General features: G+C 45.8%; 1 protein-coding gene and 2 long non-coding RNA genes across 3 annotated transcripts in view; all 3 read right to left on the bottom strand.

Annotated features, from left to right (window-relative positions):
• LOC311123514 overlaps nt 1-5,666 on the bottom strand; it is a 7,928-nt gene extending 2,262 nt beyond the window's left edge. The window contains exon 1 of the long non-coding RNA XR_014612604.1: nt 5,589-5,666. This is a non-coding gene — a long non-coding RNA (uncharacterized lncRNA). The remainder of the gene's footprint in view (nt 1-5,588) is intronic.
• A 7,285-nt stretch (nt 5,667-12,951) lies between these two features.
• Nucleotides 12,952-19,968, bottom strand: LOC311123518. The gene is made up of 3 exons (XR_014612606.1): nt 19,887-19,968; nt 15,305-15,387; nt 12,952-12,984 (listed from the first exon to the last, which is right to left on the bottom strand). It is a non-coding gene; the product is annotated as an uncharacterized lncRNA (long non-coding RNA).
• A 1,908-nt stretch (nt 19,969-21,876) lies between these two features.
• LOC311123517 (serine/threonine-protein phosphatase 6 regulatory ankyrin repeat subunit A-like) lies at nt 21,877-70,115 on the bottom strand (the record flags this gene model as incomplete). The annotated part of the gene is made up of 21 exons (XM_084197768.1): nt 21,877-22,249; nt 22,455-22,546; nt 22,675-22,757; nt 22,852-22,934; nt 23,061-23,206; nt 23,420-23,585; nt 24,433-24,652; nt 24,876-24,993; nt 25,216-25,303; nt 25,786-25,987; nt 26,877-26,951; nt 27,128-27,154; nt 27,371-27,482; nt 65,802-65,942; nt 66,276-66,344; nt 67,778-67,924; nt 68,193-68,307; nt 68,497-68,575; nt 68,963-69,175; nt 69,411-69,553; nt 70,028-70,115. The coding sequence occupies 21 exons, from the start codon at nt 70,113-70,115 to the stop codon at nt 21,957-21,959; spliced, it is 2,700 nt and encodes an 899-aa protein (XP_084053894.1). The 3' UTR covers nt 21,877-21,956.
• Between the last annotated feature and the right edge of the window lie 1,974 nt (nt 70,116-72,089).

Raw genomic sequence — 72,089 nt, 5'->3', positions numbered from 1 at the left:
CATGTTGCCACCAGGGTGTGACAGATGTAGTGCGCCATATAAAAAGCAAAAGGCCACCAAGATAAGCAACGAGCTCTCCTGTCCACAGCCACAATATCCCAATATGCAATGGCCGTTCCATCTGTTGGGGGTATGTCTGCACAAGAGGTTAAGGTATGATATGTGTAATGATTCTGTCAAGGTTCAATCAAGAGTTTTGTGTTCTAGTTGATCACGGTAAAGTCATGGTTGATAGTTTTGACTAATTTGTGGTTTGTATTTCAGTGTAGTACAGTCCAGTTTTCTTAATTTGAGATCTTAGTTGCTGAATGTGTTTTTTACCTGTGCCCTATTATCGCAGGCGTCTATTTTAAATAAACTATGGTATTTTGGGAGGATTAATAATTTTTTATTTCTTACAGACAAGAAGGGCTGAGGTCAAAATGACAGCTGGGTTGGTAGTTCACAACGTCCCCCTAGCCTTTGCGGACCACCTGGGGCCTCTCCTAAAATAATGTTTCGGAGATTCGAAGACAGCGCAGGAGTACAGGTGTGCCAGGACTAAGTCATCCTGCATTACCAATGAAGCACTCGCACCATATTTCACACAGGAGCTTGTGAAGGAGATGAAAAAAGCCCCGTATACCCTTGTTACGGATGGGTCGAATGACACTGGTATTTCACAAACTATTTGAGATTTTTCTCATCTGCAAAACATGTGCTTTGTGTATTTTTAAACATCTAATAACATGAACATCTGTATGATTCTAACTTGTCATTATAGGAGTGGAAAAGATGAACCCGCTTACTGTCCGGGTCTTCATGGGCAGCAAAGTTGTCCACCAGTTCTTAAATATGTGCACAACAAGTGGGAGGAGATGTGGGCCAGCAAGTGAGATCTTCACCAAAATTAACTCCACCATAGAGGAGCATGGCATCCCTTGGGAGAACTGCTTTGGTCTCTCAGTTTACAATGCAGCTGTGAACATTGGACCACGTAATTCCATTGCCTCTAGGGTGCTCCAGAAGCATTCCAACACCTATATTCATGGTTGTCCTTGTCATGTGGCACATAACACCGCCAAAGCTGCAGGAGTGGGATTTTTTAAAGATTTTTTAAAGTGAGTTAAGGCCTGATTTATCTTTACATGTAACTTTTTATTTGTATCCTAATTACATGCATTTACTGAATGCGTTACGATTGATTTATGCATTGCAGGTGTCCGGTTTTGATTTGGAGGATATGGTAGTGGACATCGGTTACTGGTTCAAGGGTAGCACAAATCGGAAAGGATACCTGTCAGGTATGCATGTTTGATACTATTAAGTGTAATACTGAAATGCTGAGCTGTAGAAAATATATGATATGGATTTAATGTCTAAAACAGAGTTTTGTGAGCTCCATGAAGCGGAGTACATGGAGGTCCTCCTGCATATCTCGGTCCGTTGGCTAAGCCTTGAACGTTGTGTGACCAGGATCCTGAGGCTGTATGAACCTCTGGCCAGCTACTACAAATCTGCTAGTATGGTCATCAATTTTCAATTTCATTATGCAGCAACTACATGGATTGTTAGTCACATACTTGTATTAATGACAACCTCTTGTTTTGTGTTATTTATTGATTGATTCAAGATGAAAATCAGGCCAGGTTCAAGAGACTTGTGCAGACATTCACTGTCCCCATGACAGAAGTGTACCTGCTGTTCTTCCAAGCCACCGTACCAACTTTCACTTCTTTCAACTTGCTGCTTCAGAGAGAGCAGTCATCAATATTTTTGTTACATGATGAGGTGGGATTGGATTTTGCAGTTTTTTTCCATTCTGTGTTTCTTGCTGATATCTGCAGGGGTCCTCTAAAACAGGTTTCACCTACTATTTTTGTAAATGTCTGTTATAGATGGTGAAATTCGTACGCAAGCTATGTTCCAAGTTTATGGTTCCAGCAGCTCTGCAGTGCCATGAGGAGCCTTGTGAAATTGCCTTTGAAGAAAAGGCAAACCATTTACCAGGTTAGTATTTGACTATTATTATGATCAAACACTGTGATATGTGATATTTAGCCTTGTACATTATACCGATATGCTGTATTGGGTTCACAACCAGGGCTAAAATTAACAGATTACTCGACGAGGGTGACATCACACCACAGCAGGTGGATTCATTCCATGAAGCTGTGTTGTGTTTCCTGACAAGTGCTGTGGACTATGCACTTAAGAAGCTGCCACTGGAAGAGCCACTGATCAAGCACGCACAATTTGTAGATGTACGGCAGAGGGCTGAAAGTGACATCGAAGATGTCCTGTACTTTGTTGAAAGGTTCGTTTTTTTTCTCTAATTATTGTCTTTCATCTTAGCTAAAATACCCTGTGTTTTATGATGAGATGTGTTCACTCCTAAACTGCACATGAGATATTCTTATGTGGCTTCTCCTCAAAGATGTGTATGAACTGCTGCTGGTTGATGACTATATACCTAAAACGTAACAACTTGTAACTCTACTTTCATAAATAGGTTTCCCCATCTCCTCCCATACCATTGGCCAGAGGAGCATGACCTTCTGGGTGAGGAGTTTCTAAATTATCAGACCATGCCAATGATATCCCTGCAGGACTAAACTGAAATGGAAAGCTTCTGGGCTGAAATGGCAACCCGGAAGCATAATGTAATTTTTTTTTCCTTTTTTGTCTTTTCTTTTGGCAGGTGTGGCTTGGCTACATCTGTTGCTTAAAATTGTTGCATGCATATATGTGTCATGCATGTTTCAAATTATGCATGTTTTTATCTGAACTTTGTTAATGGATCAACCTACAGTATATTCACAGTATTAATCAATAAAAAATCAAGGTATGTTTTTCCATTGTGTTTTGGTGCATTTTCCATAGGTGACAGGAGCCAAAGAATTCGAGAGGCTTGCTGCCGTCGCCAAGCTTGTCCTGGTGTTGCCCCATGCAAACGCAGATGCTGAGAGGGTGTTTTCAGTTGTGGGACTGAACAAAACCAAGAGAAGAAACAGCCTAGCATTGGATGGCACCCTGTCCTCAATAATGACCATAAAGATGGCCAATCTGGAGCCCTGCTTCAAATGGGAGCCCCCCTCCGATATCATCAAGGCCTCCAACAAGGCCACAGGCCAGTATAACCATGCCGACAGATCATAGACAAGAGGCCCATTTGAGATGAGCCAGGTCTGCGCAGAATCGATTACCAGCGATCACCGCCCAATGCATGCTGGTTAGATTTGTGTCCGACTTGATCCCGACTTTCTCTGACGTCATGCACACGCGGGCAACGATAACCTCATGAGATCAAGGCAGCCGCAGTTCTGAGATGCAGGCAGTGCAATTGCTTTTCACCGACTGCAGGACCCAGGCGGACCCAGGACAAAAACTCACTATGTTAACATATGCTATTCCACATAAACATCTAAATGTTTTTCTACAACAATATTAATAGTTAGCTATACCAGTGCAATGACCTATGGCACACTTTCACAACTTGTAGTGCTACATTCTCACTGCCAAGGACATGATCAGCGACTAATATATTCTTAGCAACACGGTTACACAGTATAACACTGTTTTATATAAATTGCACACACTTCACCTGAGCTTTTAGTGCCTCTGCAATGAGCTGAGCCCCAGTCACATCTTCCATTATTATTGTCGAGAAATCTGTTCAAAGTGCAAACGCGGTTAGCAATGCTTTCTTGGACTTGTTGTTCAGTAGCTTATAAATCGTGTTTAGATCTCTTGCAAATCATTAGTTTTTGTCTGCTTTCCAGCATGCATTACATGAGTAGCTTTTTCTTCTTCAGTGGGGTTTATAGACAGTTGGCATCCAACGTTATGGTGCATTACTGCCCCCTATTGTACAGAAGTGTGGACATGAGCCGTGCAATAGCAGTCATGAATATTTAATAAACTAGTAGCATTTTTCTTTTTTTATTGCAAGAAATACATAATAAGCCCTCATTATGTGTTTATAACTGCACTTAACTTAACACTTAACTCAATTAAGTCATTATGAGTGTATGACAGTATGAACCCCAGGGTTGTGGGTTCGATACCCACGGGGGGGCAGTATGAAAAAAAAATATATATATATATAAAAAAAGAATAAAAATAAAATAAACAAATAAAAGAATGTATGCACTCACTAACTGTAAGTCGCTCTGGATAAGAGCTTCTGCTAAATGACTAAAATGTAAAATGTAAATACTCCTGAGTGGCGCAGTGGTCACAACGCCAGGGTTGTGGGTTCGATTCCCACTGGGGGCCAGTATAAAAAAATATATATATATCTATGTATTCACTAACTGTAAGTCGCTCTGGATAAGAGCGTCTGCTAAATGACTAAAATGTAAATGTAAATGTAAATGACTTGAGTGTATGCATTATAGATATAGGCTTTTTTTTTTTTTTTTTTTTTGTCATTTAGCAGACGCTCTTATCCAGAGCGACTTACAGTTAGTGAATAAATATATATATGTATATATTTTTTTTTACTGGCCCCCCGTGGGAAACGAACCCACTCCCCTGGCGTTGCAAACGCCATGCTCTATCAACTGAGCTACATCCCTGCCGGCCATTCCCTCCCCTACCCTGGACGATGCTGGGCCAATTGTGCGCCGCCCATGAGTCTCCCGGTCGCGGCCGGCTGCGACAGAGCCTGGATTCATAGAAAGTGTTACAAATGTTCTCCTGTCATCTTATAGGAGATCCATTCATGGATTTAGTTATGGCTTGAGAATGTGACTGGTCTACGGAGTTCTCCTTTATGTCTGTCTTTGTATGTGACAACAACTTTTCTGTATTATGTGTATTTCCACAATCAATAATCATAAACGGTACTTCACTATGAATACTTTTGACTATGTGATTTGAAGTACTTTACCGTTATCTTGCACATACATGAAGACTACTATAGACAGAAATCAATGCAGTAATGTTTTATTAAATAAAGGCTCTGATTAAAATATAATATTAATAAAATCAGGCATTTGGCTAATTCTTCTTCCCTGAAGCTCCTCTGAATGGTTTGGAGATGGCTCTGGAGAGAGCGTGTAACACCCTGACTATGAGTGGGCGTTTACGGGACTGGGACTCCTGGGGAGCAGGGGCCGGTGTGGTTGTCAGGTCCTCCTTGGGAGGGGAAGTGGATGGAACCTCTGGAACCTCACACTCAGCATCTGTCATAAGAACATTTCATAATCAGAAAATGAATGTGTGTGTTTGTGTCTGTCCGTCTGCCTGCCTGTCCGTCTGCCTGCCTGTCCGTCTGCCTGCCTGCCTGTCTGTCTGTCTGCCTGCCCGTCCGTCTGCCTGTCCGTCTGTCTGCCTGTCTGTCTGTCTGCCTGTCTGCCTGCCTGTCCGTCTGCCTGCCTGTCCGTCTGCCTGTCTGCCTGTCTGTCTGTCTGTCTGTCTGTCTGTCTGTCTGTCTGTCTGCCTGCCTGTCCGTCTGCCTGCCTGCCTGCCTGCCTGTCTGTCTGTCTGCCTGCCTGTCCGTCTGCCTGTCTGTCCGTCGGTCTGCCTGTATCTGTTGTCACTGTTTTAACAAGCTTGTCATAGGGTGATACATCAATATGACATTATCGATGCTTATCACTTACCCTGTGAAATATGAGTCTCTCTGAGACGTTTGGTAGGCAGTGCATCCTGTTTAGGGTGGCTCTTCGGTTCCCCTTTTGTCTTGAACAGCTGTTGACAAAACACATCAGGACAACTGAGCCTGTGTAAAATACAGAGTGTGCATCCCAAAATGCACCCTATTCGCTACGTAAGGCACTACTTTTGAAAAGGGCCCATAGAGCGCTGGTAAAAAGTAGTGCACTATATAGGGAATAGGGTGCCATTTGGGACATAGCCATTGACTCTCTCCCATGTGTATTAGGATTGCATTACAGCGTCCTCACTCAACCTCCTAAAGACAATGACAACAGTTTTGTTCTAATGCTGAGAGACAATAGGGGTGTAGTGAATCTGTAGGGTAAAATTCAGCCCTGCCTTACAGATGTAATCTCAAAACACAGAGCACCCTACCTTAATCATGATCTTTGGAAACTTATGCATTTTCGGTAGGAAACGCCACTTCCTGTTCTTCTTAGTCTCTTCCCCTCTGGCAGAGGGAAGGCGGGCCATGCCGTCAGCCTTTACATCAGCCGGGCTAAGGCTCCTGGCAGGGAATTCCTCAGTAGCATTAAGGTCAGCTACAACACCATGAGTGATGTCACTTGTGGCATTGCTGGTGTCTGAGTGAGAAGAGCACGCTAGTGTGACCGACCTGTGTACAATAACTGGGAGAAGAGGACGCAGCCATTGAAGTCAGTCACTGCATCCCAAATGGCATTCTCTTCACTTTATAGTGCACTACTTTTGACCAGGACCCATAGGGTCTGGTCAAAAGTAGTGCACTAAATATGGAAGAAGGTGCCATTTTGGACACAACCAGTGAATTTTACATCATAAAACGCAATGTATTGAGCATCATGTTACAATTAAGTCCTATGCAGATGAAAAGAGGTACTTTCACTTACCATCCTCCATTGTAGACTTGGACACATAAGTCAGGCTGTCCATCACCACGTCTGTCATCAACTTGATGACCTGATCCAAAACCATTTCAGCTGATGGTGGCAAAGGCCTTCCCATACACTGCCCCAGGAGTCTCCTAACAGAAGTCTGGGCAAAGTTGTAAATGAGCTCTGAGGCATCGTCCTTTGACAGCTTCCTCAGGGCTGGTTTAGGCAGCGCTGGTTGAGAGAGGCTTCTGTGGCCAACCATGGATTGAAGCTGACGGTTTATGGTTATCTCCTGAATGAGACCATGGACCTTTGCGATCAGGTTGCCAGATGCACCTTGAAGGGCTTCAACTGACAGGAGCCTATCCAGATGTTCTTCTGCTGAAGTCATCTCTGGGTCGTCCGTCTTCAATGTGTCCATTATAGTTTTCACTATGATATTGGTGTCAGATATGTTTATTTCTTGTTGGCTCACAAGCATTGACCGTGAACCTGTCTCGTCCATTGCGATAGAGGTATGGGATTCTGTCCTTGTGATCTCATCGGCAGCGCTCATGTCAGGCAACTGGTCAAGGCTCTCCAGTACAGAGTCTAACATGTTAGTGGCTATCAGACACTCCTCACTTGCAATCTGCCCAACAGATGAACTCTCAGAGTTGGCCAATCTACACTTGATCACATTTAGGATCAAGCTGAGCGTCTTCTTTGCAGTTTTGCTAAAGCCTTCTTGGCTGACTGCCACTGTTACGTCTTTTAGAGCCACAAGAGGTTTGCAACTTTCACTCAATCCACTGCCGTGGAGAGGAGAGGCTCTCTTCAAACTGTTGTTGCTCACAACTGACATACTCCTGGTGGGCAGAGTGACATCCTCACTGCATGTGTCAATTACATGGTGGTCTGTTGAAGAGCCACTCGAAGACAGAAGGGTTTTAGACCTTTTAGCCAAACAGACTTTTGACAAAGGCTTCTCACTTCTCACAGACGGAGGGCGGCTCCTGTCCTCAACAAGAGCAGTGTCAGCGGACTTAGAACGTCTGAGTGTCTCCACAGGGGTGGAGTCCAGCACATATTTGGCTGTGGTGACTGACACTGGTGGAAAAGAGAAAAAGATGTTCAGTCTATCCTTTACTCTGTGGTACATGGTTTGAGCAGCATCCAATAAGTTGTCAAAGACAACTCTGGGTTTGAGCTGGAACTCCAGCTTTTTCTCTCCTAGTGGGAAGGAGTCTGCGTCGTCCACAGTGTACTGGGATACACTTTCAAGGTCTTGCATGATAATATTTACTATATCTTCGGCTGTAGAAACCGCATGGTGTGAGAAGGTGGTGCTAGGCATGCTCTGTAGCAAAGAATGGCTGGCTTTGCTAGCAGCTCTGAGAATGGTCTCATTCACAATGTGTTTGGCCTTAGCTCGGAACTCAGCACTGTGAAAGCTCTGGATAGAAATGTTAGAGGTTCTGCTGGCTGCACTAAGAGATCGCGTGAGTGTGGCAATCTCGGCTGACGTCACATCACTCGAAATGGTGAGGTCCTCCAATTTCGAAATTATCGAGTCCAACTTCTGGTTGAAGTCGAAGGATGAATTTGACGTGCTCTCCCCAACGGAAGCGGAGCAGTTTTCCTTTGAAGTGTCCACCCTCAGCACCGAGATCACCTGTTTGATTACCCCTTTAGTGCAGGTGTCGAGGGTGAGCTGGTAGGCTGAGGCTGAGGACTTAGAAGGGGTCTTACTGTCTGTCTTCTGTACAGGAGACACTGCCAAAGTGGCCTCAGTTACAGGAGATTCCTGCACAGTGGCCTCAGTTACAAGTAGTCCAGTTGCAGAAAGCTCGATTTGCACAGGAGTATTTTTTCCCTCAGTGAGATGGTGGGAGGTGAACAGCTTCCTTAGTTTGTCCAGGGTTTTGGTATAAATCTTCTGGGAACCTGAACTCACTTCCACCCAGAACATTTTGCGACCTGATTTCGTACGCTTGGAGGCCTTATTGACCTCATATACCTCAAGCAGGTCGGAAATAATTCCACCAAAGAGATCAGAGGATGCCTCCTCAATATTCTCTGAGGAAACATGGACAGATAGGATTTCCGACAGTTTCCCACAAGTGTCGGTTTTATCCAGCGCAGCAGTATATGTCACAGCTGCATCCTGAATGACCTGAGTGATGCATTGCTCAGCTTTGACAATATACTCCTCCACTGGTTGACCATGGAGGATGTCAACTTTATCAGCAGGGAGCTCCTTCTGAATACTCACATTCTCCTCTGATGGGCATGGGTTGTTGAAGATAATGCTCTCAGTGACCATCTTAGAGGAGGCGAGAGATGAGTCGAGAAGCAGAGATCTGTATATTGTCGAGGTGGACATCTCTGGGTGCTTTATCACAGCAGCCACCTCCAAAATGGCCGACGGGCCCCGGAGGATGTCAGAGATATCCATGTCCTCAATGGTCTCTACCAGAGACGATAGTAGGTCTCTGGCTGCCAGGTTGGTAGGTCTCTGGTTCTCGAGCTCTGTTTTGATTGCTTGACAGGCAGTTACCAGAGCAACAACAGAGCGAGAACACAACTGCTTCAAGGTGGAGTCAGAAAAAGATGATGACAGATCTGTCATGGACATGGTGGAGAATTGACTCTCAGAGACAAACGGGCTGAGTTTGACAGACACCTGTCTGACCAAGTCCCCAGCAAGAGCTCTCATATCTATTGCTCCACTAGCTGAGTTGTGGGAGCAGGCACTCTGTGGCCTTGACGGGTTCCTGTTATCCAAAAATCCTGTTATCCAAAAAACCTCAAGTACAAGATCCACAACATCGGATGACACTTCTATCATTCTGTTGTCGGACAGAAATGTACTTGGATGAATGGTGCCTGCATTCACAGTCCAGTCGCAAATGGAGTTGTTGGACTGACTCTGGACTAGTGGAACTAGACAGGTTTCACTTGGACCTTGGCCAAAGAGCTCTGCCATTTTGAGCAGAACTGATCTTAAGACCTTCGACTTGGAAATGTTCAGCAGTGGGTCGTTGTTGGACAGTCTGGTGGATGGTCTGCTAGCCGATCTGTGAACCACTAGGCTTTGTATTTCTGCCGAAATGGCAGTTAGAAAATAGGTCAAGGGGCTGGTCGCTCTCCCCTCATTTCCTCCGTTGGTTTTAGCCTTGATGATGCTATCTATGATGATGACTATGACCTGTCCAGCCAGAGGACCCAAGATGGCCTCAAGCTCCCTCTCTAACTCAAGGGGAGACTTGTGGCCGAGCGCAATATGCTCTATGGCATGGGAATACATCTTAGAAGTCGCCATGCTTAGCATCTCTTGGGCAAACTGTTGACTTGCTGAGATACTTCCAGTCAGCAGAACTAGAGTTCCCTGACTGACACTTCGCATTAGCTCAGCCCATCTGGAGTTGAGAAGGTTTATAACCAACTCGACAATACCCATCATAAACTTGCCGTCCGTTGACATTTTGCTAGGTCTGTATTTCTCCTGTCTACTCCGTTTGGGCGGCGGTACGATGTCGCCCTGCGACTGGCCGCTCTGGACCATGTCGAAGACAGAGTCCTCAGAGATGCCAAACACAGATCTCAGTGGTGCTGAGTGTGGTCTGTGTCTCATCTCTCTATCGCCACCCTCAGGTGAGGAGACATATCGCTCATTGTCCTCACTCAGCAAAGAGGTCAAACACCTGCAGAATGCACAATAGAAATTAATAATACATGGTAACAAAATAAAAAAATATGATCCAAGAATTTGGGACACAAACTCAACCTTGTTATTGTTATTCAAAGGAAGCATTGTGAACCATCTCAAACCACACTCAGTCCAAACATTAACATTTAGAGTAAACTTTTTAGAGTGGTTGTGTAGTATCTAAGTAGTATTTCTCACTAAGTGGATCTGGAATGGATATTTGTACCTATAACAGGAAAGACCTGCAAAAAGAGGAGGGGATAGAGCTAGGTATCTGTGAGAGGAGGGGATAGGGCTAGGTACCTGTGAGAGGAGAGGATAGGGCTAGGTACCTGTGAGAGGAGGGGATAGGGCTAGGTACCTGTGAGAGGCATGGATAGGGCTAGGTACCTGTGAGAGGAGGGGATAGGGGTAGGTACCTGTGAGAGGCATGGATAGGGCTAGGTACCTGTGAGAGGAGGGGAGAGGGGTAGGTACCTGTGAGAGGCATGGATAGGGCTAGGTACCTGTGAGAGGAGGGGAGAGGGGTAGGTACCTGTGAGAGGAGGGGATAGGGCTAGGTACCTGTGAGAGGAGGGGAAAGGCGTGGGAGTGCGTGTGCTGCAGGCGGTTCTGGCGCTGGTGCACCTGCTGGGTCCTCCACTACAGCTGAATCTGACGCTGCGGCCAAGAGAGGTCACCTCTCCTGCCTCATTACTTCCTGATCCAGAAGAGCTTGGCGAATCAGAGAGCTCTATCTGCATGGTGAGGTCAAGGGCGGGAACAACCACAGTGGATGTAGACTCCATCACCCATGCTACAATATCCATGCACTTGGCACTAAACTCATGTCTGCTCATCTGCAATGTTAAAAGACCATCCAGAGTTAGTTTGTTAAAGGGGCTGCACTGATATAAAACGTAGAACCATTTACTCAAGCTAGTCAATTAAAGCAGTGGTTCAGGATTAAAGGTCCTGCAGGATTTCCACAAATGAATGTTTGGTCCATTTTACCAACATTAACTACTTTAGAGGTGACTATAACTCACCCCGGCACGCATATTCTCACTCAGCAGATTCCAATGGCTGAAAAGTAAATAAATGCAAGTACACAATGAACTACATGACATTACCTCTATTATCTTAGACTACGTTATGGATGGACATGACCTCTATTATTTTAGATTACGTTATGGATGGACATTACCTCTATTATTTTAGATTACGTTATGGATGGACATTACCTCTATTATTTTAGATTACGTTATGGATGGACATTACCTCTATTATCTTAGATTACGTTATGGATGGACATTACCTCTATTATCTTAGACTACGTTATGGATGGACATTACCTCTATTATTTTAGATTACGTTATGGATGGACATTACCTCTATTATTTTAGATTACGTTATGGATGGACATTACCTCTATTATCTTTGATTACGTTATGGATGGACATTACCTCTATTATCTTAGACTACGTTAAGGATGGACCTCTATGGAACTAGGCCACACCCAGACATCCCTGATTGGTTATTTGGTCCGTTGAGTCCTTTGTATTGGCCCGAGACTATGGGAGACTCTCAATCTCCTCACCTCCTTCTCAAAACCCATTGGATGAGAAGGTCAGAAGGGCGGGACCTCTGGCTTTCTCATCCAATGGGTTTTGAGAAGAGAGGACACGAGGAGTATGCAATTGAGATAGGGAACATATCTAGGGGATGCATGGGGAAGCCAAAGAGCAACTTACTCGTCCTTCATGTCCTGCACAAAGGTGTGTAGGTCTGGGTAGCTTCTCTTTCCCCTGCTGAGGGTGAGACTGGTCTGGGAAGTTTCATCCTTGTGGGTCACGGTAGTGAAGGTCACCACTGCAGCCTGATGGCGACAACAGAAAGCAGAGTTAGGCTGGAATTCAATTTTGCGTCATTAAAACACAAAATATCTCAATGAAATGTCATCCATGTAATAGAAAAATACATCATACCTCCTGTGACTGAGATGGGATGGCAACAGCCTCGTCCAACTCACTCTCTCCTTCAACCTCCTGTGACTGAGATGGGATGGCAACAGCCTCGTCCAAATCACTCTCTCCTTCAACCTCCTGCGACTGAGATGGGATGGCAACAGCCTCGTCCAACTCACTCTCTCCTTCAACCTCCTGCGACTGAGATGGGATGGCAACAGCCTCGTCCAACTCACTCTCTCCTTCAACCTCCTGCGACTGAGATGGGATGGCAACAGCCTCGTCCAACTCACTCTCTCCTTCAACCTCCTGCGACTGAGATGGGATGGCAACAGCCTCGTCCAAATCACTCTCTCCTTCAACCTCCTGCGACCGAGATGGGATGGCAACAGCCTCGTCCAACTCACTCTCTCCTTCAACCTCCTGCGACCGAGATGGGATGGCAACAGCCTCGTCCAACTCACTCTCTCCCTCAACCTCCTGCGACTGAGATGGGATGGCAACAGCCTCGTCCAACTCACTCTCTCCTTCAACCTCCTGCGACTGAGATGGGATGGCAACAGCCTCGTCCAACTCACTCTCTCCTTCAACCTCCTGCGACTGAGATGGGATGGCAACAGCCTCGTCCATCTCACTCTCTCCTTCAACCTCCTGCGACTCAGATGGGATGGCAACAGCCTCGTCCAACTCACTCTCTCCTTCAACCTCCTGCGACTGAGATGGGATGGCAACAGCCTCGTCCAACTCACTCTCTTCTTCAACCTCCTGTGACTGAGTTGGGGTATCTGTGTCTAGAACAGCCTCGTCCAACTTGGTCAGTCTCTCAGCCTCTCTGTGATCTTTATGGGATCTAGATAGAGAAAAGGAATATCTCTTAGGTCACTGCTATAATGTGAGTGTGAGGATGTGTAATTATAGAATTAGAATCACAGAATTAGAATGAATCATTCTAGAATTAGAATAGAATCACTCAAATTCTATGGCTCCAATACTCTTGAGATGACTCGGCCTATCCAGAGCCAAATATTTAGAGAATTCTGCCAACTTTTAAAAGGACTCCATGTTAGCGCCTTGGAGCCTTTCATTTATCCTTTCATTATAAGTAAATTCTAATTATAGATGTTCAGTTACATAGCATTGTTTAAAATGTCAACATTGCCCATGGGGAGCCAGCTGTCATATGGATATCTACTGTGTCATGTAATGTATACATAAACTCAGCAAAAAAAGAAAACGTCCCTTTTTCAGGATCTTTCAAAGATAATTCGTAAAAATCCAAATATCTTCACAGATCTTCATTGTAAAGGGTTTAAACACTGTTTCCCATGCTAGTCCCCTGTAGCTCAGTTGGTAGAGCATGGCGCTTGCAACGCCAGGGTTGTGGGTTTGTTTCCCACGGGGGGCCAGTATGAAAATGTATGCACTCACTAACTGTAAGTCGCTCTGGATAAGAGTGTCTGCTAAATGACTAAAATGTAAAATGTTGTTCAATGAACCATAAACACTTAATGAACATGCACCTGTGCAACGGTCATTAAGACACTAACAGCTTACAGACGGTAGTTATGAAAACTTAGGACCCTAAAGAGGCCTTTCTACTGACTCTGAAAAACACCAAAAGAAAAATGCCCAGGGTCCCTGCTCATCTGCGTGAACGTGCCTTAGGCATGCTGCAAGGAGGCATGAGGACTGCAGATGTGGCCAGGGCAATAAATTGCAATGTCCGTACTGTGAGACGCCTAAGACAGAGCTACAGGGAGACAGGACGGACAGCTGATCATCCTCGCAGTGGCAGACCACGTGTAACAACATCGGCACAGGATCGGAACATCCTGCGGGACAGGTACAGGATGGAAACAACAACTGCCCGAGTTACACCAGGAACGCACAATCCCTCCATCAGTGCTCAGACTGTCCGTAATAGGCTGAGAGAGGCTGGACTGAGGGCTTGTAGGCCTGTTGTAAGGCAAGTCCTCACCAGACATCACCGGCAACACCGTCGCCTATGGGCACAAACACACCGTCGCTCGACCAGACAGGACTGGCAAAAAAGTGCTCTTCACTGACGAGTCGCGGTTTTGTCTCACCAGGGGTGATGGTCGGATTCGTGTTTATCGTCGAAGGAATGAGCGATACACCAAGGCCTGTACTCTGGAGCGGGATCGATTTGGAGGTGGAAGGTCCGTCATGGTCTTGGGCGGTGTGTCACAGCATCATCGGACTACGCTTGTTGTCATTGCTGGAAATTTCAACGCTGTGCGTTACAGGGAAGACATCCTCCTCCCTCATGTGGTACCCTTCCTGCAGGCTCATCCTGACATGACCCTCCAGCATGACAATGCCACCAGCCATACTGCTCGTTCTGTGCGTGATTTCCTGCAAGACAGGAATGTCAGTGTTCTGCCATGAAGAGCCTGGATCTGTTGGATCGGAGGGTGAGGGCTAGGATTTAGCCATTCCCCCCAGAAATGTCTGGGAACTTGCAGGTGCCTTGGTGGACGAGGGGGTAACATCTCAGTTTATGTCTCAGTTGTTGAATCTTGTTATGTTCATACAAATATTTACATTACATTTTTACATTTTAGTCATTTAGCAGACGCTCTTATCCAGAGCGACTTACAGTTAGTGAGTGCATACATTCTTTTATTTGTTTATTTTATTTTTATTCTTTTTTTATATATATATATTTTTTTTTTTTCATACTGCCCCCCCGTGGGTATCGAACCCACAACCCTGGCGTTGCAAACGCCATGCTCTACCAACTGAGCTACATCCCTGCCGGCCATTCCCTCCCCTACCCTGGACGACGCTGTGCCAATTGTGCGCCGCCCCATGGGTCTCCCGGTCGCGGCCGGCTACGACAGAGCCTGGATTCGAACCAGGATCTCTAGTGGCACAGCTAGCACTGCGATGCAGTGCCTTAGAACACTGCGCCACTCGGGAGATGCGTTATTTACACGTTAAGTTTGCTGAAAATAAACGCAGTTGACAGTGAGAGGACGTTTCTTTTTTTGCTGAGTTTATATCTCAATGTCCCAACTCTCTAAATACATGGCTCTGGGCCTACCTCTCCATAGGCGGTGACCTTTGACCTACTACTGAATCTGTATCTGTAGGCCTATGTGATCCTGTAACCAGTCACAAATGTGTCATTAGTGTAAATCACTTACCTGACTTCCTTCATAACATCAGCTTCATTGATGGGGTCATCCAGGTCTATGAGGGTGAGGTCATTTCCATTGACCTCTGACCTCTGAAAGACAGCACAAAGTCATGTTTAGATGTCACCTACTGTGTCGCCTTTTGCCGTGTTCAAAACAACTGGGAAATCTCTGACTTCCGACTTCAGTGCGTTCAAGACAACTGGGAAATAGGAAAAAAAAACAAGCTCCGACTGGGAAAAATCGTTTTGAACAGTCATCCAACTCGGAATTCCAAGTCGGAAGCAGCGCGGCTTGGCGGGTCATGTTTTGGAGGACGCCTGACTCAACCTTCACCTCTCCCGAGCCCGCTGGGGAGTTGCAGCGATGAGACAAGATCGTAACAAGATCGTAACTACCAATTGGATATCACGAAAAATTGGGGAGAAAAAGGGGATAAAATTACCACCACAAAATGTAAAAAGGAATTCCAAGTCGGAAACTCTGGCATCTTTCTAGAGCTCCGACTTTCCGACCTGAAGATCACGGACGTCATGATTTGACCTAGTTATTTTTTTCGAGTTCCCAGTTGCCTTGAGAGCACCATTAACCCAACTCTCATTGTCACATCATAATGCATCATATTCAGAGAAATAGAATCACCAGAACATCATATCAGGTGTGCAGTTCAGTTTACCAGTCAAATTGCCAAGGTCAGAGGCTCTATCCTTTCTAGTGATTCTATTTCTATGGTCACATAATAATGCATCATATCTATGCTTGTGTCCGAAATAGCACCCTAGTTCCAATATAGTGCACTTCTTTTGGCTGGAGCCCTATAGAGTCCCACAGTATGAGTCATAATACCCATAAAACCTAGTGGTCTGGCAGCCTCTGGAACTGCCGTTCTGCAGCCAACAAGGCAGAGTTAATCTCAGCCTATGCTACCCTCCAGTCCCTCGACTTCTTGGCGCTGACGGAAACATGGATTACCACAGAAAACACTGCTACTCCTACTGCTCTTTCCTCGTCTAACCATGTGTTCTCGCATACCCCGAGAGCATCTGGTCGGCGCGGCGGTGGCACAGGAATCCTCATCTCTCCAAAGTGGACATTCTCTCTTTTTCCCCTGACCCATCTGTCTATCTCCTCATTTGAATTCCATGCTGTCACATCACTAGCCCATTCAAGCTTAACATCCTTGTCATTTATCGCCCTCCAGGTTCCCTTGGAGAGTTCATCAATGAGCTTGACGCCTTGATAAGTTCCTTTCCTGAGGATTGCTCACCCCTCACAGTTCTGGGTGACTTTAACCTCCCTACGTCTCTGCCTTTGACTCATTTCTCTCTGCCTCCTTCTTTCCACTCCTTTCCTCTTTTGACCTCACCCTCTCACCGTCCCCCCCTACTCACAAGGCAGGCAATACGCTTGACCTCATCTTTACTAGATGCTGTTCTTCTACTAATCTCACTGCAACTCCCCTCCAAGTCTCCGACCACTACTTTGTATCCTTTTCTCTCTCGCTCTCCTCCAACACTACTCACTCTGCCCCTACTCAGATGGTAATGTGCCATCACAACCTTCGCTCTCTCTCTCCCGCTACTCTCTCCTCTTCCATCCTATCATCTCTTCCCTCTGCTAAATCATTCTCCCTCCGATCTCCTGATTCTGCCTCCTCAACCCTCCTCTCCTCCCTTTCTGCATCTTTTGACTCTCTATGTCCCCTATCCTCCCGGCCGGCTCGGTCCTCCCCTCCTGCTCCGTGGCTTGACGACTCATTGCGAGCTCACAGAAGAGGGCTCCGGGCAGCCGAGCGGAAATGGAGGAAAACTAGACTCCCTGCGGACCTGTCATCTTTTCACTCCCTCCTCTCTACATTCTCTTCCTCTGTTTCCGCTGCTAAAGCCACTTTCTACCACTCTAAATTTCAAGCCTATGCCTCTAACCCTAGGAAGCTCTTTGCCACCTTCTCCTCCCTGCTGAATCCTCCTCCCCCACCCTCCTCCCTCTCTGTGGATGACTTCGTCAACCATTTTGAAAAGAAGGTTGACGACATCCGATCCTCATTTATTAAGTGAAATGACACCGCTGGTCCTGCTCACACTGCCCTACCCTATGCTTTGACTTTTTTCTCCCCTCTCTCTCCAGATGAAATCTTGCGACTTGTGACGGCCGGCCGCCCAACAACCTGCCTGCTTGACCCTATCCCGTCCTCTCTTCTCCAGACCATTTCCGGAGACCTTCTCCCTTACCTCACCTCACCTCACCTCCCACATCAACTCATCCTTGACCGCTGGCCATGTCCCTTCCGTCTTCAAGAGAGCGAGAGTTGCACCCCTCCTCAAAAAACCTACACTCGATCCCTCCGATGTCAACAACTACAGACAAGTAAGTATCCCTTCTTTCTTTTCTCTCCAAATCTCTTGAGCGTGCCGTCTCTAGCCAACTCTCCTGCTATCACTCTCAGAATGACCTTCTTGATCCAAACCAGTCAGGTTTCAAGACTGGTCATTCAACTGAGACTGCTCTTCTCTGTGTCATGGAGGCTCTCCGCACTGCTAAAGCTAACTCTCTCTCCTCTGCTCTTATCCTTCTAGACCTATCCGCTGCCTTTGATATTGTGAACCATCAGATCCTCCTCTCCACCCTCTCCGAGTTGGGCATCTCCGGCGCTGCTCACTCTTGGATTGCGTCCTACCTGACAGGTCGCTCCTACCAGGTAGCGTGGCGAGAATCTGTCTCCGCACCATGTGCTCTCACCACTGGTGTCCCCCAGGGCTCAGTTCTAGGCCCTCTCCTATTCTCTCTATACACCAAGTCACTTGGCTCTGTCATATCCTCACATGGTCTCTCCTATCATTGCTACGCAGACGACACACAATTAATTTTCTCCTTTCCCCCTTCTGATAACCAGGTGGCGAATCGCATCTCTGCATGTCTGGCAGACATATCAGTGTGGATGTCGGATCACCACCTCAAGCTGAACCTCTGCAAGACGGAGCTGCTCTTCATCCCTGGGAAGGACTGCCCGTTCCATGATCTCGCCATCACGGTTGACAACTCCATTGTGTCCTCCTCCCAGAGTGCAAAGAGCCTTGGCGTGACCCTGGACAACACCCTGTCATTCTCTGCTAACATCAAAATGGTGACCCGATCCTGCAGGTTCATGCTCTACAACATTTGCAGAGTACGACTCTACCTTACACAGAAAGCGGCACAGTTCCTAATCCAGGCACATGTCATCTCCCGTCTGGATTACTGCAACTCGCTGTTGGCTGGGCTCCCTGCCTGTGCCATTAAACCCCTACAACTTATCCAGAACGCCGCAGCCCGTCTGGTGTTCGACCTTCCCAAGTTCTCTCATGTCACCCCGCTCAGTTGAGGCTCGCATCTACTACAAGACCATGGTGCTTGCCTACGGAGCTGTGAGAGGAACGGCACCTCCTTACCTTCAGGCTCTGGCACCCCAATGGTGGAACAAGCTCCCCCACGACGCCAGGACAGCGGAGTCACTGACCACCTTCCGGAGACACTTGAAACCCTACCTCTTTAAGGAATACCTGGAATAGTATGAAGTAATCCTTCTACCCCCCCCCTCCCCCCCCATAAAAAAAAAGAAGAAAAATAAGTGGTTGTCCCACTGGCTATCATAAGTTGAATACACCAATTGTTGAATGCACCATTGTAAGTCGCTCTGGATAAGAGCGTCTGCTAAATGATATAAATGTAAAATGTAAATATACTGATAAAAGTCAACTTGTCCGAGAGAGATTTACATGGTTACAAAAACGTCACGCCAGGGTAAGCCTACACGAAATACAGCCCTTATTTTATGTGTTTCTAAAATCGGCTATGGGAAAAATGAATGGTGGAAAAACGATTGGAACCATGTCCCTGTTTGACCGCTAGGTTTTTTGGGTATTATCACACCTCCACTGTGGGACTCTATAGAGGGGTTGGTTGTTAAGCAACAAAACTGGCATGCAACTATGGGGCAAAATAGACAGGGTTTGACTTAGACTGTTGACAACATGTAAACTATATTTAGTCTCTAAATGTTTAATGCAAACATAAATACATTTGAACAATGAACTCGTCTCAAATACATTGTTACAGTTGTTGTTGGTTAGCTAGGTAGCGAATTTGAGTCATTGCATAGACATGATATCAGTCAAAACACCTCAAAACAAGACATGGTATCAATAACACCATACAACAAGCTGAAACATGCCACAGAGCTACGATTCCCCACATGGCAGCTTGTTGTTAGCTGAGGTTCAGAATCATAACAAGATACACGACTTCGGGCCATCGATGCGCGGGCATCGTTTTCGTGACGTCAGCCAACCCTTCTATGGCTCCTGGTCAAAAGTAGTACACTAGCCTACATAGGGAATAGGGTGCCATTTTGGACGAAATTATGAAGGTGCTGTCATAACATTTGACCCCCATTTGACCCTACTGTACCTTTAGCCAACTCTCATGACTCCCCGGCCATAGACTTTCTAGTTTGATATTACAGCATGAATAGCACATTATTTCATTTGTTAAACAATATTTAATCCACAGTAATTAATATAATTGAAGATTTAAAAATAAATAACATGCCTACCTTGAACTCTTTATTCTCCATCTCCTTGCAAAATCAGCACATTTCCTTGCCAAAATGAACGCGCATCCAGAGCGAAAACAAACGCAATCCTCCAGCACTAGGGAGGTTTAGACTGAACTGCTCCAGCGGTTTTTCATCAGTTTCAACGTTTATCAGTGATGACGTAACAATGACCTGTACAGATTTGACGCACTTTCGATCTCGTGCTGATGCAACACTCTGTGTTGTTGAAAGCTCATGTATGGAAATCCTGCGAGTTGTAAACAAATTTAGGCTATTGTTGCCCTTAAAACTGTAATGTTGAGGACGCCATGAAAAATAAAATACATAACCCACACCGTTAGGCCAAGGTACATGCAATATTCATCACTTTGCCAATTGACTTCTTGTTCCTTGTTGTATGTAGCCTTTCTTTTGGGATTAGCACCACTGTCACCTAGAAATTGATATTGCGGTTGTCACATAAAACAGATAACCCATAGTTCATTATTAAATAACATAACTCATTTCTTTATTTTATTACTCATAAAATATACAGCAATCTTCAGATACTGAAAGAATTCATGGGAGTTTCGATTCAGTCACTATTTCATATGTACATGCTAGTTTCATCCTTTTAAAGAAAAAAAGGACACGAAAAAACCTGTGAACCTCCTGATCCTGATTTGACGAACATAGCATATGTATTGTACATATTTCCAGTTAAAATTATTTTAAAAAAGAGACAAAAACGGGGGTTTGAACAAGCAATCACATAAAAGGTTTGAGTGGTTTCATTTTTTTGAAGAAGTTAAGCAAGCAAAACCTGTCAAAATACATTGATTATAAGACCAAGACAAATAATATATATATATTTTTTTCAACAGAAGAAAATCTAAATGCTGCTGTCCTACCATTGGTTTACAGTGTTTCTCCTCTCCAAGGGAGGCATGTTTTCCCCCTCGTATGCCTCGGAATAGTATCAGTGCTTTTCACAAACGTTGTATTACTTAGTGTGCATCATTGTTTTCGCTCATACAGCTGCCCCTACTCTCCTAACCTCCCCTCAGTAACTAAAGAAGGCACAAAATGATGACATAAATATCACAAGAAAGAATACATGAATTAATAATTTACTTTCTAAAATATTTTCTAGAGGGCAAAGGACAGGTAGGTTTAATAACGCAAATGTAAAAAGTCCTGTCGCTCACATACAAATGCAAAATCTAAATGGCACCCTATTCTTTATAGAGTACACTACTTTTGACCAGAACCCTATGGCCCTGGTCAAAAGTAGTGTACTATAAAGGGAATAGGGTGCCATTGGGGATGGAAATTCTTTGAAATTACTCATGAGAGCAAATACTACGATTCTTTGGTTCCCACAGAGGGTCAGGAGCTTAAGACATGAATGATATTATTAAAATGTTTGTTCATAAAAAATAAATGATTTCCCCTCCTCCCACATGGATTACAGACAAGAGGCTAGGTGCGTTCTGACTGTCTTAGTGTGCGGATAAACATGACCATCACTCTCATAAAACTTAAATGAAACATCACTCCTTATGTTTTTTCTCAGGCCAAAACGCTCAATCCCATTTCTACTGTCAAAACAGGTTTTGAAAAGGCTTCTTCCGCATCTTTTGGTCCATGTCTGTTTTTCACTCAGTGAAGTGCTACTATCCCCTTGGACTACAGGTTATTGCCGTCATAAGGTGTCCGTCTGTCTGTTGGCTGGACAGTTTCTACCGTTTAGGACCTTTGTGGGTAAAGGTAAAGGTGGGGTATAGCAGCAGCAGTTCCTCTGAAGTCCAGTATCTGCTGGAAGGACACCTGGTGGTACGAGAGGATGAGTGTGGCCAGCCAGCCTGTTGTGCCTCCCCCTCTCCCTCCCTCCCTCCATTTCTCTCTCTCCATCTGCAGGACTCTTAAGGCTCCTGTGCGGACTGTCTCGGCTCGTGCCCTCCCAAAGCTGGCTGTGGTGATTTAAGACACGGTGTGTATGTGTGGATTTGTTTGTGGCCTCTGCCCCACTTCACTGTCCATCCGCCTGCCCTTGGCTCCCCTCCTGGGCAGCGACCACCACCCCCCTCAGTATGTCTCTGAGTCTGAGTCGTTGAGTTCCTCATCCTTGTAGAAGCCTCCATCGTGGTCGCGGTGGCCGATGTTGTTGAAGCTGCAGTAGGAGCTGTGCTCGCTGCGCAGCACGGGCAGGCTGTCGAAGGTCACACTCTTGGAGGGGCTGGTGGTGTAGTGGTTAATGGCACTGAAGGACAGGCTGGGCGCCGGGTTGCAGGGGGACACGGGCATCATGGTGGCCAGGATCAGCGCCAGGCAGTCCGCCACGTCTTTGTTGGGGGCGCAGGCCAAGGCAGGCGTGTAACCTGAGGGGTTCAAACAGAACAGCAGAGGGTCACTTCAGGAGCATCACCGTTTACTATAACACTTTTGGTGAAAAACATGAAATAACAGCAGGCTAGGAGATACAAAGTTAAGACAATAACCAAGCAGTGGACTAGAGAGAAACATTTGTGGACACATTGAGAAGAGAAGTACAGAAGAAAACGGTGTTAGCGTTATGGATCTTACCATTGTCATCGACTGCTAGCACGCTAGCACCCTTCACTAGTAGCTCCTGAACCACCACCGTCAGACCATTTCTGGCTGCAACGTGTAACGGCCTGAGGAGAAAGTACCGTCAGATTAGCCAGCAGCAAATGAGGATACCTCCCAAATGCCAGACTATTCCCTATATAGTGCACTTCTTCTAATTCTTCTGGCCCAATTAATACAGCTGAACCATACGTACGTCTGTAAGGCTGCGTTAGTCGAGTTGATGAGGTTCCTGTCTGTAATCTTCTCCAATATCAACAAAGCACTGGTTTCATGCCCCTTTAAAAACCAGAGTCAAACATGTCAGACCAAAATGTCAACCAGAGAGAGCCAACTGTTCAGATGAACGTCATCTTCATGTGGGGATGCTCACCTTACTGCAGGCCAGATGAAGAGCAGTGTTCTTGACTGCATCCTGCAGGGTGAGCTCTGCTTTGGCACTGCTCACCAACAGCTCTGACACAGACAGAGAAACATAAAGAAACTCAATTAGGAAATGAAGCGACTTACTAAAATGTAAAACAGACATGTTGAACTTAAGCCGGCTGGGCGAGGCAAAGCGGAGGAGAGGGGGCTGCGTACCGACAGCGTTGGTTTGTCCGTTCTCAGCAGCCATCATGAGGGAGGTCTTCCCGGAGGCATCGGGGGAGTTGACCTGGGCGTTGTGGCCTAGCAGCAGCTGAAGACACTCCACGTGGTCCGTGAAAGCCGCCGCATGCAGGGGGGTCCTGGAGAGAGAGGAAACTTATTTCACCGATATCATGTAGGACTGTTATAAACAAGTTTGTTCAATTAACCCTGTTTATACCATAGAAATATAAAATCACTAATAGATGTATTAAAAGTAATCTACAATCCCTCATCCAACCCCAGAGGTCATTTTATTCCCAAGACAACATTATTCTCCAGAAGAAAAGGACTTTGTCATGTGCTGTAGTTACCGGTTCTTGGTGTCAGTGGCGTTGACAATGGCCGGCCCCAGAGTGTCAATCAGCATCTCTGCAGCCCCCTCGTTGTCATTGATCACAGCACAGTGGAGGGGGCTGAACGAGTTGCCCTCGGTGACATATGCTATGACAAAGTCCTGTTTCAGTGTAAGGTCCTCCACTGAGAGTCATAACCCCTAATTCTGTTGTAGTCTTGTTCATTCCCCCACATGGCTCCGTCCACACCAATCGAATGCTTTTCAAGCCACAAGAGGGAGTGAATGAGTGTACACTTCATGGAGGAGAGAACAGAGCTACAGTCCAGTTAGTCAGTACGTACCGTTGTATGTAGGGGTGTAACGATCCATCTACTACATCGATGTATCGATTTATATTCCTATGATCCAACTACATCGATCTGTGCTCGGTGAGTTGGCCTTTTGGACAACATATAACATCGTTTTAAAATGTAATAAATCGATTGTATCGATACTAGGAAATAACCCATTGGATTTAAGCACGTCAGACTTTATATGGATGTTTTTTCTTAGCACTTTTAATGATAAAGGCTTTAAACATTACTCGATTCAGTCTGCCTATCCGTGACGTCATCGCCCCACGCCAGCAGCAGCGCAAAGGCGCAAAGACAACAAAACATAGCATGGCGGACGACAGAGGAGAAGCCGACGAGCGAGAAATTATCAAGCCACCATTGCGGTCCTTACAAGAAACAGGAATCTAGGAAACTTCACCTGCACTGTCCAGTATCCAGGTATTTATTTCAGTCACACTGGTTGAATTTTTGGCTAAAAGGTTACTGAATCGATTTCAAGTCACTGAATCGTTTCGGATCGTATCGTTCTAAATGAACCAATATCGTCCTTGAATCGTATCGACAACCACGAATCGTGATACAAATCGAATCGTTACACCCCTAGTTGTATGGCCTGCCTAATTCAGGGACATGTTTACGGTGCTGAAGAGAGAAAATCAGAAAATATCTAGTGTTCCGTTAGTCCAGTACGTACCGTTGTAGCAGGCCCAGTGTAGTGGCGTGTAGCCCTGGTTGTCTGTGATGACGGGGAGGGTCTCCACTGACTGGGCGGCGTGTAGGAGTCCCCCCAGCACCCCGATGTGTCCGGATGCCACCGCCAGGTGGACAGGGGTCCGCCCCTTACAGTCCCGAACCAGGAAGCTGGCGCTGTGCTGCAGCAGGGCCTCCACACACTCCTCATGACCCGTCAACGCCTGGGAGGAAGGGCAGGGAGACAAGAATGGATTTGAATAACTAATAATCAATGATATAATAATGAATCATCAATTATTACAAATGATGTCTGGAGGCAGGTCCCCCTACAGGGATGAATACACCACTACCCATGGACAACTACTTTTCTGAAGATAATATGTATATTTGAGCCTCCCCGTCTCTTTCTGTGTGTGAGCGTATACAGCCAGCTCTCCTCCTCACCCCTCTGTGTAGCGCTGTTCTGCCCCACTTGTCTTTGGCTTCTACGCTGGCTCCCTTGTTGAGCAGTGAGTACACACAGTCTGTGTGTCCGCTCAGCACTGACAGCATCAGAGGGGTTCTGATACACAAGACAACAAGGTCATATTACAAACTGGTAATAACCAGGCTGAGTCCCAAATGGCAACCTATTCCCTATATGGTACACTACTTTTGACCCGAGCCCATAGGGTTCTGGTTTAAAGTAGTGCACCAAGTAGGGCATAGGGTGCCATTTGGGACGTAGAACTAGTGTCAAAATCTCTTTATTTCAGGAATTGTATCCAAAACCCAATTGACTTACTGTCCATTCCCGTCTTGAACGTCCACTGGACTCTGGAGGTCAGCATTTCCAATCAGCAAACGCAAACACTCCGAATGACCGTTGGTAGCTAGAGGAGGATAAACAGAGAGGATATAAGAATGTGAGATGATTGACCGTTGGTAGCTAGAGGAGGCTAAACAGAGAGGATATGAGCTGATTGCTGGACGACTATTACCTTCACATGAACAGACAGATTTCTAGAACAGTGGTATTGGTAGATGACATCCTCATGATGTTAACACAGCAGATAATAAAACATTTTGGGGCTGAGGCCCTCGAAGCCTGTCACCTGCTAGCTGTGTACCTGGCTCTGGATAGAAGTCCCCCTGTGCACTGATCTAGGATCAGCTTACCCTCCCCAGATCCTCAGCAATAATGACAAAAAATGACCTTAGATCAGTGTGTAGTGGGCATTTTCACACTATGCTATATAATATCCCTAGAGTGGACATTGGCGTCCTAGCAACATGACCAAACAAATGTCCATCTTGGTAAGGAAAACTTTTGAATTACAGAATCTCTAGGTCTTACGTGATATCCTATGCGTACCTGCAGCGTGGATGGGGGTCCTCTTCAGGGTGAAGTCTTTAACCAGGATGGAGGCTCCCTGGTTGATGAGGACGTCAACACACTCCACATGGCCTTTAAAGGCAGCCAGGTCCAGAGGGGTGCGCCCCTGGCTGTTCCTCACGTCTAGATCCAGCAGAGACTGAACCAGGACCTCCATAGCATGGTGGTGGCCGTGGTACGCCTGAATGGAAACAAACACACAGTCTGAAGCAAAGTCCAGTGGTATGCCTGAACAGATATACACTCCTAATATAATCAATGTCCTATAGTAGACCAGTGGTATGCCTGAACAGATATACACTCCTAATATAATCAATGTCCTATAGTAGACCAGTGGTATGCCAGAACAGATATACACTCCTAATATAATCAATGTCCTATAGTAGACCAGTGGTATGCCTGAACAGATATACACTCCTAATATAATCAATGTCCTATAGTAGACCAGTGGTATGCCAGAACAGATATACACTCTTAATATAATCAATGTCCTATAGTAGACCAGTGGTACGCCTGAACAGAAATACACTCCTAATATAATCAATGTCCTATAGTAGACCAGTGGTGCGCCTGAACAGATATACACTCTTAATATAATCAATGTCCTATAGTAGACCAGTGGTATGCCTGAACAGAAACAGTCCTAGACCCCTAAAGTAGACCAGTGTCTCTCAAATCGGGTGCCCATTTTTTCTCCCGCCCAGCATCAACATCGAAGGTCCCTGCCAAGCGTGAGATTTAGAAACACTCTACTTCTCCTCTGTTGGAGGTTGATTAACTCAAATGGCAAAATAAGGAAATCATCCTCATCATCACCGTGTCAAAATATGCATGTATTTTACACTAATCAGGAACAGATAGGAACATGGTGTGTGAGTGTCTGGACAATCAACTTTTCGTGGAAAAACAACACCATGCCTGCATCCCAGATAGCACCCTATTTCCCATGTAGTGCAGTACTTTTGATCTGGGCCCATAAGGCTCTGGTCAAAAGTAGTGCACTAAATAGGGAATAGGGTGCCATTTGTCATGTGGCGAGACCCCTACAGGAGCAGGTAGGCTTTACTCACAGCTAAGTGTAGGGGGCTGATGGGAGCTCTGACATCAGAGTCGTTCAGGATGTCTGTCCCTGAGGTTTCCATTAGCTGGGGAAAGACAAGGACGGGCCAGTTTAGACTTGTAACATATTTACTTTGAAGGTTAGTCTAGTAGCATGTTTCATGTTGTAAATCTCAGTGACCAGCCCCTGCAGACATACTGGGGTGTTGCATTCGTATCTTAAACAAGCTAGTGTGAGGAAAAGTAACCAACTGGTACTTACCACATCTAAAGGTGTTTCACTTGCAATCTGGAAAAAGAACATCAAGAGTGACGATGCGGCCACGACAAACATGCAACCACACCTTAAAACCTACTGAATATCAACGTCTGTCCCAAATGGCACCCTATTCCCTATATAGTGCATTACTTTTGACCAGAGCCCTATGGGCCCTACATTCATTTGGGACGCAGACAAAATGGTCTGTGAATGCAGGGCGTCTAGTCCCCTGTGGTTCTGACTCACCAGCTCCAGACAGAGGCGGTGTCCGTACGCAGACGCGTAATGGACTGCGTTGTAGCCCTGATTGTCCCTGATCCCTGGGTTAGCGTCGTTTCGCAGCAAATATTCCAGACACCTAGAGGTCAGAGGTCAAGAGTTCACTAATCATTATACCAACATCAAGACAGACAGATAAGCAAGCAGAGACACTTTCCCAAAGGAGACGTGGCCAAGCTTTCACACTGCAGATTTAACACTAGTATGTATTCAAACACGACCAACAACATACTCTAGACTACAGTGAAATGTGAAAGGTCATGGCACCACAACATACTCTCCAGACTACAGTGAAATGTGAAAGGTCATGGCACCACAACATACTCTCCAGACTACAATGAAATGTGAAAGGTCATGGCACCACAACATACTCTCCAGACTACAGTGAAATGTGAAAGGTCATGGTACCACAACATACTCTCCAGACTACAGTGAAATGTGAAAGGTCATGGCACCACAACATACTCTCCAGACTACAGTGAAATGTGAAAGGTCATGGCACCACAACATACTCTCCAGACTACAGTGAAATGTGAAAGGTCATGGCACCACAACATACTCTCCAGACTACAGTGAAATGTGAAAGGTCATGGCACCACAACATACTCTCCAGACTACAGTGAAATGTGAAAGGTCATGGCACCACAACATACTCTCCAGACTACAGTGAAATGTGAAAGGTCATGGCACCACAACATACTCTCCAGACTACAATGAAATGTGAAAGGTCATGGCACCACAACATACTCTCCAGACTACAGTGAAATGTGAAAGGTCATGGCACCACAACATACTCTCCAGACTACAGTGAAATGTGAAAGGTCATGGCACCACAACACACACAACAGTAAGAGAGGTGTGAGACGTACTTTCCGTCTGTGTCGGAGGCAGCAGCGTAGTGGAGCGGGGTGCAACCCCTTTTATCCAGATCGTTCACACTGGCCCCAGACCCCACCAAGGCAAACAGACACTGGTAGTTATAATTGGCTGCCGCATAATGCAGAGGACTCCTAGAAGAACGCACAGAAACCATTCAACATCAACAACAGAAACAGCTTATTGGAGCTGTATAACATTTACATTTTACATTTACGTCATTTAGCAGACACTCTTATCCAGTGCGACTTACAGGAGCAATTAGGGTTAAGTGCCTTGCTGCAGTGCACATAGACACATTTTTCACCTAGTCAGCTAGGGGATTTGAACCAGCAACCTTTCGGTTACTGACCCAACGCGCTTAACCGCTAGGCTACCTGCCGCCCAATATTTCCCATAATAATTCCTATATGCCCCTATACTATATTCCCCATTATCATAAAGATCACATATGAAAGTTATTTGATGCCACAGACAGACCTTCCGAAGCTGTCCTTTCTGTTGAAGTCTGCCCCTGTGTTGAGCAGCAGATTCAGACAGTCCAGGTTCCTGGTAACAAGATATCAAGTTCAGAAAGGCTCTCGTACATCTGAGCTATCAGGTGGATGGTAACAAGATATCAAGTTCAGAAAGGCCCTCGTACATCTGAGCTATCAGGTGAATGGTAACAAGATATCAAGTTCAGAAAGGCTCTCGTACATCTGAGCTATCAGGTGGATGGTAACAAGATATCAAGTTCAGAAAGGCTCTCGTACATCTGAGCTATCAGGTGGATGGTAACAAGATATCAAGTTCAGAAAGGCTCTCGTACATCTGAGCTATCAGGTGGATGGTAACAAGATATCAAGTTCAGAAAGGCTCTCGTACATCTGAGCTATCAGGTGGATGGTAACAAGATATCAAGTTCAGAAAGGCTCTCGTTCATCTGAGCTATCAGGTGGATGGTAACAAGATATCAAGTTCAGAAAGGCTCTCGTACATCTGAGCTATCAGGTGGATGGTAACAAGATATCAAGTTCAGAAAGGCTCTCGTACATCTGAGCTATCAGGTGGATGGTAACAAGATATCAAGTTCAGAAAGGCTCTCGTTCATCTGAGCTATCAGGTGGATGGTAACAAGATATCAAGTTCAGAAAGGCCCTTTCACATCTGAGCTATCAGGTGGATGGTAACAATGAGAACCTTAAAGAAAAGAGAAACCCGTACACTGCTCTTGCTAGTATCACTGTTTTTATAATGCTAATAAAAGCTATAATAAAAAGTGATACTAGCAAGAGCAGTTTGCAGGTTTCTCTTCTCTTTCAAGAAGATATAAAGACAATTTAGACCAGAGCGCAAGTCAATACCACCATGGCATGGAACCACATTATACAGAAATGATACCGCACTAATGATCTAAACGATTTTTTTATACTGCTAAACAATGTGAAATGTAAGAGTGTGAATATGTGTTTGTTCTTTCTGGTGGCTTTCCAGTTCATGAACTAAATATTCCTTGGTGTAAAGCCTGGACCAGTCCACTCACCCAACAGCTGCTGCAGCATGTAAACAGGTCCTTCCAAAGTCGTCAGGGGTGTCTATATCAAAGCCTGATGAGAGGAGCTTCCGACAGCAGTCAGAGAACCCACTGAGAGCAGCCAGGTGGAGGGGGAACATCCCATGGACGCCTCGCCTGCAACACATTTTTACATTTTAGACTTTAAGCAGACACTCTTATCCAGAGTGACTTACAGTTGATTCAGCTAAGATTGGAAACAGCACCACATCACAGTCCTCATTAAACCCCACAGCAGATCAACACATCAGCATGCTGCAATGCCCTGTCTATCAACCCCCCACACACCACAATGTGTTGAGCATAGTCTCCAAGCGGCAATTCGGTCAATGACAGAATTGCAGATGCATGTTGCATTATTGCTGGAAACTGTGTGTGTGTGTGTTCTCACTTGGCTGTGTCAGCTCCGTTCGTGATGAGTGTATTGATGAGTAACTCGTGGCCGTAGCGAGCAGAGATGTGCAGGGGTGTGTTTCCATTCTTTTCTTCACAGTCGATCTCAGCACCTACAGAACACACACACACACAGACACACACACACAGACACACACACACAGACACACACACACACACACATACATACACACACACAGACACACACACACGTCAACCACTTGACCCTAGAGGCCTCATGAAGCTTCATGTTCAACCACATTGCAAGTAACATTGCTCTGTGCCAGTGAATCATGGTTTGAAGACTAAAGACAATGCTGAAGAGCCTACTGGTTCATATATATTCAGTTGAGAGCATTCACAGCGACTCACCATTCTGGATGATGGCTTGAGATCTGGAGAAGCGTCCGTGGATGGCCGTCATGTGGAGGGGGGTCTTTCCATCTTTACTCTGCAGATAGAAAGACAAAGATGGTTCACACGGCAGTCTGTGCTGCTGACCACAGGCAAAATCAAACACGTATTGGAGGAGCGCTTGATTGCATTTAGTTTGCATTGTTAGGCCTATTCCATTGGTATTTGAATGTAGACCAGGGCCAAATACTAAGCCATGTGCTGCGTCAGTGTGTGCGTCGCAAATGGCACCCTATTCTCTTCATAGTGAACTACTTTTTGAACCAAAGTAGTGTACTTATAAAGGGAACAGGGTGCCATTTGGGACACAGCCAGTGTCACCACGGCTCCTTGCTCTATGGGCCCCTGGTCAAAAGTAGTGCACTACATAGGGAATAGGGTGTTATTTAGTTCAGACACAGTGTTGGTCATCCGGTCTCCTCACCTTGATGTTGACGAGGGCCCCGTTGCCCACCAGCAGCTCCAGGCAGAGCGCCCCATGGCACGAGGCGGCCGTGAAGTGGAGTGGGGCGAAACCCTTCTCGTTCACCTGGTTCACGTTGGCGCCACACTCGATCAGCTCATTCACCACCACGTCCTGCCCGTTGTAGCATGCCACGTGGAGGGGGGTGTTACCGTACCCATTGGGCTCATTTATCTGGAGGGAGCAAGGGAGGGAAAAGAGTGGAGAGAGAGAGGGGGGGAGGGGGGGGGGTTAACAAAACAATACATTCCTGATCAGGTCACTTGGTTCTGAAAACCCCCTGGCCCAAAACACTGGCTCCAACCTCCATCTCTTCATTACTTGGTTATGAAAACCCCCTGGTCCAACCTCTCTCTCTTCATTACTTGGTTCTGAAAACCCCCTGGTCCAACCTCTCTCTCTTCATTACTTGGTTCTGAAAACCCCCTGGTCCAACCTCTCTCTCTTCATTACTTGGTTATGAAAACCCCCTGGTCCAACCTCTCTCTCTTCATTACTTGGTTCTGAAAACCCCCTGGTCCAACCTCTCTCTCTTCATTACTTGGTTCTGAAAACCCCCTGGTCCAACCTCTCTCTCTTCATTACTTGGTTCTGAAAACCCCCTGGTCCAACCTCTCTCTCTTCATTACCTGGTTATGAAAACCCCCTGGTCCAACCTCTCTCTCTTCATTACTTGGTTCTGAAAACCCCCTGGTCCAACCTCTCTCTCTTCATTACTTGGTTCTGAAAACCCCCTGGTCCAACCTCTCTCTCTTCATTACTTGGTTCTGAAAACCCCCTGGTCCAACCTCTCTCTCTTCATTACTTGGTTCTGAAAACCCCCTGGTCCAACCTCTCTCTCTTCATTACTTGGTTCTGAAAACCCCCTGGTCCAACCTCTCTCTCTTCATTACTTGGTTCTGAAAACCGCCTGGTCCAACCTCTCTCTCTTCATTACTTGGTTCTGAAAACCCCCTGGTCCAACCTCTCTCTCTTCATTACTTGGTTCTGAAAACCCCCTGGTCCAACCTCTCTCTCTTCATTACTTGGTTATGAAAACCCCCTGGTCCAACCTCTCTCTCTTCATTACTTGGTTATGAAAACCCCCTGGTCCAACCTCTCTCTCTTCATTACTTGGTTATGAAAACCCCCTGGTCCAACCTCTCTCTCTTCATTACTTGGTTCTGAAAACCCCCTGGTCCAACCTCTCTCTCTTCATTACTTGGTTCTGAAAACCCCCTGGTCCAACCTCTCTCTCTTCATTACTTGGTTATGAAAACCCCCTGGTCCAACCTCTCTCTCTTCATTACTTGGTTATGAAAACCCCCTGGTACAACCTCTCTCTCTTCATTACTTGGTTATGAAAACCCCCTGGTCCAACCTCTCTCTCTTCATTACTTGGTTATGAAAACCCCCTGGTCCAACCTCCATCTCTTCATTACTTGGTTCTGAAAACCCCCTGGTCCAACCTCTCTCTCTTCATTACTTGGTTCTGAAAACCCCCTGGTCCAACCTCTCTCTCTTCATTACTTGGTTATGAAAACCCCCTGGTCCAACCTCTCTCTCTTCATTACTTGGTTATGAAAACCCCCTGGTCCAACCTCTCTCTCTTCATTACTTGGTTATGAAAACCCCCTGGTCCAACCTCTCTCTCTTCATTACTTGGTTATGAAAACCCCCTGGTCCAACCTCTCTCTCTTCATTACTTGGTTCTGAAAACCCCCTGGTCCAACCTCTCTCTCTTCATTACTTGGTTATGAAAACCCCCTGGTCCAACCTCTCTCTCTTCATTACTTGGTTATGAAAACCCCCTGGTCCAACCTCTCTCTCTTCATTACTTGGTTATGAAAACCCCCTGGTCCAACCTCTCTCTCTTCATTACCTGGTTATGAAAACCCCCTGGTCCAACCTCTCTCTCTTCATTACTTGGTTCTGAAAACCCCCTGGTCCAACCTCTCTCTCTTCATTACTTGGTTATGAAAACCCCCTGGTCCAACCTCTCTCTCTTCATTACCTGGTTATGAAAACCCCCTGGTCCAACCTCTCTCTCTTCATTACTTGGTTCTGAAAACCCCCTGGTCCAACCTCTCTCTCTTCATTACTTGGTTCTGAAAACCCCCTGGTCCAACCTCTCTCTCTTCATTACTTGGTTCTGAAAACCCCCTGGTCCAACCTCTCTCTCTTCATTACTTGGTTATGAAAACCCCCTGGTACAACCTCTCTCTCTTCATTACTTGGTTCTGAAAACCCCCTGGTCCAACCTCCATCTCTTCATTACTTGGTTCTGAAAACCCCCTGGTCCAACCTCTCTCTCTTCATTACTTGGTTCTGAAAACCCCCTGGTCCAACCTCTCTCTCTTCATTACTTGGTTCTGAAAACCCCCTGGTCCAACCTCTCTCTCTTCATTACTTGGTTCTGAAAACCCCCTGGTCCAACCTCTCTCTCTTCATTACTTGGTTCTGAAAACCCCCTGGTCCAACCTCTCTCTCTTCATTACTTGGTTCTGAAAACCCCCTGGTCCAACCTCTCTCTCTTCATTACTTGGTTCTGAAAACCCCCTGGTCCAACCTCTCTCTCTTCATTACTTGGTTCTGAAAACCCCCTGGTCCAACCTCTCTCTCTTCATTACTTGGTTCTGAAAACCCCCTGGTCCAACCTCTCTCTCTTCATTACTTGGTTATGAAAACCCCCTGGTCCAACCTCTCTCTCTTCATTACTTGGTTATGAAAACCCCCTGGTCCAACCTCTCTCTCTTCATTACTTGGTTATGAAAACCCCCTGGTCCAACCTCTCTCTCTTCATTACTTGGTTCTGAAAACCCCCTGGTCCAACCTCTCTCTCTTCATTACTTGGTTCTGAAAACCCCCTGGTCCAACCTCTCTCTCTTCATTACTTGGTTATGAAAACCCCCTGGTCCAACCTCTCTCTCTTCATTACTTGGTTATGAAAACCCCCTGGTACAACCTCTCTCTCTTCATTACTTGGTTATGAAAACCCCCTGGTCCAACCTCTCTCTCTTCATTACTTGGTTATGAAAACCCCCTGGTCCAACCTCCATCTCTTCATTACTTGGTTCTGAAAACCCCCTGGTCCAACCTCTCTCTCTTCATTACTTGGTTCTGAAAACCCCCTGGTCCAACCTCTCTCTCTTCATTACTTGGTTATGAAAACCCCCTGGTCCAACCTCTCTCTCTTCATTACTTGGTTATGAAAACCCCCTGGTCCAACCTCTCTCTCTTCATTACTTGGTTATGAAAACCCCCTGGTCCAACCTCTCTCTCTTCATTACTTGGTTATGAAAACCCCCTGGTCCAACCTCCATCTCTTCATTACTTGGTTCTGAAAACCCCCTGGTCCAACCTCTCTCTCTTCATTACTTGGTTATGAAAACCCCCTGGTCCAACCTCTCTCTCTTCATTACTTGGTTATGAAAACCCCCTGGTCCAACCTCTCTCTCTTCATTACTTGGTTATGAAAACCCCCTGGTCCAACCTCTCTCTCTTCATTACCTGGTTATGAAAACCCCCTGGTCCAACCTCTCTCTCTTCATTACTTGGTTATGAAAACCCCCTGGTCCAACCTCTCTCTCTTCATTACTTGGTTATGAAAACCCCCTGGTCCAACCTCTCTCTCTTCATTACCTGGTTATGAAAACCCCCTGGTCCAACCTCTCTCTCTTCATTACTTGGTTATGAAAACCCCCTGGTCCAACCTCTCTCTCTTCATTACCTGGTTATGAAAACCCCCTGGTCCAACCTCTCTCTCTTCATTACTTGGTTATGAAAACCCCCTGGTCCAACCTCTCTCTCTTCATTACTTGGTTATGAAAACCCCCTGGTCCAACCTCTCTCTCTTCATTACCTGGTTATGAAAACCCCCTGGTCCAACCTCTCTCTCTTCATTACTTGGTTCTGAAAACCCCCTGGTCCAACCTCTCTCTCTTCATTACTTGGTTATGAAAACCCCCTGGTCCAACCTCTCTCTCTTCATTACTTGGTTCTGAAAACCCCCTGGTCCAACCTCTCTCTCTTCATTACTTGGTTCTGAAAACCCCCTGGTCCAACCTCTCTCTCTTCATTACTTGGTTCTGAAAACCCCCTGGTCCAACCTCTCTCTCTTCATTACTTGGTTCTGAAAACCCCCTGGTACAACCTCTCTCTCTTCATTACTTGGTTCTGAAAACCCCCTGGTCCAACCTCTCTCTCTTCATTACTTGGTTATGAAAACCCCCTGGTCCAACCTCTCTCTCTTCATTACTTGGTTCTGAAAACCCCCTGGTCCAACCTCTCTCTCTTCATTACCTGGTTCTGAAAACCCCCTGGTCCAACCTCTCTCTCTTCATTACCTGGTTCTGAAAACCCCCTGGTCCAACCTCTCTCTCTTCATTACTTGGTTCTGAAAACCCCCTGGTCCAAAACACTGGCTCCAACCTCCATCTCTTCATTACTTGAAAGGAAATCATTCGCCAACCCACTAGAGCTCTGTATTTTCATTGAGTTGTAATTGAACAGTGACTACACATTTGAATGCGTGTTGACTCACATCCACTCCAAGGTCCAGGAGGTACTTGACCACACTGATCATTCCACTGGAGGCTGCAGAGTGGAGAGGGGTGTAGGCCTTCTTGTCTTTACAGGACACCTCTGATCCATGAGAGGCCAGCAGTTTCACCACCTCAATGTGCCCTATGGTAGGTAGAGAGAGCGAGAGGGAGAGAGAGATTAGTTTACAGTGGTACACAGCACCATAAGCAACACCTACATCATGTTAGTACAACTGAAAACATCTAATCAACCTACTTAGTACATGATTCTGACATAATAACACACTAGACGTGGCTCATACAGCTGAGCTGTGAGACTAACACACAGTCCATTCATTCATTCATTCATTGGTATAAAGGACAATAGTCAGAATGTAAATGATGTGGTAAACTCATCACCCATGTAAGCAGCCCAGTGGATTGCTCGGCGATCCTTCTTGTCAAAGGCATTAATGTTGGCTCCTCTGGAGAGAAGCAGCCTCACCATCTAACAGGGAGAGGAGAGAGAAACAAAACACAGGTTGAGGAAAACTAAACAGCAAAATCCGCTAAATCTGACTTCAAAGCCTTCCCTTTAAAATTATATATTTTGTATTCACAATGAATGAAAGATAACATGTAAAGACATGGTACATTTCTCCCCTTTTAGTCCCCCTTTGACCTCCCCCTCCCCCCAGAATGCCTCCAAACACATTTAAAAAGAAAGGGAAAGTAATTGACTTACATGTCAGAAAACAAAACAAAAGTATACAACAACGTTACTTCAAGCAAAAATGTAATAGCCTAACAATTTCAGGTGATTAAGTGATTTTATAGGCCTATATAGCAGTAATCTCAAGGTGGGGCCAAGAGTACTAATCTGGAGGAAGTGTTTGGAGCTGTTCAAAATAGGATATCATCGGGTCCCAGGAGGAATAAAATGAGTTGGTTGACCCTCGAATGGTAACTTCATTTTTTCTCATTTTAGGAACAGCTTCAGATCTTCGAGCCAAAGAGAGGCTAAGGGAGGATTGATAGATTTCCAATCCAATAAAATCCTTCTGCGGGCTAACAGGGAGGCAAAGGCAATGGCATCTAGCTGTCTATTGGTCAGAGAAGGATTGTTGTTTGGTACTCCAAAAATAGCAATTTCTGCACTAGGCTGCAACTTTATATCAAATGCTTCAGAAAGGGTTTTAAATAGTGGACAAATAATCTGCCAGACGGGGACAGGACCAGAACATGTGGGTCAAGTCCACCAAGGAGCTTTTACACCTGTCACATGTACCATCAATATTTGGGTAGAATTTGGACAATCTGGCCTTACTGAAATGGATACGGTAAAGTACCTTAAACTGTATAAGGCTGAGCCGGGCACAAGAGGAGCTTCCATTTACCCTCAGTAAGGCATTTCACACTCAGATCGGATTTTATTCAAAGCCTCCTCTGAACAAACTCAAGCATACAACTAGGGCTGTGATGGTCATGGAACTTCAGGTGTCGGTGATTGGCGTGTCTTATGTACGTGGTCATCGACAAAACTGACAGCTGACAGGGGGGCGGGACGGACATTAGCAAAGGAAAACATTAGCGCGTTTAGGCCAGTCTTGCTCTCAAGTTTGGGGAAGCTAATTTTCTCCATGAAAAATATCAAGCATTCCATGCATCATCACATTTGCAAACTTATTAAAAAAATTAAAAAAAATTCACCTTTATTTAACCAGGTAAGCCAGTTGAGAACAAGTTCTCATTTACAACTGCGACCTGGCCAAGATAAAGCAAAGCAGTGCGATAAAAACAACACAGAGTTACATTTGGGGTAAAAAAACAAAGTCAAAAATACAACAGAAAATATATATACAGTGTGTGCAAATGTAGCAAGTTATGGAGGTAAGGCAATAAATAGGCTATAGTGCAAAATAATTACAATAGTATTAACACTGGAATGCTAGATGTGCAAGAGATTATGTGCAAATAGAGATACCGGGGTGCAAAAGAGCAAAATAAATAACAATATAGGGATGAGGTAGTTGGGTGGCCTAATTTCAGATGGGCTGTGTACAGGTGCAGTGATCGGTAAGGTGCTCTGACAACTGATGCTTAAAGTTAGTGAGGGAGATAAGAGTCTCCAGCTTCAGAGATTTTTGCAATTCGTTCCAGTCATTGGCAGCAGAGAACTGGAAGGAATGGCGGCCAAAGGAGGTGTTGGCTTTGGGAATGACCAGTGAGATATACCTGCTGGAGCGCAGACTACGGGTGGGTGCTGCTATGGTGACCAATGAGCTAAGATAAGGCGGGGATTTGCCTAGCAGTGATTTATAGATGGCCTGGAGCCAGTGGGTTTGACGACGAACATGTAGTGAGGACCAGCCAACAAGAGCGTACAGGTCACAGTGGTGGGTAGTGTATGGGGCTTTGGAGACAAAACGGATGGCACTGTGATAGACTACATCCAGTTTGCTGAGTAGAGTGTTGGAGGCTATTTTGTAAATGACATCGCCGAAGTCAAGGATCGGTAGGATAGTCAGTTTTACGAGGGCATGTTTGGCAGCATGAGTGAAGGAGGCTTTGTTTGCGAAATAGGAAGCCGATTCTAGATTTAACTTTGGATTGGAGATTCTTTATGTGAGTCTGGAAGGAGAGTTTACAGTCTAACCAGACACCTAGGTATTTGTAGTTGTCCACATACTCTAGGTCAGACCCGTCGAGAGTGGTGATTCTAGTCGGGAGGGCGGGTGCCAGCAGCGTTCGATTGAAAAGCATACATTTAGTTTTACTAGTGTTTAAGAGCAGTTGGAGGCTACTGAAGGAGTGTTGTATGGCATTGAAGCTCGTTTGGAGGTTTGTTAACACAGTGTCCAATGAAGGGCCAGATGTATACAAAATGGTGTCGTCTGCGTAGAGGTGGATCTGAGAGTCACCAGCAGCAAGAGCGACATCATTGATATACACGGAGAAAAGTGTCGGCCCAAGAATTGAACCCTGTGGCACCCCCATAGAGACTGCCATAGGTCCAGACAACAGGCCCTCCGATTTGACACACTGAACTCTATCTGAGAAGTAGTTGGTGAACCAGGCGAGGCAGTCATTTGAGAAACCAAGGCTATTTAGTCTGCCAATAAGAATGCGGTGGTTGACAGAGTCGAAAGCCTTGGCCAGGTCGATGAAGACGGCTGCACAGTACTGTCTATTATCAATCGCGGTTATAATATCGTTATCCTATGTTGATTTATGACAAGTTCATTGACTAGGGCCCTATAAAATAAGCGTTGCGGACCGAATCACGGAATCCAGACATTAAACCGAAATTCAACAATATTCAAACATTTATTGAACTTAGTAAGAAATCAACTAAATCTATTCAACTTGTTAGAAAACACATTCATTTGCCCAAGTCAATCATAAGACATGAACAAAATGCATCAGTGATTCGTATTTCCATGAACTTTCTGAAACGGCACAGGAATGCCCCTGTCTGTGTGCATGTGTGCGGTGCGCGCGTATGTCTACACTTTGTGTAGCCGTTAGCGATGATGCTAATGATAACCTTCTTCTGGTAGGGAAGGAATGGCTTTCCCCAAAACCTTCGCAAGTAAATGTTAACTACAAAGTAGCCTATGCCTGCCTGGCAGAATTATACCGTGATCATTTGCATCACTCCAGTGGCCATTTGTTCTACAGCAACACCGCTTAACCAAACAAAGGTCTCTTCCTGGTGCACGCTTGCATTTAAGGGTAACTACACCCCAAAATCTAAATGTCTTACATTTTTCCCAGACCTCACAAATGGTCACCTGATAGGGTTTAAACATTGTTGTGGACATAGAACATCCAATTGTGCTGTTTTGCTATTAAAAAGGTGTACTTTTGAGAGCGAAAACCTGCCAAAACAGGGACAAACGGTCAACGGGGAAATCTAAACGGAGAAAAGGGAACTTGGGAATTAACGGAATCAGGCAAAACATTGAAGGGATTTTATAGTGCCCTAATGGACTACAGACATTGACTGTCTCCTAGACTAAAAACTAAGATTGCATGTACTGCCTATATTTTGAGGGAAACGCACTGTCCATTATTTGATTTGATCAGGGCAGGGCAGGGCAGCACACAAACTGCATTTAGTCCAATAACAATCCATGATATTATTAGGGTGATAAATAAAAGGCAGTTGCTCCATGACACAAGAGCACGCTCTACTGGGACAAAAAGCTTACAGCACCTGGTATTCCCAGGCGGTCTCCCATCCAAGTACTAACCAGGCCCAACCCTGCTTAGCTTCCGAGATCGGGCGTATTCAGGCTGGTATGGCCGTAAGCGAGGGAACAACTCTTGGTACACTATATAAAGTAAATTTGTCACTCACTCTGAAAGGGACACAGAAACTTATCCACTTTGTGACACAAACTGAAGAAGCTCAACCCTTGCTTACATTTCCTATATATATATATATATATATATATATATATATATATATATATATATGAGTCTTGTGGGGGGGGGGGGGGGGGGGGGGAAGAGGGCCTATCCTATGTTGATTTATGACAAGTTCATTGACTAGGAATCCTCATCTCATTCCCAGACCCAGTGTAACCCCTCTTCTCTAGGTAGACTTCCATTAACTCCTCCCACTCCAGGACAGAGTACTTATCTGAGCCATCACCCCTAAAAAGAGGTGGAGCACTAACATCTGACTTCACAACCAGATTCAGCTTGGACGCATCAATAAAGGTTGACCCACACTGCTCAGGCAGGGGAAACTGCTGGGGTTGGTGAGGGGGACGGGCAGGAGAAAGACTTGAAACCCCAGGCTGCAGTAAACTCGCTCTGATAGATTCTCCTATCTCTGAACCAATCTGCTTAATAAGGTCACTAAGCTGACTCGGAGGCGTCCCATTATCACCGAGTACTGTGGATGATGGTACATCAAAAGACAGAGGTGGGATACCCTGGTCAGGTGGAACAAACAGCCTACCCCTCCCAGTGCTTGCAAACTCAGGACTAGCAAACGCTCTACTCCCAGGAGCTGACTGTACAATTGGTGTAAATGGAAGGACACCCCTCCCTCTACCCACACTAAAATCCCCAGCATAACACGGGTGCATTTAGTGCATTCAAATACCCCCCCCAAAAAATGCAATAAACAAATTCATCCAAAACATACAAATAAGCACGAATACCTGTATCTAATGAATATGCTACATTCACTTTCACTGTTTACAGTATATTTTCACTTACAGTAAGCCATCAACAAATTCACATGCGCAGGTCGTGCACCTCATCCACATGCACAGCTCCGGCGGTCGGCTTGAGCTGACCAGTCGGCAGGTCACGTAATTAGGACACTGCCACAACTGGAATTCTGATGGTTGGATAATTTTTATTCGACCTGCACACAAAGAGACAACACACAATATGTTAGCTCTTGGTGCAGCCACAGCTCTCGGGCACCTTGCTAGTTGAAGGTCAGGCAAAAGAGAACAGGTGCTGCATGCACACATTCAGTGCCTAACAACACACTATACAATACAAGTAAAATGATATACAACATAATTCTGACAAAATAAATGACATACCTGTACACGAAGAGACAACACACAATAGTTTAGCCCTTGGTGCAGCCACAGCTCTCGGGCACCTGCGTGAGCACATAGAAACTCACTCAAACACTGCCCCAAATACTCCCGAGTTACAATAGGTACCCTAATTAGCGAGCTCGGTGAAAGTTGTTAACATACATCTTTATATTGTCCACATTGTAACAAAACCTGTAGTTGCGTAACAGCACTTTGTGTAACTTTACCACAGTTTTATATCGACAAATTACGGCGCCAAGGACAACATACCTTGCTAGTTGAAGGTCAGGCAAAAGAGAACAATAAGAGGGTACATAAATACAGATAACCCGCGATGGACCAAACCAAAATATACACAACTTTTACAATTAGGTGTATTAACAATATAGATACATAAAAATGTTTGTACACCAAAAAATAACATTAGCTATGGAGCTGTAATTAAATAAAGAAACCACATTGAATTACTATTATTATTAACTTTTTAACATCCCCTCTTGACCTGGCCTACTTGAACTGTCCTTGTGTGCAATTTGGTGCATAATCTAGGGGAACAACATCACACTACTACACATATAATTCAAGTCATACCTTTATTGTCATTCATGCTCTTATTTTTAACCGAGTAGTTTTGCAAAAGTGTAACCTGCGTCAATTCTAGGAAATATTGGAATAACGTGCTTAAGAGGACACCTGACACGCACAACAGGATAACACAACAACCAGATTTTCAATTGACAATCATTGATTTAAATGGACGTGGTCAATATATTTGTATAGGCATATATACTAATTTAATTTAACTTGTAAGCCAAGGTTTGATTAGTAGGTCTATGCAACTTGCACCTGGATAACCGCGTCATGAATCGGAACGGGCTCCAACGTCCTCATATACACATTATGACAAAAAAAATATCTTAATATTTCACGAAATAAAGATATAGAAGAAAACAGGTTCTAGAAACTCAATTTCTCCATGGCAATAGAATGTAAACATGTATGTTGCGCCAAACATAACCAAATATCGCCTACAACTCAATTCTCAGCGCAGCAAATTGGACGATTCCACAGGCATTGATCATTCGCGACTTTAAGTAATTCCTGTTATCTCTAGAGCATCCCGTATATTTATAGCGCTGCATTTCGTCCCCCTCTGACCATGGATAGGATTGGGAGCATTCCTGAGTTCACTTATGGTCCCACTAAGGTAATTTTAGGAGATATTCCTTTTGGCATACTGTAAATGCCTGTGCATAATGTACCTAATAAAGCATACTTATTTTAATTATTTTCAAAGGAATTCTGTAGAAGCAGCCTTTATTTTCAGACTCTGCAGGCCTGCTGGGAGGAAGCATATTACAATAAACAGGTAAGATTCATCCCACAAAAACAGTAACCACAGAAAGAAAGAGATAGATTTAATCCCAAAACAAGAGTTTTATTTCAAGACAGTTTAGAGAAGATGGTCATAAGAGTTCTTAATATCACTTGCAAATTGTGAGACATGAGCAGTTGTGAAATGTTACGAGAGGCCCTTCTGAAAGCACATTATATGGTCTTTAGTGGCACGGTCTCACACCTTACCTCATCTTGCAGAAGAAGCTCATGGTCCACTATCTGCTGCTCCAGAGTCGAGGCCAGGTCTCGCCCCATGTCACCATGGAGCACATGAGCGACTGGCTGGTGTCTCAGGGCAAAAAATCCCTTAGGGAGAGGTGAGTACCACGTCAGCTCTCACCTTCACTGCCATTCTCTGTCACCAGCAGCACTCCAGGAGGTGTGGGTAAAATAAACAACAGATAAATAGGAAGCCAGGAAAGTTGAAATGCTTTGTGTTTTATTTGAAGGGTGTGGAAGGAAACCCTGGAGGAGGGGAACGAACTCGCTCGGCTGGTAAGAGAATGAGAGTTAGAGACTTAGACTATCAGTCAGTGAGCTCTTTTCTAGCCTTTCAACAACTAGTTAGTACAGCAGAATATATCTGTTGTGAAATTACACTAATGGGACTTCCTGTTTCCTACGGCAGACCTGGGAAGTAAACACCTGCCTAAAAATGATTGACATGGAGCACAAGGCTGTCTGCAAGCTCCGCCGCTCTATGCACCCCACCTCTCCAGCTGGCGCTGACATGTGAGTTCCATGTACTGCCCCGCATACGGCTTGCTCCATTCATCTACACATCTGGAGCTATGCAGAAAAAAACTAGGGCAGTGTTCTCTGTGTGAACATTGCACATTGTTTAGCTTTCTCTGCTGCTTTTTGTTGATTTCAGCGACCCCAAGGTCCACATCATCATGGAGAGAGCTGTGAGGAGCATTCAGGACAAGCTGTCCAATAAGCCCTGTAGCAACCTGCTCAGCCCATCCCAGGTGGTGGTGGAGCTGGTGCCCAGGATCCTCCTGGCCCTGTGGCTTCAGCCAGAGGAAGGCCATTCAGATCACCCCATCCTCCTAAGCGGGATGGCTGTGAGTATGGTGGTGGCCGTAGGGGAGAAGCTCTCCAGCATGTTGAAGGCCTCTTCTCCTCACACCCCTTTCTCCCGGGCTGCTACTTTTGACTCTGTGAGGTCGATCCTTGGGAGAATCAGCCAGTCCTTCTCCCTGGATGACCTCACAACCCCTTTTTTTATGAGCTCTGTCTGTGCCTTTGTGGCGGACGAGGTGAAAAGCTACTTCCAGCCTACTGCAGACACCCTGCCAGTTCCCCCTGTCCTAGTGGTGGCCTTCTCCGCCACACTACCAGCTGACATCCAAGCAGGTGAGTAGCACTCATAGAGAACACTCTGACATATGCCTTTTGTCATGACATCCTGGTGCCTTGTAGTAGTAAAGCCAATCAGGATTTTAATTGTCACCCCAAACACAGATGCAGACCAGGATTCTTCCCACCTGGAGGTTGTGGAAATCCCCCATAACACAGAGGCAGACCCAGCTTCTTCCCACCCATTGGTTGTGGACATCACCCCTAACACAGAGTCAGACCCTGCTTCTTCCAACCTGGAGGTTGTGGACATCACCCATAACACAGAGGCAGACCCGGCTTCTTCTCAGCTGGAGGTTGTGGACATCACCCCTAACAAAGAGGCACACCTGGCTTCTTCCCACCTGGAGCTTGTGGACATCACCCCTAACACAGAGGCTGAGACGGCTTCTACCCACCTGAAGTTTGTGGTCATCACCCCTAACACAGAGTTAGACCCGGCTTCTTCCTATCAGGAGGTTGTGGACATCACCCCTAACAAAGAGGCACACCTGGCTTCTTCCCACCTGGAGCTTGTGGACATCACCCCTAACACAGAGTTAGACCCGGCTTCTTCCTATCAGGAGGTTGTGGAAACCACCCCTAACACAGAGACAGACCCGGCTTCTTCCCACCTGGAGCTTGTGGACATCACCCCAAACACAGAGGCAGACCCGGCTTCTTCCCACCGTATGGTTGTTGACATCTCCCATAACTCAGAGGCAGACCCAGCATCTTCCCACCTGGAGGTTGTGGACATCACCTCAAACACAGAGGCAGACCCGGCTTCTTCTCACCTGGAGGTTGTGGACATCACCCCTAACAAAGAGGCACACCTTGCTTCTTCCCAACTGGAGGTTGTGGACATCACTCCTAACAAAGAGGCACACCTGGCTTCTTCCCACCAGGAGCTTGTGGACATCACCCCTAACACAGAGGCAGACCCATCTTCTTCCCACCAGGAGGTTATGGAAATCATCCCTAACACAGAGGCAGACCCGGCATCTTCCCACCTGGAGGTTGTGGACATCACCCCTAACACAGAGTTAGACCCGGCTTCTTCCTATCAGGAGGTTGTGGAAACCACCCCTAACACAGAGGCAGACCCGGCATCTTCCCACCTGGAGGTTGTGGACATCACCCCTAACACAGAGTTAGACCCGGCTTCTTCCTATCAGGAGGTTGTGGAAACCACCCCTAACACAGAGACAGACCCGGCATCTTCCCACCTGGAGCTTGTGGACATCACCCCAAACAAAGAGGCAGATCCTGCTTCTTCCCACCTGGAGTTTGTGGACATCACCCCTAACACAGATGCAGACCTGGCTTCTTCCCACCTAGAGGTTGTGGACATCACCCCAAACACAGAGGCAGATCCTGCTTCTTCCCACCTGGAGCTTGTGGACATCACCCCTAACACAGAGGCAGACCCGGCTTCTTTCCACCTAGTTGTTGTGGACATAACCTTTAACACAGAGGCAGACCCGGCTTATTCCCAGCTGGAAGTTGTGGAAATCACCCCTAACATAGAGGCAGACCCGGCTTCTTCCCACCGTAAGGTTGTGGACATCACCCCTAATACAGAGGTAGACCCGGCTTCTTCTCACCTGGAGGTTGTGGAAATCACCCCTAACAAAGAGGCAGAACCCGTCTCTTCCCACTTGGAGATTGTATTCGTCACACCTAACACAGAGGCAGAACCCGTCTCGTCCCACTTGGAAGTTGTGGACATCACCCCTTACACAGAGGCAGACCCGGCTTCTACCCACCTGAAGGTTGTGGACATCACCCCTAACACAGAGGCAGATCCGGCTTGTTCTCAGCTGGAGGTTTTGGACCTCACCCCTAACACAGATAAATACCCTGCTTCTGCACTCTTGGAGGTTGCGGACGTCACACCTGAAGAAAAGCCTCTCATGGTGGCCGTCTACGCCACTCTGCCATCTGACATCCAAGCAGGTGAGTAAGACTTATAGAAAGCACTCTGACAGGTGCCGTTCATCATGATAACATGTAAAGTGTTGGTCCCATGTTTCATGAGCTGAAATAAAAGATCCCATTCAACTGGCCAGTGTTTAGAACCTACGGTTTGCATTTATTTACATTCTGCCCCACTTTTGTCCCTTTCCAGAGGATGTTGCTGTGGTCACCCTGGACGTCACCCCACACGTCACCAAGGAGGTGACCCTGGATGTTCCATGCAGGGCGAGGAAAGGGGCAGTCCGGCGTTTTTTTTGCAGGCTTTGGAGGGCAGTGTGCTGCTGCGCTTGCCACAAGGAAGAGGAGGAACAATATTAATTATTCATTAGACCAGAAACAGGATTGAACCATAGACCATTAAATTCTTTGCATTATAGTTGCCTTCAATTCTGATTTTCTTCTGTTTAATTCTTAATTAATTTCAGAACATTTCTCTAAACTTTGTGGAGTAGGTTGTATAAATAAGTGGGAAACATCCCAATCCCAATTTTAATGCTTTTAATAATTAACTTATTACATTTTTTTTAGATGTATTATTTGACAAAAAAAGTGGAGGGCGCGACCAAAAAACTTTAATCATCATAGAAAACTCTTGCTCACTATGAAAAATGCATTGTTTTATTTAAGCAAAGTTAAAAGATGAACGTTTCCGCCTAGTCTATGACGATATGCAAGTTGTGTTTGCCCAGTTAAAGGGGGACCCAGACTCACCCTGGTTCTTGAGGGTTGCAGACACTGAATAATTATCATTTGAAATAAATGGCACTTTTCAAGTCTTGACTAAAAATCTTTAATGAATATGAATTTAAATACAATTGACTTGAGGATCAGAGCAGGCAGACTGACTGGCTTGCCCTGAAGGCCCTCTACCTCTACCTCTGTGTGGTTAATCTCAGCCAAGAGGTTGTATGGGTTGTCTGTCTCTCTCTGGGTGTGAATCACTATCACTATGACCTCTCGCTCCGCCTGCCCGTTGGCCTGATCACAGGAGCAGGGGTGATGGCATCCGGGGTAACCTCCTCCTCTCCTGTATCTAACCCATCTTTCTGGCTATGAGTTCGACTGAGGTCACTCGTTCTCTCTCCCAGGGTGTTGGATAGTTTCTCCTCCTCTGTGTCTTGTGTATTTTCTACATTGTAGAATAATAGTGAAGTCTTCAAAACTATTAAATAACACATATGGCATCATGTAGTAACCAAAAATGTGTTACACATATCAAAATATATTTCAGATTTGAGATTCTTCAAAGTAGCCACCCTTTGCCTTGAAATGTTTTGAGACCAGGTTGCGCTTTCACCTCCCTCGGTAAGAGGGGAATAAGGCAACCTCAGAGTTACATCCAAGGATACTTTATTGACACAAACGGATGAAATGGACATGGAAAGGTAGTGGAATGATAGTGGTCCTGTAATGGACAGATAACAGGGGTAATGAATATGCACAATAACTGATAGCACAAGTAGAGCAACAACGCTATTAACAAAGGAAGGGCTGTATTAATGGCATAATGCTACCTGCGGAGTATTACACAACACAGTAAAACACAGAGAGGCAACTTACAATAGGCAATGGTAGTAACTATAAAGAACAACAAGCAAGAATGATATACATGTTACAAACTCACTTTGTGCACGTACACTATCCCACGGTATCTCTGTGCATTCAAATTGTCATCGATAAAATGCAATTGTGTTCATTGTCCGTAGCTTATGCCTGCCCATACCATAACCCCAATGCCACCATGGGGCATTCACAACGTTGACATCAGCCAACAGCTCGCCCATATGCTGCTTTACAAGTGGTCTGAAGTCGTGAGGCCAGTTAGAAGTACTGCCAAATTCTCTAAAGCCGCCTTGGCTTATGGTTGAGAAATTAACATAAACGTATCTGGCAACAGCTCTGGTGGACATTCCTGCAGTCTGTAAGCCAATTGCACGCTGCCTCAAAACTTGAAATTTCTGTGCATTGTGTTGTGTGACAAAACTGCACATTTTAGAGTGGCATTTTATTGTCCTCAGCACAAGGTGCACCTGTGTAATTATCATGCTGTTTAATCAGCTTCTTGATATGCCATATTTGTCAGGTGGATGGATTATCTTGGCAAAGGAGAAATGCTTGCTTACAGGGATGTAAACAAATGTGTGTACACAATTTGAGAGAAATAAGCTTTTTGTGCAAATGGAACATTTCTGGGATTTTGGGACCAACACTTTACATGTTGCGTTTATATTTTTGTTCAGTGTAGTTATTAGGTTGGGAGATTGGGATCCTATCTGGGCTAGCTAAAGCCAACTTCATGGTTAGTAGTATGACAGAGAAAATATAACAAGACAAATTTAAACATCACAAATCTGAGGGGGCAAGTGACCCTGTGCCCCCTTTGGGCATGACGTCTCTGCTATCAACCACATCATTCTGTCTCCGTGAATATTCAAAACAGACACATTCATTCAGGTCTGGTACTGGTCCTACCATATAGATCAGGGATGGACAATTCCAGTCCTTGGGGGTCGGAGGGGTGTCACACTTTTTCCCCATCCCTAGCAAACACAGATGATTAAACTTATTGCATTCTAAACTGAAACCCATGAGCACTTGATTATTAGAGTCAAACGTGTTAGCTGGGGCTGGGGAAAAAGTGTAACACCAATCAGGTCCCGAGGACTGGAGTTGCCCATCCCTGATATAGATGCTCTGTTTGCACGCATCGAGGGATGTGGTGACAGTGGAGACAAGGGAACACACATAAACAGCTTTGTCCTTTTAGAAAGTCATCATAATCCTTACATAAATATGATATGTATGCAAGAAATGCAGAGCCACTTCCAAAAACATATTGACAGAGTCTAGTATCTAGTAATCTAATCAATTTGTTTTCAACCCCTTTGTTATGGCAAGTGTAAATAAGCTCAGGAGTAAAAATGTGCTTAACAAGTCACATAATCAGTTAGATGTACTCACTATGTGTGCAATAATAGTGATTTTTGAACGAATACATAATCTCTGTACCCCACACATGCAATTATCTATTAGGTCCCTCAGTCGAGCAGTGAATTTCAAACATAGATTCAACCATGAAGACCAGGGAGGTTTTCCAATGCCTCGCAAAGAAGGGCACCTTTTGGTAGATGGGTACAAATAAAGCAGACATTGAATATTCCTTTGAGCATGGTGAAGTTATTAATTATGCTTTGGATGGTGTATCAATACACCCAGTCACCACAAAAATACAGGTGTCCATCCTAACTCAGCTGCCAGAGAGGAAGGAAAACGCTCAGGGATTTCACCATGAGGCCAATTGTGACTTTAAAACAGTTAGAAAGTTTAATGCTTTGATAGGAGAAAACTGAGGATGAATCATCAACATTGTAGTTACTCCACAATACTAACCTAATTGACAGAGTATGCACTCACTAACTGTAAGTCGCTCTGGATAAGAGCGTCTGCTAAATGACTAAAATGTAAATGTAAAAGAAGGAAACCTGTACATGCATTGTGTTTGCAATAAGGCACTAAAGTAAAACTGCAAATAATGTGGCAAAGAAATGAACTTAATGCCCTGAATACAAAGCCTAATGTTTGGGGCAAATCCAACACAACACATCACTGAGTACCACTCTTCATATTTCCAAGCATGGTGGTGGCTGCATCATGTTATGGGTATGCATGTCATTGGCAAGGACTAGATACTTTTTTAGGATAAAAATAAACGGCATAGAGCTAAGTACAGGCAGATTCCTAGAGGAAAACCTGGTTCAGTCTGCTTTCCAACAGACACTGGGAGACAAATTCCCTCTTCAGCAGGACAATAACCTAAAACACAAGGCCAAATATTCACTGGAGTTGCTTACCAAGACGACATTGAATGTTTCTGAGTGGCTTAGTTACAGTTTTGACTTAATTCGGCTTGAAAACCTATGGCAAAAAAAAAATGTCTGTCTATATATTGTATAATGCATATATTTTACAATCCAGTTGTGCAAAGCTCTTGGAGATTTATCAAGTAAGACACAGCTTTAATCGACTCAGGGGTGGGAATACTTATGTAAATGAGATATTTCTGTATGTAATTTCCAATACATTTGCAAAAATTTCAAAAGCGTGTTTTCAATTTGTCATTATGGGGTATTGTGTGTAGCTGCGTGAGAGAAAATGTTATAATTGAATCCATTTTGAATTCAGGCTGTAAGAAAGCAACATGTGGAATAAGTTAAGGGGTATGAATACTTTCTGAATGCACTGTATATCTGCAAGAAAGTGATAAATAAGTGACTGTTTGAAAGGGGGTCATATAATGTCACGCTCGTCTACGAGAGAGGACCAATGCGCAGCGTTGAAGGTGAACATAATATATATTTATTAACTGATCAACACGATCAAAACAATAACCAACGATGCGTGACGTCTAAGGTTACAACACGAACAAACCTTAACGGAACAAGAAACCACAACACAAAGTGAAAAGACCGATAGTTAAATATGGCTCCCAGTCAGAGACAACCAGCTGACACTCGTTGCCTCTGATTGGGAGTCACTCAGGCCAACATAGATATACAAACATAGACTTACACACCCTGGCTCAACATAACATAGTCCCCAGAGCCAGGGCGTGACATATAAACATTGCCTTATTTATATTTTTACATATAACATAAAGTTAATTTTGTCTGAAATAGTCATGCTAAAATGGGCGTCGTTTCTCAGACCAAATTTCCATTCTGGCTCAAACAAAGCAATCGGATCATGCTCCAGTCAAAAACAGCTATAGGGAATGCCTATACATTGTCCAATCTCCTTCCACACATTGATTTCATCTTATTCAGAAAAAAACAAACTTGAAATTAAGTGTTGTTTCAGTGTCTTGTTGCAGGTTGTGCAATGTTCAAAAGTGTGTGAGAGAAAAAGCATTAACTTGTGTGTGTGGTGTCAAGTGTGGATGGTCCTATGTATGCAAATAGCTCGAGATTGGATATTTCAGCACCATGGACAGCAGCGACATTGGGATAGCGAGATCTGTAATTCAGCAACACATGACACTGGATAGTGGCTGTCTCAGGTGAAGTTGGCATTGGGAAAATCCCATCTAATGGGAAACGAGGCATAGGAGGCAAAAAGACTGAAGGAGAAGACTCCCACAGGAACTCTTGGCTTAACTGTTCTGTCACATTCATTTCAAATGTTACATTTTTCGATTTGTAAATAAAAGGGAACACATCTGCAAATAATGTAAACTGACTTTTCTAACTACACTGTACAGCTTTAGTGTGTCTGTGTGTCATAGGTACAACTGCAAGCAATTCGCTTCTCAAATCCTTCTCAAATGTCTGTTTAATGTGAGAAATAAAATAAATGAAAACAATAAAATGAAAAACAACTGTTAGACTAATGATTAACTAACTAAGGCTCCTCTGTCCTCCACTCGTTACCTGTATTAATGGAACCTGTTTGAACTTGTTATCAGTATAAAAGACACCTGTCCACAACCTCAAACAGTCACACTCCAAACTCCACTATGGCCAAGACCAAAGAGCTGTCAAAGGACACCAGAAACAAAATTGTAGACCTGCACCAGGCTGGGAAGACTGAATCTGCAATAGGTAAGCAGCTTGGTTTGAAGAAATCAACTGTGGGAGCAATTATTAGGAAATGGAAGACATACAAGACCACTGATAATCTCCCTCGATATGGGGCTCCACGCAAGATCTCACCCCGTGGGGTCAAAATGATCACAAGAACGGTGAGCAAAAATCCCAGAACCACACGGGGGGACCTAGTGAATGACCTGCAGAGAGCTGGGACCAAAGTAACAAAGCCTACCATCAGTAACACACTACGCCGCCAGGGACTCAAATCCTGCAGTGCGAGATGTGTCCCCCTGCTTAAGCCAGTACATATCCAGGCCCGTCTGAAGTTTGCTAGAGTGCATTTGGATGATCCAGAAGAGGATTGGGAGAATGTCATATGGTCAGATGAAACCAAAATATAACTTTTTGGTAAAAACTCAACTCGTCGTGTTTGGAGGACAAAGAATGCTGAGTTGCATCCAAAGAACACCATACCTACTGTGAAGCATGGGGGTGGAAACATCATGCTTTGGGGCTGTTTTTCTGCAAAGGGACCAGGACGACTGATCCGTGTAAAGGAAAGAATGAATGGGGCCATGTATCGTGAGATTTTGAGTGAAAGAAACGTGGCTGGGTCTTTCAGCATGACACTGATCCCAAACACACCGCCTGGGCAACGAAGGAGTGGGTTCGTAAGAAGCATTTCAAGGTCCTGGAGTGGCCTAGCCAGTCTCCAGATCTCAACCCCATAGAAAATCTTTGGAGGGAGTTGAAAGTCCGTGTTGCCCAGCGACAGCCCCAAAACATCACTGCTCTAGAGGAGATCTGCATGGAGGAATGGGCCAAAATACCAGCAACAGTGTGTGAAAACCTTGTGAAGACTTACAGAAAACGTTTGACCTGTGTCATTGCCAACAAAGGGTATATAACAAAGTATTGAGAAACTTTTGTTATTGACCAAATACTTATTTTCCACCATAATTTGCAAATAAATGTCACGGTTTCGGCCGAGGCTGCTCCTCTTCCTTGTTCGGGCAGGCTTCGGCGGTCGTCGTCTCCGGAGTACTAGCTGCCACCGTTCTATGTTTCATGTTCTTTTGGTTTTGTCTGTTCATAACACCTGTCCCTTATTTGTGTCTTAATTGTTCCCTTATTTAGTTCGTGTGTTTGGGTCAGGTGTTATGCGTGATTGTCTTGTTGTCAGCTGTTGCTCGAGATATTTTGAGTCTCTCGTATGTGTTACGAGAGTTCGCACTGCGTGCGCTTTTTCTTGTTTTCTCCGCACAGTGTTTTGTGCGTAATCTGTTTGCGCCACCCGGTTGGGTTGACGTTTATTGTCGTGTCAGACTTGACTAAAGTTCTGTTAAAGTCCTCCTGGTTTCCTGCGCTTGATTCCTTCCTCATCTACACACACCACTCTGACAGAATCACGCATCCTCACCATGGAATCAGCAGGAGCGACCGCGCCGACAGCCGAGATGGCTGAACGTCTTCGTGGTCAGGAGGACCGCATCAACCAGGTCTGTCATGCCCTGGAGGGGGTGATGAATACTCTGCACCGATGGGAGACCAGCGGGGTTCCCACACCTCCAAGAACCGAACCAGCCCCATCGGCCAGCCCCCCTGTCTCATCTCCGGAACCTAGTGGGATTCGGCTCTCGCTCCCGAGGGCGTACGACGGCTCCACTGCCGGGTGTCAAGGATTCCTGCTGCAGGTGGAGCTCTACCTCGCCACCGTACACCCGGCGCCCTCGGGACACGAGAGCGTCTCAGCCCTCATCTCCTGTCTCACCGGCAAGGCGTTGGAGTGGGCCAACGCCGAGTGGAGGAGAATGGACGCCGCTACCACGAACTATGCGGAGTTCTCCCGCCGCTTCCGTGCTGTGTTCGACCATCCACCGGAAGGGAAGGCGGCGGGGGAACGTCTATTCTACCTCCGACAGGGGATGAGGAGCGCCCAGGACTTTGCCTTAGAGTTTCGGACCCTAGCGGCTGATGCAGGGTGGAATGAGCGGGCCCATATCGACCATTTCCGCTGCAGCCTCCGGGAGGACGTCCAGCGAGAGTTGGCGTGCAGGGACACGTCGTTGACGTTCGACCAGCTGGTCGACATGGCCATCCGGCTGGATACCCTGCTCGCCACCCGTGGGCGTCCCGGAGGGGGGGGTTCGCCCGTTCCACTCTCCAGCACCTCCGAGCCGAGCCCTATGGAGCTCGGAGGTGCTGGCGCTAGGGAACGGAGGAGGAGGAGCCCGAGGGGACCCGGCCCTTGCACCAACTGTGGTCGTGGAGGGCACACCGCGGCTAGGTGTTGGGGCGGGTCCTCCAGTGAGGGAGATGGCAGGTCACGCATTGGGGGGTCCCCCCAGGTGAGTAGGCGCCCTGCTTACCCAGAGCTTTCTGTCGTGCACCTAACCTTGCCTGTTTGTTTCCCACAGGTTGCACCTCGTTCCCAGCATAAGGCGCTGGTAGATTCAGGCGCAGCTGGGAATTTTGTAGATCGCCAGTTCTGTATAGAGTTAGGGATTCCCCTCCTTCCAGTGGATAAGCCTTTCCCCGTCCATGCCCTAGATAGCCGTCCGTTAGGGTCTGGGTTGATTAGGGAAGTCACAGCACCCATTCAGATGACGGCGCAGGAGGGTCATGAGGAGAGGATTCAGCTCTATCTGATTGACTCTCCTGCGTATCCGGTAGTGCTGGGTCTTCCCTGGTTGATGGCTCATGACCCTATTATTAGGTGGCGAGAGAAAGCTCTTAAAGGGTGGTCTGCTCAATGTGAGGGGCGGTGTCTGGGTGTTTCCATAGGGGCGACCTCGGTGGAGAGTCCGAATCTAATGCCAGCACTGCAGATTCCCCCCGAGTATGAGGATTTGGCACTGGCGTTCAGTAAGACTAGGGCGGCGCAGCTGCCGCCTCATAGACGGGGGGATTGTGCGATAGATCTCCAGTCAGGAGCAGCTCTCCCGCGGAGCCATGTGTATCCCTTGTCTCAAGAGGAGAGAAAGGCTATGGAGACATACATCTCTGAGTCTCTTAGACAGGGATACATACGGGCCTCCGTTTCACCCGCTTCCTCAAGTTTCTTTTTTGTAAAGAAAAAGGATGGAGGTCTGCGCCCGTGTATTGATTACCGCGGTCTCAATCAGATCACAGTGAAGTACAGCTATCCACTTCCTCTGATTGCGACTATGACGGAGTCACTGCACGGTGCGCAGTTCTTTACAAAATTGGATCTTAGGAGCGCATATAACTTGGTACGCATTCGAGAGGGCGATGAATGGAAGACAGCGTTTAGCACGACTTCCGGACACTACGAGTATCTAGTCATGCCATATGGGTTGATGAATGCTCCCTCAGTCTTCCAATCCTTCGTCGATGAGATTTTCCGGGACATGCAGGGACAGGGAGTAGTTGTGTACATCGACGACATTCTGGTGTATAGTCCTACCCGTGCTGAGCATGTAGCCCTGGTGCGCCGAGTATTGAGGAGGCTGTTGGAGCATGACCTATATGTCAAGGCAGAGAAATGTCTGTTTTTCCAGAAGTCGGTCTCCTTTCTGGGTTACCAGTTATCTGCGTCAGGGGTGAGGATGGAGGTAGACCGGGTGTCAGCTGTGCGTAATTGGCAGACCCCAACCACTGTGAAGGAGGTGCAACGGTTCTTGGGTTTTGCGAATTATTACCGGAGGTTTATCCGGGGTTTTGGACAGGTGGCAGCTCCCATAACGTCTCTGTTAAAGGGGGGTCCGGTGCGCTTGCGGTGGTCAGCTGAGGCGGACAGGGCATTTGGGAGACTAAAGGACCTGTTTACCTCGGCGCCGGTGTTGGCGCATCCGGATCCCTCTTTACCGTTCCAAGTAGAGGTGGACGCGTCAGAGGCCGGAATAGGGGCCGTTCTTTCCCAGCGTTCTGGCACTCCACCTAAACTCCGTCCCTGTGCGTTCTACTCTAAGAAGCTCAGTCCGGCGGAGCGGAATTATGACGTAGGAGACAGGGAGCTGTTAGCCGTGGTACAGGCCCTAAAGGTGTGGCGGCATTGGCTCGAGGGGGCTCAACACCCTTTCCTCATTCTAACTGACCATCGTAACCTGGAGTACATCCGGGCAGCTAGGAGACTGAATCCTCGCCAGGCTCGCTGGACTATGTTCCTAGCCCGGTTTGTGTTTAAGATCACATACATCCCTGGGTCCCAGAACGGGAAGGCAGATGCTCTGTCTCGGCGGTATGACGCAGAGGAGAGGTCAGTTGAGTCCACGCCCATACTACCGGAGTCTTGTCTGGTTGCTCCGGTGGTGTGGGAGGTTGATGGTGAGATCGAGCGGGCGTTACGCACCGACCCGAGTCCTCCACAGTGTCCTGTGGGTCGGACGTACGTTCCGCTCGAGGTACGCGATCGCCTCATTTGTTGGGCTCATACGTCCCCCTCCTCTGGCCATCCGGGTATCGGCCGGACAGTGCACTGCCTTAGCACGAAGTACTGGTGGCCAACGTTAGCTAGGGATGTGAGGATTTATGTCTCCTCCTGTTCGGTGTGTGCCCAGTGTAAGGCGCCCAGACATTTGCCCAGGGGTAAGTTACAACCCCTGCCTATTCCACAACGACCCTGGTCCCACCTCTCGGTGGATTTTGTTACCGACCTCCCCCCCTCACAGGGGAATACTACCATCCTGGTCGTTGTGGATCGGTTCTCTAAGGCCTGTCGTCTCCTTCCCATGCCGGGTCTACCCACTGCCCTACAGACCGCTGAGGCTCTGTTCACCCATGTCTTCCGGCATTACGGGGTACCCGAGGATATAGTGTCTGACCGAGGCCCCCAGTTCACCTCTAGAGTGTGGAGAGCATTTATGGAACGGTTGGGGGTTTCGGTAAGCCTTACCTCGGGGTACCACCCGGAGAGTAATGGGCAGGTTGAACGTGTCAACCAGGATGTGGGTAGGTTTCTGAGGTCATACTGTCAGGGCCGGCCGGAGGAGTGGGCGAGATATGTGCCCTGGGCCGAGATGGCACAGAACTCTCTTCGCCACTCCTCCACCCAACTAACCCCTTTTCAGTGTGTGTTAGGGTACCAGCCGGTTCTGGCACCATGGCATGAGAGCCAGATCGAGGCCCCCGCTGTGGATGAGTGGGTGCGGCGCTCGGAGGAGACGTGGGACGCTGCACACGTCCATCTGCAGCGTGCCATACGTCGACAGAAGACGAGCGCCGACCTACACCGCAGTGAGGGGCCAGTGTACGCACCGGGAGATCGAGTCTGGCTCTCAACCAGAAACCTGCCCCTCCGCCTGCCCTGCCGGAAGCTGGGTCGGCGGTTTGTGGGGCCATTTAAAGTCCTGAGGAGATTGAACGAGGTGAGTTATAGGTTAGAACTACCTGTTGATTACAAAAATATTAACCCCTCGTTCCATGTGTCTCTCCTCAGGCCGGTGGTAGCTGGTCCACTCCAGGACTTTGAGATTGAGGAGACTCCTCCGCCCCCGTTGGACATCGAGGGGGCTCCGGCGTATACCGTGAGGTCCATCCTGGATTCTAAACGCCGGATGGGGGGTCTTCAATATCTCGTGGAGTGGGAGGGGTACGGCCCGGAGGAGCGGTGCTGGGTGCCAAGGAGGGACGTCTTAGACCAGTCCCTACTGACCGATTTCCATCGGGGTCATCCTGCGCGCCCTGCTCCGCGTCGTCCGGGTCGTCCCCGAGCTCCGGGTCGGCGCACGGCTGGAGCCGCGCGTCAAGGGGGGGGTACTGTCACGGTTTCGGCCGAGGCTGCTCCTCTTCCTTGTTCGGGCAGGCTTCGGCGGTCGTCGTCTCCGGAGTACTAGCTGCCACCGTTCTATGTTTCATGTTCTTTTGGTTTTGTCTGTTCATAACACCTGTCCCTTATTTGTGTCTTAATTGTTCCCTTATTTAGTTCGTGTGTTTGGGTCAGGTGTTATGCGTGATTGTCTTGTTGTCAGCTGTTGCTCGAGATATTTTGAGTCTCTCGTATGTGTTACGAGAGTTCGCACTGCGTGCGCTTTTTCTTGTTTTCTCCGCACAGTGTTTTGTGCGTAATCTGTTTGCGCCACCCGGTTGGGTTGACGTTTATTGTCGTGTCAGACTTGACTAAAGTTCTGTTAAAGTCCTCCTGGTTTCCTGCGCTTGATTCCTTCCTCATCTACACACACCACTCTGACAATAAATTCATTAAAAATCCTACAATGTGATTTTCTGGATTTTTTTTCTAATTTTGTCTGTCATAGTTGACGTGTACCTATGATGAAAATTACAGGCCTCTCTCATCTTTTTAAGTGGGAGAACTTGCACAATTGGTGGCTGACTAAATACTTTTTTTCCCCACTGTACATACATACATATACACATACACATATATATATACATACATATATACACATACACATATATACATACATATACACATACACACACACACACCATTACACATCACTATTATTAAAATACCAGTGGCATTAAAATAAAGGATAGTTGTAAACAAATTAATAAGAATGGCCCAAAAAATAAGTACAAAGCAATCTGCAACCCTGTGTCTGTGTGTGTGCGTGTGTGCGTGCGTGTGAATGAAAGGGTCTGTTTATCCCAGTAGTCTGCATATTAGATGCAGTAGTTGGCGCACCTCTCCAATCTCTGATAGTTCTAGGTGTCTTTTGCCAGAGGTTACCTCAGCATATGTAGGCTGATGATCTGAATGATACATGGTGTGGACTGCATCATGTGGTGTACTTCTCTGAAGGACAGTGTTCTGCCCGACCCTGGAGTAGTGGGCAGTGCTGTGTTGTGATGGGCCAGGTCTAGTAGAGCTGTGTTGTGATGGGCCGGGTCTAGTAGAGCTGTGTTGTGATGGGCCAGGTCTAGTAGAGCTGTGTTGTGATGGGACGGGTCTGGTCGTGCTGTCCTGAGGCGGGTCTGGTCTGGTAAATCTGTGCTGTGTTGGGCCTGGTCTTGTAGAGCTGTGCTGTAATAAGCCGTGTCTGGCTATTCTCTCTTGGGGATGGTGGGGGTACTGTTGTTTCAGAAGGTGGGGCGGGGGGAGTGGGGGGGGGAGGGGGGGGGGCTCTGTTGCTGAGGTGATGGGTGTGTGGGTCCCTGCCAAGTGTTGCATCCTTTAGGTCCTTGGCAAAGGTTCTGATACTGTCCTGATCAAGATGTACATTATCGTATAAATGTTCACATGTCAGAGTGGGGTGGTGAGCCGTTGAGCAGTGAGGCACAGTCCACAGTGATCTGTTGATTTATTTTTTCGATCAACTTTCCTGGGAAGTGTGGATGATGACGTTGTCGGGGGTGTCAATCCTGGTCTGACTGAGTAGCTGCATTGCACTCTCAGTTGTAGGACACCAGAACTTATACACCTGGTGTCTAGGGAATAATCTTTCCTGGACTAAGAACTTCCCATTTGAATCAATAAGGATTGCAGTTGTGGGTGACTGTCTGGGTGGAGCAGACTGGGAGACTGGTATTCTGACCTGGGCTGGAGCAGACTGGGAGACTGGTATTCTGACCTGGGCTGGAGCAGACTGGGAGGCTGGTTGGCTGACCTGGGCTGGAGCAGACTGGGTGGCTGGTTGGCTGACCTGGGTTGGAGCAGACTGGTTTGCTGGTTGGCTGACCTGGGTTGGAGCACACTGTGCTGGAGCAGACTGGGAAGCAGGTAGGCTGACCTGGGCTAGAGCAGAGTGGGATGCTGGTTGGCTGATCTGGACTGGAGCAGACTGGTAGGCGGGTGCAGTGTCATCAGGCTGTGTGGTGGAGGCCATGCTGGTCTCAGGTTCTGCTTGTGTTGTACCAGGCTGGTGGACATGTTCTCTAGATGCAGAGGACATATTGACTAGCTGCTGGTTGAGGGTCTCAATGTACCTCTCTCTTTGTTCTAGCTCCTTTCTTGTTGTGCTCAGATGGTCTCTGAGGTCATCATTTGTCTGATTGAACTGTTTCATCTCTTCTTTTAGTTTCTGGACAGTGTCCTCCTCCCTCTCTTTGAATTATATGACCTCTGCTTCAATTAGAGAGAGGGTGTTGTGGAAACATTGCATAGCAGGTGTTCTTGGTGTCGTAGGCATGTCCTTGGCTTTGTCTGCTGCAGGTGAGGTAGGTAGAGGGACACTGAGGGCTTCTTGCTGTGTCACAGAGACCGTTGGGGCCTGCTTTTCTCCATCTCCCTCATTGACTTTTTCCTCAGTTTCTGAGATGAGTTTAGCTTCTGCTTTTAGGGTAGCAAACATATTCTAAAAATCCTGGAGGCTTGAATCATTGCCTTGTATCAATACAGTTCCATTATTATATAAGTTTACTGTTTAATACGTGTTGCTCTTGTCAGCTTCTTCAAAAATGCTGATCTGACATCCTTGGCTGATGCCTCTCTTTTTTGAGAAAGGGAAATTGTTGCAAATAACCCTTTTTCATATGTGCCCTTGTTTGGTATTAAATATTACATTTGCTCTTGTTTTGCAACTGGTAAGATCTGCAAACAGGCATTCATGGTTCTGTTCCATCATCAAACCTTTGAAACTTTTCTTAGCTTTCTCCGTCTGGATGTCTGGTGGGTAAACAATTTCACACAATGTTGCAATAGAAGCGTTGTTTCTTGTATTATTCTCTCTTGTGTCTTTTAGAGGACTGTTTTACTTTGATGTCATTTGTCTTCTGTCCTTATTTTGTCTTATTTTGTCTTTCTTTTCTTCAGTTAACTAGATATTCTTTGTTAGCTAGCTAGCTTCTTCCAGGAGAGTCCCTAGCAACTGCTTAGCAACTGGTAAACAATTCAGCTAGCTAAGATAACTGTACAGTTTTATGAAAAATAGTTACTTTTTCAAAAGCCTTTCTTCTTTGTTTGTTGCTTGTTTTGTCTCTTATTCAGTCTTGCAGTTTTCTTTTGGTTTTTTTCCGATGTACTTCACTCTAAAAACTCATTTTTTCATTAGCTGCTGCTCTATTTGAAATTTTTTGAATAGTATCTCTCTCTCTCTCTCTCTCTCTCTCTCTCTTGCCATCTCTCTCTCTCTCTCTCTCTCTCCCTCTCCCTCTCTCTCTCTCTCTCTCAATCGCCATCTCTCTCTCTCTTTCTCTCTCTCTTTCTCTCTCTCTCTCTCTCGCCATCTCTCTCTCTCTCTCTTTTTCTCTCTCTCTTTTTCTCTCTCTCTCTCTGTCTCTCTCTCCAGTCTCTATCTCTCCAGTCTCTCTCTCTCTCTCTCTCTCTCTCTTGCCATCTCTCTCTCTCTCTCTCTCTCCCTCTCCCTCTCTCTCTCTCTCTCTCTCTCTCTCTCTCTATCGCCATCTCTCTCTCTCTTTCTCTCTCTCTCGCCATCTCTCTCTCTCTCTCTATTTTTCTCTCTCTCTCTCTATTTTTCTCTCTCTCTCTCTGTCTCTCTCTCCAGTCTCTATCTCTCCAGTCTCTCTCTCTCTCTCTCTCTAGAGACTGGAGAGAGATAGACTGGAGAGAGATAGACTGGAGAGAGAGAGAGTGAGAGAGTGAGAGAGAGAGAGAGAGAGAGAGAGAGAGAGAGAGAGAGAGAGAGAGAGAGAGAGAGAGATACTATCTTACTCAAACTTGATCTTTATCCATAGATTACACATTGATTTTGGATTTTAGATTAATCCATAGATTAAAGTCCATACCAGACAATAGAATGGTTCAAGAGTGCGTCTGTTCATACCGCTAAACTGTTTAATGAGCACTAGGTGGCAGTGTTTCATCGTGTTTGTTTGTAATATAGTGTGTGTTACAGTTTTTTTTTGTTTTATTTCACCTTTATTTAACCAGGTAAGCCAGTTGAGAACAAGTTCTCATTTACAACTGCGACCTGGCCAAGATAAAGCAAAGCAGTGCGATAAAAACAACAACAACACAGAGTTACATATGGGATAAACAAAATGTACAGTCAATAACACAATAGAAAATCTATATACAGTGTGTGCAAATGTAGTAAGTTATGGAGATAAGGCAATAAATAGGCCATAGTGCAAAATAATTACAATTTAGTATTAACACTGGAGTGATAGATGTGCAGAAGATGATGTCAGTTACTTGTTGCCTGTCCAAAATTGTAATCAGTAACGTAACTTTTGGATTACCCAAACTCAGTAATGTAATCTGATTACTTTCAGTTACATTTTGATTACTGTCCCCTTAAGAGGCATTAGAAGAACACAAAAAGGATCCATCAAACGCATTTGGTGTGTTATCATAGTGGTCTCTGATTGGTGGTCATCATTTGGTGTGTCATCATAGTGGTCTCTGATTGGTGGTCATCATTTGGTGTGTCATCATAGTGGTCTCTGATTGGTGGTCATCATTTGGTGTGTCATCATAGTGGTCTCTGATTGGTGGTCATCATTTGGTGTGTCATCATAGTGGTCTCTGATTGGTGGTCATCATTTGGTGTGTCATCATAGTGGTCTCTGATTGGTGGTCATCATTTGGTGTGTCATCATAGTGGTCTCTGATTGGTGGTCATCATTTGGTGTGTCATCATAGTGGTGTCTGACTGGTGGTCATCATTTGGTGTGTCATCATAGTGGTCTCTGATTGGTGGTCATCATTTGGTGTGTCATCATAGTGGTCTGTGATTGGTGGTCATCATTTGGTGTGTCATTTTAGAGGTCTCTGATTGGTGGTCATCATTTGTTGTGTCATCATAGTGGTCTCTGACTGGTGGTCATCATTTGGTGTGTCATCATAGCCGTCCGTCCGCCCGTCCGTCCGTCCGTCCGCCCGTCCGTGTGTGTGTTTAACACTCTGCACCCTCAGCAGTAAAGTGAAATATTATGACTCCAGTTCTGAGAAGATGAGACTTTGTATCCCAGAGCTGATGTCTTTACAATATCCCTCCTGTCATCTGTCTGACATCACTTTCAATTTCCTTTTCAGTCTTTTTGTAGTGTAGTCCTATTCTATTACCCCAGTGATATCTGAGACGTGCTGAGAGCTAGTCACATAGTAAAGGAGACATACAGTTGAAGTCGGAAGTTGACATACACTTAGGTTGGAGTCATTAAAACTCGTTTTTCAACAACTCCACAAATGTCATGTTAACAAACTATAGTTTTGGCAAGTCGGTTAGGACATCTAATTTGTGCATGACACAAGTAATTTTTCCAACAATTGTTTACAGACTGATTATTTCACTTATAATTCACTGTATCACAATTCCAGTTGGTCAGAAGTTTACATACACTAAGTTGATTGTGCCTTTAAACAGCTTGGAAAATTCCAGAAAATGGCTTTAGACGCTTCTGATAGGCTAATTGACATTGTTTGAGTCAATTGGAGGTGTACCTGTGGATATATTTCCAGGCCTACCTTCAAACTCTGTGCCACTTTGCTTGACATCATGGGAAAATCAAAAGAAATCAGCCAAGACCTCAAAAAAAAAATGTGTAGACATACACAAGTATGGTTCATCCTTGGGAGCAATTTCCAAACATCTGAAGGTACCACGTTCATCTGTACAAACAATAGTACGTAAGTATAAACACCATGGGACCACGCAGCCGTCATACCGCTCAGGAAGGAGACGCGTTCTGTCTCCTAGAGATGAACGTACTTTGGTGCGAAAAATGCAAATAAATCCCAGAACAACAGTAAAGGACCTTGTGAAGATGCTGGAGGAAACAGGTACAAAAGGTACTGAAAGGTCAATCAGCAAGGAAGAAGGCACTGCTCCAAAACCGCCATAGAAAAGCCAGACTACGGTTTGCAACTGCATATGGGGACAAAGATCGTACTTTTTGGAGAAATGTCCTCTGGTCTGATGAAACAAAAATAGAACTGTTTGGCCATAATGACCATTGTTATGTTTGGAGGAAAAAGGGGGTTGCTTGCAAGTCGAAGATCACCCTCCCAACCGTGAAGCACGGGGGTGGCAGCATCATGCTGTGGGGGTGATTTTCCAAGCTGTTTAAAGGCATCTGGGGAGATGGCGCCGGAGAAGATGGCTGCCGTTTTACAGCCCTCTAACCAATTGTACTATAATGTGTGTTTTTTCGCGTTATTTGTAATTTATTCTGTACATAATGTTTCTGTCATCGTCTCTTATAACCAGAAAGAGCTTCTGGATATCAGGATAGCGATTACTCACCTCATATTGGACGAAGATTTTTTCTTCAACGAGTCGGACGCGAAGGATATCCTACAGACACCCGACAAGGACCAAATCCCCGTCATTCGCAGGAGAAAGAGACGGAGATATCGTGGACGTAGGTCAGGGTGCCTTGTAAGAATCCGACGGCGAGCAAGTAAACTGCCTCTTCAATCAATCCTATTAGCCAATGTTCAATCATTTGAAAATAAATTAGAAGACCTACGATTACGGTTATCCTACCAACGGGACATTAAAAACTGTAATATCTTATGTTTCACCAAGTCGTGGCTGAAGGACGACATGGACAACATACAGCTGACGGGATATACGCTACATCGGCAGGAAAGAGCGGCTGACTCCGGTAAGACAAGGGGTGGCGGTCTGTGTATATTTGTAAACAACAGCTGGTGCACAAAATCAAATACTAAGGAAGTCTTGAGGTTTTGCTTGCAAACGCCATGCTCTATCAACTGAGCTACATCCCTGCCGGCCATTCCCTCCCCTACCCTGGACGACGCTGGGCCAATTGTGCGTCGCCCATGAGTCTCCCGGTCGCGGCCGGCTGCGACAGAGCCTGGATTCATAGAAAGTGTTACAAATGTTCTCCTGTCATCTTATAGGAGATCCATTCATGGATTTAGTTATGGCTTGAGAATGTGACTGGTCTACGGAGTTCTCCTTTATGTCTGTCTTTGTATGTGACAACAACTTTTCTGTATTATGTGTATTTCCACAATCAATAATCATAAACGGTACTTCACTATGAATACTTTTGACTATGTGGTTTGAAGTACTTTACCGTTATCTTGCACATACATGAAGACTACTATAGACAGAAATCAATGCAGTAATGTTTTATTAAATAAAGGCTCTGATTAAAATATAATATTAATAAAATCAGGCATTTGGCTAATTCTTCTTCCCAGAAGCTCCTCTGAATGGTTTGGAGATGGCTCTGGAGAGAGCGTGTAACACCCTGACTATGAGTGGGCGTTTACGGGACTGGGACTCCTGGGGAGCAGGGGCCGGTGTGGTTGTCAGGTCCTCCTTGGGAGGGGAAGTGGATGGAACCTCTGGAACCTCACACTCAGCATCTGTCATAAGAACATTTCATAATCAGAAAATGAATGTGTGTGTTTGTGTCTGTCCGTCTGCCTGCCTGTCCGTCTGCCTGCCTGCCTGCCTGCCTGCCTGTCTGTCTGTCTGTCTGCCTGCCCGTCCGTCTGCCTGTATCTGTTGTCACTGTTTTAACAAGCTTGTCATAGGGTGATACATCAATATGACATTATCGATGCTTATCACTTACCCTGAGAAATATGAGTCTCTCTGAGACGTTTGGTAGGCAGTGCATCCTGTTTAGGGTGGCTCTTCGGTTCCCCTTTTGTCTTGAACAGCTGTTGACAAAACACATCAGGACAACTGAGCCTGTGTAAAATACAGAGTGTGCATCCCAAAAGGCACCCTATTCGCTACATAAGGCACTACTTTTGAAAAGGGCCCATAGAGCGCTGGTAAAAAGTAGTGCACTATATAGGGAATAGGGTGCCATTTGGGACATAGCCATTGACTCTCTCCCATGTGTATTAGGATTGAATTACAGCGTCCTCACTCAACCTCCTAAAGACAATGACAACAGTATTGTTCTAATGCTGAGAGACAATAGGGGTGTAGTGAATCTGTAGGGTAAAATTCAGCCCTGCCTTACAGAGGTAATCTCAAAACACAGAGCACCCTACCTTAATCATGATCTTTGGAAACTTATGCATTTTCGGTAGGAAACGCCACTTCCTGTTACGCAGACGCGTAATGGACTGCGTTGTAGCCCTGATTGTCCCTGATCCCTGGGTTAGCGTCGTTTCACAGCAAATATTCCAGACACCTAGAGGTCAGAGGTCAAGAGTTCACTAATCATTATACCAACATCAAGACAGACAGATAAGCAAGCAGAGACACTTTCCCAAAGGAGACGTGGCCAAGCTTTCACACTGCAGATTTTAACACTAGTATGTATTCAAACACGACCAACAACATACTCTAGACTACAATGAAATGTGAAAGGTCATGGCACCACAACATACTCTCCAGACTACAGTGAAATGTGAAAGGTCATGGCACCACAACATACTCTCCAGACTACAATGAAATGTGAAAGGTCATGGCACCACAACATACTCTCCAGACTACAGTGAAATGTGAAAGGTCATGGCACCACAACACACACAACAGTAAGAGAGGTGTGAGACGTACTTTCCGTCTGTGTCGGAGGCAGCAGCGTAGTGGAGCGGGGTGCAACCCCTTTTATCCAGATCGTTCACACTGGCCCCAGACCCCACCAAGGCAAACAGACACTGGTAGTTACAATTGGCTGCCGCATAATGCAGAGGACTCCTAGAAGAACGCACAGAAACCATTCAACATCAACAACAGAAACAGCTTATTGGAGCTGTAAAACATTTACATTTTACATTTAGCAGACACTCTTATCCAGTGCGACTTACAGGAGCAATTAGGGTTAAGTGCCTTTCTGCAGGGCACATAGATTTTTCACCTAGTCGGCTAGGGGATTCGAACCAGCAACCTTTCGGTTACTGACCCAACGCTCTTAACCGCTAGGCTACCTGCCGCCCAATCTTCCCCATAATAATTCCTATATGCCCCTATACTATATTCCCCATTATCATAAAGATCACATATGAAAGTTATTTGATGCCACAGACAGACCTTCCGAAGCTGTCCTTTCTGTTGAAGTCTGCCCCTGTGTTGAGCAGCAGATTCAGACAGTCCAGGTTCCTGGTAACAAGATATCAAGTTCAGAAAGGCTCTCGTACATCTGAGCTATCAGGTGGATGGTAACAAGATATCAAGTTCAGAAAGGCTCTCGTACATCTGAGCTATCAGGTGGATGGTAACAAGATATCAAGTTCAGAAAGGCTATTGTACATCTGAGCTATCAGGTGGATGGTAACAAGATATCAAGTTCAGAAAGGCTCTCGTACATCTGAGCTATCAGGTGGATGGTAACAAGATATCAAGTTCAGAAAGGCTCTCGTACATCTGAGCTATCAGGTGGATGGTAACAAGATATCAAGTTCAGAAAGGCTCTCGTACATCTGAGCTATCAGGTGGATGGTAACAAGATATCTAGTTCAGAAAGGCTCTCGTACATCTGAGCTATCAGGTGGATGGTAACAAGATATCAAGTTCAGAAAGGCTCTCGTTCATCTGAGCTATCAGGTGGACGGTAACAAGATATCAAGTTCAGAAAGGCTCTCGTTCATCTGAGCTATCAGGTGGATGGTAAAAAGATATCAAGTTCAGAAAGGCTCTCGTACATCTGAGCTATCAGGTGGATGGTAACAAGATATCAAGCTCAGAAAGGCTCTCGTACATCTGAGCTATCAGGTGGATGGTAACAAGATATCAAGTCTAGAAAGGCTCTCGTACATCTGAGCTATCAGGTGGATGGTAACAAGATATCAAGTTCAGAAAGGCTATCGTACATCTGAGCTATCAGGTGGATGGTAACAAGATATCAAGTTCAGAAAGGCTCTCGTACATCTGAGCTATCAGGTGGATGGTAACAAGATATCAAGTTCAGAAAGGCTCTCGTACATCTGAGCTATCAGGTGGATGGTAACAAGATATCAAGTTCAGAAAGGCTCTCGTTCATCTGAGCTATCAGGTGGACGGTAACAAGATATCAAGTTCAGAAAGGCTCTCGTTCATCTGAGCTATCAGGTGGATGGTAAAAAGATATCAAGTTCAGAAAGGCTCTCGTACATCTGAGCTATCAGGTGGATGGTAACAAGATATCAAGTTCAGAAAGGCTCTCGTTCATCTGAGCTATCAGGTGGATGGTAACAATGAGAACCTGAAAGAAAAGAGAAACCCGTACACTGCTCTTGCTAGTATCACTGTTTTTATAATGCTACTAAAAGCAATAATAAAAAGTGATACTAGCAAGAGCAGTTTGCAGGCTTCTCTTTCAAGAAGATATAAAGACAATTTAGACCAGAGCTCAAGTCAATACCACCATGGCATGGAACCACATTATACAGAAATGATACCGCACTAATGATCTATACGATTTTTTAAATAACTCTAAACAATACTGCTAAACCATGTGAAATGTAAGAGTGTGAATATGTGTTTGTTCTTTCTGGTGGCTTTCCAGTTCATGAACTAAATATTCCTTGGTGTAAAGCCTGGACCAGTCCACTCACCCTCCAGCTGCTGCAGCATGTAAACAGGTCCTTCCAAAGTCGTCAGGGGTGTCTATATCAAAGCCTGATGAGAGGAGCTTCCGACAGCAGTCAGAGAACCCACTGAGAGCAGCCAGGTGGAGGGGGAACATCCCATGGACGCCTCGCCTGCAACACATTTTTACATTTTAGACTTTAAGCAGACACTCTTATCCAGAGCGACTTACAGTTCATTCAGCTAAGATTGGAAACAGCACCACATCACAGTCCTCATTAAACCCCACAGCAGATCAACACATCAGCATGCTGCAATGCCCTGTCTATCAACCCCCCACACACCACAATGTGTTGAGCATAGTCTCCAAGCGGCTATTCGGTCAATGACAGAATTGCAGATGCATGTTGCATTATTGCTGGAAACTGTGTGTGTTCTCACTTGGCTGTGTCAGCTCCGTTCGTGATGAGTGTATTGATGAGTAACTCGTGGCCGTAGCGAGCAGAGATGTGCAGGGGTGTGTTTCCATTCTTATCTTCACAGTCGATCTCAGCACCTACAGAACACACACACACACACACACACGTCAACCACTTGACCCAAGAGGCATCATGAAGCATCATGTTCAACCACATTGCAAGTAACATTGCTCTGTGCCAGTGAATCATGGTTTGAAGACTAAAGACAATGCTGAAGAGCCTACTGGTTCATATATATTCAGTTGAGAGCATTCACAGCGACTCACCATTCTGGATGATGGCTTGAGATCTGGAGAAGCGTCCGTGGATGGCCGTCATGTGGAGGGGGGTCTTTCCATCTTTACTCTGCAGATAGAAAGACAAAGATGGTTCACACGGCAGTCTGTGCTGCTGACCACAGGCAAAATCAAACACGTATTGGAGGAGCACTTGATTGCATTTAGTTTGCATTGTTAGGCCTATTCCATTGGTATTTGAATGTAGACCAGGGCCAAATACTAAGCCATGTGCTGCGTCAGTGTGTGCGTCCCAAATGGCACCCTATTCTCTTCATAGTGAACTACTTTTTGAACCAAAGTAGTGTACTTATAAAGGGAACAGGGTGCCATTTGGGACACAGGCAGTGCCACCACGGCTCCTTGCTCTATGGGCCCCTGGTCAAAAGTAGTGCACTACATAGGGAATAGGGTGTTATTTAGTTCAGACACAGTGTTGGCCATCCGGTCTCCTCACCTTGATGTTGACGAGGGCCCCGTTGCCCACCAGCAGCTCCAAGCAGAGCGCCCCATGGCGCAAGGCGGCCGTGAAGTGGAGTGGGGCGAAACCCTTCTCGTTCACCTGGTTCACGTTGGCGCCGCACTCGATCAGCTCATTCACCACCACGTCCTGCCCGTTGTAGCATGCCACGTGGAGGGGGGTGTTACCGTAACCATTGGGCTCATTTATCTGGAGGGAGCAAGGGAGGGAAAAGAGTGGAGAGAGAGAGGGGGGGGGGGGGAACAAAACAATACATTCCTGATCAGGTCACTTGGTTCTGAAAACCCCCTGGCCCAAAACACTGGCTCCAACCTCCATCTCTTCATTACTTGAAAGGAAATCATTCGCCAACCCACTAGAGCTCTGTATTTTCATTGAGTTGTAATTGAACAGTGACTACACATTTGAATGCGTGTTGACTCACATCCACTCCAAGGTCCAGGAGGTACTTGACCACACTGATCATTCCACTGGAGGCTGCAGAGTGGAGAGGGGTGTAGGCCTTCTTGTCTTTACAGGACACCTCTGATCCATGAGAGGCCAGAAGTTTCACCACCTCAATGTGCCCTATGGTAGAGAGAGAGGGGGAGGGATAAATAGAGAGAGAGAGAGAGAGAGAGAGAGAGAGAGAGAGAGAGAGAGAGAGAGAGAGAGAGAGAGAGAGAGAGAGAGAGAGAGAGAGAGAGAGAGAGAGAGAGAGAGAGAGAGAGAGAGAGAGAGAGAGAGAGAGAGAGAGAGAAGGGGAGGGAGATAGTAAGGGGGTTAAGAGAGAAACAGAGATACAAACACAGAGAGATAGGCAGAGAGAGGGAGAGATAGATTAGTTTACAGTGGTACACAGCACCATAAGCAACACCTACATCATGTTAGTACAACTGAAAACATCTAATCAACCTACTAAGTACATGATTCTGACATAATAACACACTAGACGTGGCTCATACAGCTGAGCTGTGAGACTAACACACAGTCCATTCATTCATTCATTCATTGGTATAAAGGACATTAGTCAGAATGTAAATGATGTGGTAAACTCATCACCCATGTAAGCAGCCCAGTGGATTGCTCGGCGATCCTTCTTGTCAAAGGCATTAATGTTGGCTCCTCTGGAGAGAAGTAGCCTCACCATCTAACAGGGAGAGGAGAGCGAAACAAAACACAGGTTGAGGAAAACTAAACAGCAAAATCCGCTAAATCTGGCTTCAAAGCCTCCCCTTTAAAAAATATATTTTGTATTCACAATGAATGAAAGATAACATGTAAAGACATGGTACATTTCTCCCCTTTTAGTCCCCCTTTGACCTCCCCCTCTCCCCAGAATGCCTCCAAACACATTTAAAAAGAAAGGGAAAGTAATTGACTTACATGTCAGAAAACAAAACAAAAGTATACAACAACGTTACTTCAAGCAAAAATGTAATAGCCTAACAATTTCAGGTGATTAAGTGATTTTATAGGCCTATATAGCAGTAATCTCAAGGTGGGGCCAAGAGTACTAATCTGGAGGAAGTGTTTGGAGCTGTTCAAAATAGGATATCATCGGGTCCCAGGAGGAATAAAATGAGTTGGTTGACCCTCGAATGGTAACTTCATTTTTTCTCATTTTAGGAACAGCTTCAGATCTTCGAGCCAAAGAGAGGCTAAGGGAGGATTGATAGATTTCCAATCCAATAAAATCCTTCTGCGGGCTAACAGGGAGGCAAAGGCAATGGCATCTAGCTGTCTATTGGTCAGAGAAGGATTGTTGTTTGGTACTCCAAAAATAGCAATTTCTGCACTAGGCTGCAACTTTATATCAAATGCTTCAGAAAGGGTTTTAAATAGTGGACAAATAATCTGCCAGACGGGGACAGGACCAGAACATGTGGGTCAAGTCCACCAAGGAGCTTTTACACCTGTCACATGTACCATCAATATTTGGGTAGAATTTGGACAATCTGGCCTTACTGAAATGGATACGGTAAAGTACCTTAAACCGTATAAGGCTGAGCCGGGCACAAGAGGAGCTTCCATTTACCCTCAGTAAGGCATTTCACACTCAGATCGGATTTTATTCAAAGCCTCCTCTGAACAAACTCAAGCATACAACTAGGGCTGTGATGGTCATGGAACTTCAGGTGTCGGTGATTGGCGTGTCTTATGTACGTGGTCATCGACAAAACTGACAGCTGACAGGGGGGCGGGACGGACATTAGCAAAGGAAAACATTAGCGCGTTTAGGCCAGTCTTGCTCTCAATTTTGGGGAAGCTAATTTTCTCCATGAAAAATATCAAGTATTCCATGCATCATCACATTTGCAAACATATTTTTGTTTTGTTTTTTGTTTTCACCTTTATTTAACCAGGTAAGCCAGTTGAGAACAAGTTCTCATTTACAACTGCGACCTGGCCAAGATAAAGCAAAGCAGTGCGATAAAAACAACACAGAGTTACATATGGGGTAAAAAAACATAAAGTCAAAAATACAACAGAAAATATATATACAGTGTGTGCAAATGTAGCAAGTTATGGAGGTAAGGCAATAAATAGGCTATAGTGCAAAATAATTACAATAGTATTAACACTGGAATGCTAGATGTGCAAGAGATTATGTGCAAATAGAGATACCGGGGTGCAAAAGAGCAAAATAAATAACAATATAGGGATGAGGTAGTTGGGTGGCCTAATTTCAGATGGGCTGTGTACAGGTGCAGTGATCGGTAAGGTGCTCTGACAACTGATGCTTAAAGTTAGTGAGGGAGATAAGAGTCTCCAGCTTCAGAGATTTTTGCAATTCGTTCCAGTCATTGGCAGCAGAGAACTGGAAGGAATGGCGGCCAAAGGAGGTGTTGGCTTTGGGAATGACCAGTGAGATATACCTGCTGGAGCGCAGACTACGGGTGGGTGCTGCTATGGTGACCAATGAGCTAAGATAAGGCAGGGATTTGCCTAGCAGTGATTTATAGATGGCCTGGAGCCAGTGGGTTTGACGACGAACATGTAGTGAGGACCAGCCAACAAGAGCGTACAGGTCACAGTGGTGGGTAGTGTATGGGGCTTTGGAGACAAAACGGATGGCACTGTGATAGACTACATCCAGTTTGCTGAGTAGAGTGTTGGAGGC

The sequence above is a fragment of the Coregonus lavaretus genome, assembly GCF_964263955.1.
Source record: "Coregonus lavaretus genome assembly, contig: HAP1_SCAFFOLD_392, whole genome shotgun sequence".
Classification (NCBI taxonomy): domain Eukaryota; kingdom Metazoa; phylum Chordata; class Actinopteri; order Salmoniformes; family Salmonidae; genus Coregonus; species Coregonus lavaretus.
The sequence above is the reverse complement of the archived record's forward strand: the minus strand, read 5'-3'. Positions and strand labels throughout refer to the sequence as shown.